The sequence below is a fragment of the Seriola dumerili genome, unplaced genomic scaffold, assembly GCF_002260705.1.
Source record: "Seriola dumerili isolate Sdu_G_001 unplaced genomic scaffold, Sdu_1.0 BDQW01001087.1, whole genome shotgun sequence".
NCBI classification, from domain to species: Eukaryota; Metazoa; Chordata; class Actinopteri; order Carangiformes; family Carangidae; genus Seriola; species Seriola dumerili.
In genome coordinates, this window is record NW_019175342.1 from 63,530 (window position 1) to 135,618 (window position 72,089).

A 72,089-nucleotide genomic window follows, 5' to 3' on the forward strand; every position below is an offset into this window, starting at 1 on the left:
GTCTTGACTTCTGATTAAACAGTTTTCATTTGATTGCGTCTCGCCGCCGCTCAAGGGTTCAGGTTACTTTGTGGTTTATGTCCAGACAAACCCGAATCTTGCAGTTGTTCGTTTGTCAGCAATGTGCAGTTACAATCAAAGATGTTGAGGAGTTTCAAATCAAGCATTGGTCCTGGGGCTCACTCGCCTGAACCAAACATCCTGGCTCTAAGGATTTTACTCGTCAATCCCACAAACCCTTTGGCAGGTCTATAGTGAGTTTTATTCAAACCCACAGAACTTGTAAATTCTAGTCAAGATGCCAAAGTGTCCAAAGATATCAAACAAGCCAGGATGAATTACAGGGGAATGTGTATAAAATGACACACAAGGCAATCAAAAAATGTTCCATTTTCCGTAAGAATATTTCAATTAACATAATTGTAATGCAGCTTTTGTGACGTGCTGGAACATGCAGATATGGTATACAATATTAGCAAACTGTTTTGATAATATTTTCACGCTATTTCAGGAAAATGTTGGGAATAATGCAGTTGAAATCCCACACTTGTTTTGTCTGCACATAGTTGTGTGTCAGTACCAATCAGCACCACGGGGACTGCAGAGATCAGCGGGTCACTGTGAGTTTCAGCTCCATGTCTTATTTTGGTGTTTTGTTTGGGTGCTTTTCAGGAGGGAGGGTATTTTAGTTTTCCCAGTGACTGATAGGCCTTGTTGTTTACGGAAGCACAACTATACGAGCGACTGAGCAGCATACTGGTCCCAAATGAGTCCCAGAGGGCCCCCTAAGGGCCACCGTATAACTGTTGAAGCACGGTGAAAGAGCAGGTAGTGTCTTTGCTGGCTGCTATAAACCATTTTACTGTTGACTAACACTGTAGACACTGTGCTGGGCCTCTGTTTGCGAGGTCTTCTATGCTTAATGTTAGTATTGAGAGGGACCAGATAGAGGCGGAGGTATTTTTACATGTGGTAGAGAAGCTGGAAAAGGAGCCAGCGGTGATGGATTTCACAAGCTTCCTGATGTGCCTCTGACATTCCCACTGGGACTTGTCTTCTGGGACCTGAGAAATAAAGGAGAGCGGAGGAGAAGGAGGAGTGAAAGAGAATCAGAGACAAATAAAAAGAAAAAACACTTTGAAGAAGAGAGGAAGAGAGAGCTGGACAGAGATGAAAAGGACAGCTCCAACAAAAACTGACGATACACTGATTTAAGCATTAGCCTGTAGCAAATGACTTTTCTCCAGCCTCACACATAAAACAGCTTTAATGAAAACATGGAAAAAAGAGCCGGGAGTGGGTCTCGCAGTGAATAGCCAGGAATATGCCAGTGTCTGAAGAGAAATGGCACTCTTCTCTGGAGCTTGTTTAGACTAGAGAGCAAAAGATCCTCCATAATTCCTCACACTGTCATCCAGCATCTTTTCTTCTTCTATAACCTAAACCTTCCTCCTTTCTCTGATCATGCTTTCCTCTGGCTATTTCAACCTATATAAGGCTCAAGGGTGAAATGGCCGCTCTTGCACATCTGCGCTAATGTTTGGACAGGAAAACATAAAATCCCCTGCAACACTGGGACAACTGGTCAAAAAAAAAAGAAAAAAAGAAGAGATTTCCTGCATCAGCTGCAGTACATCTTTTAGCGTGCTGTGTTTAATTACCTCACAAAAGACACACAGTGTACAGTAAGTCCATTGGTTTGGTGTTCGACTATAAATCAGAGGGTTCAAGTCCGTATTTACATGTTTTGCGGTTGGGTGTGAGACAGAGACGAACATAAGGATAGAGGGTTTAGAAGAGGAGGATGGGAATGCACTGAGATGAAATGTGTGGTAGCATTCAGTACGAGTGTGTGAACTCAGCTGGACATGCCGGAGGGCTCTTTCCTCATGCAGGAGGGAGTGGGGGGTTGTTTGTTTACTGTACAGTCCACTATTCCGTTCTCACCCTCACTCCTACTTTCTTTCTCTATTTCCTGAAATCCCCTACTTCCTCCTGCTCCCCCACATCTCAGCTCCATTCTTGAGTCCCTCTCAAACTTTCCTCCAGCATATTTCTCCCCTCAGATCACTCTTTGCTAACGCAGTGCTTGTTGGATCATCAACCCCAGTCTTTAGTCTGTCACTTGCTCTATACCACATACTCTGCCTCTTGTGGTATAGAATCTCTTTTGGTTCTTTGGTCAGTGTCTTTTCCAGACTCAGATGACATACACATTTAGATGGCCAGCGTTGTGATTAGCAAAGATTGGAAATTAGAAAATGGAAAATTAAAAAGAAATTAGCAGTTGGAAAATAGGTCAAAATCTATTCAGCATGCTGCCTAACGATGACACATAAAAGGAAAACCAGGAGCAGTGTGATCATTCTGTTACAGTCATTTTGAATGAGAAGGGGGAAAAAAATTATAGGACCTCACTTTCCTAATGATTAGTACTTCTAGGTCCAGTTCAGTGCAGAATTTTGTCGGTTGGTAAGAGTGGATGAGACTAATGGAAACAGAGCACAGATGGTGACCAAATCTCCTTCCAGGCTATCGCCCAAACTCCACATCCTCCAGGACAGCTGACAATTTCATGCCCATTTCTGTATGACTCTTTTTGGAGTATCTATGTATACACAGCAACAAAACAAACAACATCAATTCAAATGCTGCGTTAATGCAGACATTCATTATGAGAATCAAAATATATTAAAACATAATTAATTTATAGGCTATCACTCCCTTTTACAAACTATTATTACTCTTTCTAGGCATACAATCGTACATTTCATGCCAGCTGGACATGGAAAAGTGATTAAGTGAACAAAGCTGATAAGATCTCCAGGCCATGTTTGTATATTTTTCCAATTGCGACCGCTTGTTTATTTTGGTTTTCATTCAAGCACTCCCTAATTGCAAATGCAATTTTCTGATGGCTCTTAACTGGTTTATAAAGATATACACTTCACCATGGGTGACCTTTTCAAGTTGCTACAGGAAACTGGGGAAGCTAGGTTTACTGATACCTTTGGCCCACTTTTGAGCATGTGCATTTGCATATGTTTTCAGTGTGTGTGTGTGTGTGTGTGTGTGTGTGTGTGCGCGTGTGACTGTAATGCTGCCTCAGGCTAGAGAGACAGGTAGAGTCATGGGCTCCAAAAAAACAAAATATTCTCATGAAACACAGTTCAGCAACAGTATCTGTCAGCTCTGACCTTTGGCTCTTAATGGTGATTCCTGAGAACTTGTTTTCATTCTTTAGATTTACCTCATTCCCACTTAAACACCTCACCCACTCCTGTTAAACCCGTCATCCGAGCCTCAGGGTTCAGTGTCAAATTTTTTGTTTTTAGATGTGACCACTTGCTTTCCTCTGTGACACTCTGCCTGGGCCCTTAGGAGCCACATTAACATCAATTTACACAATTAAACTAGAATGCGTGAAGAGTTAGCACGTTGCTGCTCTCCAGCCAAATATGTAATTGAACTAATAGCAGCTGTTCGAGCCGGATCTTATAACACATTCACATGTTCCATTAGGAGTTGCCGTCGCAAGCCAGCGGCGGAGTGACTGGCTCCAGATGTTCTCCGTGGCAGTGAAAAAAGGACTCACAGGATACAACAGTCGAGATGAGGAGATGTGCTTTCTGTCACAAGAGTAGGATGACAATCGTCCCTGGTGATTTTAAATACCCTATAAGGAGCTCTATTTTTACCAGCTCTCAGCCTGTTGGGCTGTGTTCAATCAGGAAGCCTTTCTTTGCCAAATCCTCATGAGCAATCATATCCTATGAGCTGTCCAAATGATAACACCTCTGATTATATTATTATATTTTGGTCCTGGGAAACAGAACGCTGTGGCTGTGATTAAGTCACGTTTTTGTTGTAAGGATGTAAACAGGTCTGGGTGGTTCAAGAGCAGATCTGAGCAAAGGTGGGACTCTTCTGTCAGCTTCCTGCCACAACTTTACTGTCAAATGGATTTTTGTCTGGTAGTCGTTGTGTGTGTTTGCCTTAAAAAAACATGTCCCGTTGTGATTTCATCAGTTTGTTTGTGCCAAATGTAAAAATTTCCATTGTTTGTGCAGAGAAATTGGCCTCTGATTAGCAGCATATAAACTACTGTTGATGTTGTACTGTTGATCCCACTGCTGGTAAACTTTGTCCAAACCAGGCAGCTGTGTTCTCAGGGGAAAGTTATTACCATCACTGCTCTCCTTAGGCAGTTCATGTAGAATCAAGTTTTCAGACGTTTCTTCTCATGACTCAGGATCTCACTTTCCAGCTGAGAAACGCTGTGAACAAATTAAAGGATAAAAAGATGATTCTTCATTTATTCATTTCAATCGTGATCATTACTTTATTGCTTTTATAAGTCATCCAGATTGTTGCTGCTGAGCTTGTGATCAGTTTTAGTAAAGGGTTTTATATTACACCCAAGTCAAGATCAAGTCACTGTCATCATTTTTTCAAAATTTGCATTGTCAGTCAACTGTGGTGGATTACTGACTGTTGCAAAGAGGACACCATAAACCAGTCACCAGTGAGCCAGTCCATGCTGTCATCATCCGAACGATGCAAACTGCAAAGCTAGCAAGTCCCACTACTCTATGTAAACAAACTGAGTTGTTCAGTCCTCCCCCTAGACAACTGCAGCCGTTACCAGCCACCGCAGAAACCCAAGGCTCTCTGTGATTCTGCACTTCACAATTTAATTCCAGCATTCAGTGTCAAAGCAGGATGGGTGAAAGCAAAGGTGTGTGGGTTGAAGTGTTGGACAAGGGTAAAACATGGCTGAAATTTCATGCCGGTCTGGTCACAGACCTGTAATTAATCATAATCTCTCCTTAACTATAACCCAGTGTTCCAGTTGGTTAATCCAAACCAAACAATAGTTGTCATATGTGAATATTGTGAAAAAAAAAAAAAAAACATTCAGAGAATTGGCAGAATTGTCGAATAATGGCATTCTTTGGTGATAGGGTTGATTTATTACTGTGTTGCCATGTCTGCTCCACAATGGTACAATAGGAATGAAGAGGAAAAAATGCATTTTTATCTCACTTGAATTTAATTAAAATAGGATATAAGATTGTGTGTACTATGGCTTGGCGTTTGTTTGTGCCTCTGTGTTTTGGTTGGTCTTGGTCTTCAGCAGTGTTCTGTTTTCTTGTGCACATGATCAGTTATAAACTGAGTTGCAATTCTCCAGGTGTGTCTTTAGTAGCTGGAAAACAATAAGAACACTGAAGCCAGCAGCCTTTCAAAAACATGTTCTTTCTGTCGTTTTTTTTTTTTTTTTTTTGCCTTTCAAATCACCTGCACTGTATGCATCTGTTTTGCCTACTCATCAGTTCTGGTAGCATTACTCATACTGGTTACCTGAGCCCCCGGGCTGATGACAGCTCATTAAAATAAAGAGACAGGTGGTAGAGTAGAAATTTCACCAGCTATGAGGGAGGAGTGTAGCACTGTCATACACTAACAAGATAAAATGGCAGCTTTTAAGGACCATACAAGTGATTTAACAAGTTTAGCCCTTGTGTTATGACCATAAATCATGTACATGTATCCTTCACATTATGGGCTTCCAGGCAGATATGATTTCTTTTCATTCCTGTTTGCCATAAAAATCAATGGGCAGATTCTTAATATTTTACAGAAATGAATGGCACAAAACAATTACCTGAAAGACTGCAGAACTTTAAAAAAAAAATTCTAAATACTATATTCTACTGTATTGGCTATTTAATCAATATGCAATCGATGTAATTTATGCCATTATACCCATCATGTGGGAGAATGGATGAGGAAATCCAATGGCAGCACTTAAGAATGTGAAAGCCCTTATGTGTTGAATACGTCTTTCAGAAACACAAAGGTAACGCAGATACTACAATTCCAAAAAGTCCAAACCGACATTATGCCAGAGTGCGAGGGTGGAGATTTCTCCTGTGTCAGGCAATCTGGTTTTTACAAGGCCATCTTGTCATCTGTGCTTCGTTAACACTGGTTGTGTTCTCCTGTGGTGTTGGTTTATGTGGCTCTGATCTCTGGAGCTAACTGCTCCTTAAGCAGTCAGCTCAACTATAAGTCTTAAATTTTAAGCAGATCTCGAATTGAGAGAAGACTTTTGCCACATCATAGCTTAAGTAGGAGGTAATTGGAAGAAATGGCGTCTAGGGAGTGTTTTAATGATGCAGTCATTGGGTTCGCTTATGTGCTTAATGATGCTAATGTGGTTTACATCTGCTTGCTCACAGTAAAACACATCCAATTTGATGAACGCACTGCATCTGTGTGTTACATGTAAACAAAAACTGAAACAAAGGAACAACAGTGCTCTCTATGATCATCTTCTTCCCATCTCACTGTCTCTCAAAGCGATATCTTTTATCTGCTTAGACAAACATGTTGTTGATCAGACTGTGCGTAAACCCAGTAAAGCACCATCAGCTAACATTTCTGGAGCATTAAGCGACAAGTTGGCAAGAAAAAAGGAACGAAACAAAAGACTCTGGCTGCCCAGAGGGACTTAATATAAGTTTCCATCAGTAGTGCTGTGCTGACACTGTGCAGATAGCAAATTAATTTAGACTGACTGAAAACAAGCCTCATTCCCAACTTCAACTTACTCAAAGTGTTTCTTTTCACTCCCTGTAGGAGTAAGTACCTTTGGAAGACAAAGAGTGTGTTGGGAGTGACATTGGTCTTTGATGATCTTTGGCTTTAAACAAGGGAGTGACACTGTAATGGTGTCACAGGATCCTCGGTTTACATTAACAGCACTCTAAGTAATCCAAATGTGTTTGGTGCCGCTTTAATGACATGGAATTAATGTCAAGTACAAAACATGGCAGTCCACAGACAAGTGACAAGTGACTGCACAGTCTTTAGGTGATGTCACATCCTCCATTAATGAATGCCTTCAGAGACACATTAGAGAGAGGGGGAGAGAGAGGGAAGCGGGGGGGGGACATTCCCTGCATTCTTGCTGCACAGTCAGTTACTGTTCTGCAGGCTATATCGTCACAGTTAGGTTAGTTCTCACCACTAAGTCTTATCACTAGCCAACTAAAAGATCTTTGCTTGAAGCCTCAGTAATAAATTTTTTGGAATTACTGCTGTTTTTCACAACACGACCCACCCTTGACCATCAGCCCCTGTAATTCAAAGTTTTGGTCAAATAGGTCATTTTAAAAAGATTTCAGTTGTGTAGTCACTGTTGACGGGGAAATAGTGGAGACAGAGTGAGGCCTTTGATTTGAAAGTTTATTATACACTCTCTCCTAGTGCTAAACTCAATTCATTGGAATGATACAGAAATATTCGGTTTTGTTCAAGTCTATCTTTAATACTCCCATGCCATATATACATCAAAAAAAGTTATGGGTTGCTATAATCATGACGTGACATTTTCCCACTTATCAGTCATAAGAAATGTGAAATGAAAGGTTCTGCCAAAGCTAATATAAGGCTTCAGCAGAGTTAGCCACATAATGTGGATAGAAATAACATTTTTTAATTCCCTTTTTTTTGTTTCCCCCGACTGTTCTACTTACTGAGCGAGGTGGGAGGATCCTTACTGGTAGTTGTATGTGGGTTTGTTGCCAGGACAAAACAACGACAAAAACGGTCAGGATAAAAAATATGCATTTGATTTGGCTAACCCAAAACGCTGAATCTCATATTATGCTGAACTTAACCACTAATACCAGCATTAAAAATAACAAAATCTGGTGGAAACATAACTCAATTTCAATTGAATTGCTCACAAATCTTTTGCATTGTTCAACTTGACGCACAAATTTGTGCTGACCTATAGCAAGCCAGTTTGATGGTGCTGGCCTTTGAGGAAATATAGTATTATTACTCTATTATTTAAACTATCTCAGAAGGAGAATAAACTGCTCCACAAAATAGAAATGGTTTATAGACAGTTATGATGACTCTGGAGCAGATTGTACAAATACCTCACTTCAGTCAACCGTGTCAACTCAGGTTCATGTTAGAGACTCACCTAGCTAGCTTGCAATCTGACAATTAGCAAGTGAGAGCTATTGAGCTATTGAGCTAGAGCTATTATGACTGACTAGAGTGCTAGCATTTTCCTGGAATACTACCATGTTAGCAGTTAGCTTGTCAGCAAGAATAGTTCATCAAACCAGAGAACACTTGGTCACTAGGTCACAACTTCACCGGCCTTTAAAATGCATTTTTTCACAGAGCTCACAGGCCGTGGATTTTGTCACTCTGCCACAAGTTCAGATCGCTGTGAATCTGTGTGGTAGACTAGTGACTGTTGCAGAGGACCAGTATGCCAGACTAGTGTGCCAGACCAGTGTGCCAGCCCATGTTGTCATCATCCTAGTGATGCAAACTGTAAAGCTAGCAAGACCCACTACTCTATGTAAACAAACTGTGTTGTTCAATCCTCCTCCTAGACAACTGGAGCCATTACCAGCCACCGCAGAAACCCAAGGCTCTCTCCTTATTAAAGATTGCCTTCAACCACGGCCGTTTTCATAAGCCCCTCTACTCCCTCCTCTCCATCCCTTCCTCCCTTACTCCCCCGATCTCATTCTTTGTGGGTTTGGGGTTGGCGAGTGCTAGGCGTCAGAGAAATTGAGGCCCTCTCTCACCCTCTTACTCTCTCTCCCTCTCTCTCTCAATTTTTCTCTTTTTTACTATTCCCCCTCTTCTTGCTCTCTCCGTCCTTCCTTCCTTCACTCCCTTTCTCGGGACTGGGCGTTCACGTTGTGAAGTGGGAGACCTTGCCAAAGCACATGTCAGAGAGAAACAATGAGAGAAGGTTAGTTTAAGAGAAAACACAGGAAGCCAAGATGTATAGACTCCAACGAGCCTGTACCTCGGTTAGAGTGTACACCAGCCAGAGGAGAGTGCGGTTTGTGGGTGCCGCCCACCGGGCTTTCTACCCAGGAACAGAGTGATTTACCTCACACAGTCAGAACCCGCTGAACTGAACACACACACACACAGAAACATCCACTCAGACACTTGCCAGAACAATAATACACACACACACACACACACACACACACACACACACACACACACACACATACACACACACTGATATTCTGAATTCTCCATTTCTTTTTATTCTCCAGCAAAATTTCATGAAAGCAAACCACCACAAATGGTCCAGAAAATTCTTCCCTGTTTCCAAATGTCAGTGTTTGACTTAAACTTGTGATAGATCAGCAGATAGTTAATGCAAACCTGCAGGGACAGATAAGCACGCTGTCAAGGATGGAGGGGACACACGCAACATTTCACGACCAGTGTGGGAGTGTGGGAGGGCAGATGGACCCCTGTAGATGTCGGTGAAGGAGGCCTTTGTTGATAAAAGTGATGGATGGCGTTCTCGGGCTTATGAAGTTGTAGATGGTATCTGTTTTATACAGACCTAAGGATGGGCCTGGGGGAGATGGGTGAAGTACCACACTCTATTCATCATGTGAGGAAAAGAAGAAAGAAGGACGGATGGAAAAGGAGAGAGGATAGAAAGAGATACCAGTGTTTGAAAATAAGTTGTTAACGGTGAATCCTGCTCCTTACATGGTGCTTTCCACCAAAGGCCTTTCCACATCGCAACATGAAACACATGATGGAAACAGGAGTTGGGACGAGAACAAGAGCAATTACTGGCACGGTGGGAGTTGTAGAGTCATGAGGGAGTGCAATCTGTGTAACTGACAAATCCTCCCATTCTGCGGTTTCATATGAATCATTAAAAGAGTTAACAGAAGAATTTCAACTTTTGTTCTCACACATGTACTTCTTATTGTAGCTGTTGTACAAACTCACAGAATGAACCTGCTCAAAGGACACGTCGTGTTTTTCATCCCCCTGCTGCTCCTGCTTGCACGCTTGGTATTGTGGCTCCTCATCAAGCATGTCTTCATATTGTACACAGATGGCAGAGCTGACCTCTCTGGTGGAGCCAACCCAAACCAAAAGGCACAAACTATTCATTTTCTGTGCATGGAAAAACTTACATCAGCGAAAAGCTTTATGAAAAATGCAGCTTTCAAACGAAAAAAAAAAAAAAACATCTGCCCAGAGTCTCTTCATACGGCGCTGGATGGGGTTTGACTGACAGGCCACCGCCTCTGTGCCACTGACATTTGGCATTTGCAACACAGGAAAGGTCATGGGGGAGAGTTTAAGGTGGCAGAGTGCCAGCAACCAGGAAACATGATCCAAGACGCCATGCTGCTGGACCGAGTGTCTGTCTTTCAACCACTCTGCAGCCTGTCTGAGTGAAACAAATCAAATTTACAACCAAAAGTGAAGTCGACATGTGGATCCACCGAAACTGACAAAATGTAGAACGAGCTTGTCAAATAAGTCATAATTATAACTGGATTAATAAATAATATTATTCCAGCAGTATGTAGTATGTATAGCTGTTGCGTACACTGTAGAGCTGCAATGATTATTGATAATGATTATTTTCTAACTAATCGAATTTATCGATTCATCAGCAGATTATTTTCACAACTAATTGTTGAATCATTTTAACCACAAAATATCAGAAAATAATGAAAAAAATGCCCTTTATAATTTCCCACAGCCATGGTACGGTGGGTGAGGAAATGCCTCGAGGAAAGTGAGAGAGTAACATCCAATGGATTCTTTCCATGCAGGGAATTTCCACATGCTGGTGGTTTACTATTAAACTTGTCTAAATTGTATATCTTCAGTGTCAGTGGAATGTGTAGCCTACCCCCCACACCCTCAGTCCCCTTTCATCTATACAGTCCTCACTGTGAGAAATAAAACCCCCATCTATGCAGCAACATTAATTAAAAGCCAGATTACTAAATAGATATTTATCAAATGACTGTGCAACCATAGATTTGGCAGACAATCTCTGTGGCTAAATTTCCAGTAAAGATACAGTCATCACACTGTCTTCTCCATTATTTTTTTTTTTATTTGCTGAATGTCATCTTCTTCTCTGTCTGTGTTTACAACATTGTGTATTAAAGTTATCTGTTTACTTATTCATCTGGTCATTTTCATTTTACTGTAATTATCACAGATAACACTTTCAACTTCTCTGTAAAGTAATTTTGCCAGCTTTGTTGTTTTGTAAATGTGATCTACAAATAAATCACAATCACTTGACTAAGAGTCTGAGACTGTTGTGTGTATGTGCAGATTTATTTTAGTCTTTATGAAGTAATGTGACCAGGTGCTGCCGTATAGACTTGAGAGAGAGGATGAGGTAAGTGTATCGGGATAATTAAAGGACCCCATGTATGTATTTATGTGTGTGTGTGGAAGTGGTTTGTATGCTCATTTCTCTGTCTGTCTGAGTCTGACTGCTTGTTTGGATGCGTGCAGTGTGGGTGCGAGTGTTCATGTCTTGGAATGCGTATGACTAAAGCTGCATTGAGCACTGGCTTGATGTTACCGTAGCAACTGACACACCTGTTCACATCATGTCATCTCCTGAAGTGTCTGGTTTTGCTTTTGCTCTTTTATGAGGGGACCCTAAAGACAGATATACTGTATTTCTGTCTGAGTCCACTTCACTATAAGGTGATAAAGAGGTGATTAATTACCACATGTGACTCAAAGCCCCTCCTGGTGGCGTCTGTTTACAGTGTATGTACATCATACATTTGACAGCAAGTGTATTTGTGTGCCTTCATGTGTGTGTGTCTGTGACTGTATCAACAGCAGGAAACCCCAGGGTAATCACTCACACAGTACAGTGACAGGAGCCGCTGTGATGCCCAGTGCAGATACACCATCCCGACTGATGTGATGCTGTTCACAGCTGCCCCTTTTCCAGGAACAACCGCACCAGACCGTTCAACTGCCACCTGCCAAGCCTTTATCATGACCTCGCTGTCCTGGAGTGTATGTGTGTGTGTGTGTGTGTGTGTGTGTGTGTGTGTGTAGACATGCAGGGGAAGGGGTACAACGTGGCCACTGGCAGGAGATAAGGTTAGGGTATCAGTTAAAAGAATTGCATCATATGAGGGGTGCAGAGGGTAAAAGTGACAGAAAAACTGGTGGAAGGCAGATGTGTGTGTGCGTGTGTGTGCATGTGTGTGCGTGTGTGTGTGTGCGTGTGTGTGCGCGTGTGTGTGTGTGTGCGTGTGTGTGTGTGTGCGTGTGTGTGTGTGTGTGTGTGTGTGTGTGTGTGTGTGTGTGTGTGTGTGTGTGTGCCATAATGATTTCCATAATGAAAATCATAGAGACCATTCATCTTTTCCACACAATGAGCACATTCTTACCAATACAATAGTCTCTGTGATGTTCATTTACTTAACAAATTATTGTGTCAAATGAAAGGAAAGTTTTGACTGTTCTTTGGATCATAACGGCTTGTAATGTAATATCTTTTTCACTGGACATGTCTGGTCTGAACGCACTGTGTAATGACAGTTAGGTGCCAGTTTGAACTAGATGACTTTTCCTGAGTTTGATTTGACCCAGTTGAGCTCTTTATGTTCTTCTCCTGCACGCTCTCCGATCCATCTCTCTATAAATCTGTCCTGTCATACTCCTCCTCCCGCCTGCTGCACAAACCCCTGAGATGTAAAAAAGAATGAAGCCTTTGTTTAAGTTTGCTTAAGCGTTGCTTAAATCTTAGATCATCACAGCTCTTTTATGGCTCGGAGAGACTAATCTTCTCACAAGTCCTCAACCGCAGCAGAGCTTTCAGTGCGAACACCAACATCAGAGCGAGTCCTAGATTAAATCTGAAGCCTAAAACAGAAAATCCTCCTGCAGCTCATTCAAGCTCTGTCAAGACTGCACAACAAATATACTGAGGAGTTGTTTGTATGCAGAACTATACACATGTTGGGATCCTCGAAGCAAAGGAGACGCTTTTCTTGTCTTTCAGTAGTCTGTTGACTTTTCTGTATTTTTTAGCACAGCAAATAAAAAGAAGAGAATGAAGTTATCAAATTTAGACTGATTTAGATTTTAAATACATCCTACATGTGAAATAGGTGCCAAGCAACATACACAAAATGAACACGCATAGGGATTTCCTCTCATAAGGCATCTGCTCCTGCAACACTTCTTAAATGGCCAGTTCACCCAAAATAAAAAAAAAAACAAAAAAACATTACTTATCACTTACCACAACCTTTGCCCAGGTGTTAGATAATCTGCATCCGTGTTTTCTGCCTTCATCCCTAAACAATGGAGGTGCATGGAATTTAATTTATGATTCTCACAGTACCGAGGCAACGTTTTAAAAAATTCAGCAGCAACAAATCTTTCCACACTCAGTGCCCCTTTACTCTTGAAAGATTTAAGATTTATATCCAGAGGACAAAGACTGCAATGAATCTGTCAAAATGTGTTTATGTGTGTATGTGTGTATTGCTTTTTACAGTGTCACATTTAGGGGCCAGATTAGTCTTTAAATTACTTATTAGAGGACTTTACATGTGTGTGTGTGTGTGTACCAGTGTGAACAGGCATGTGTGTATTATGGACAGAGACACATTACCAGACTGGCCTACGCCACGTCCTGAGTTGTCTCTTATCATCGCTGCTGTGCAATGATAAAGCCCCCAGCTCCAGATAATAACAGTTCTGAGGCAGGAGACAACAGCCCCGACATGTGCAAAATACACACAAACCACACACATGCATGCAAAGAAAAACATACCACATATTGGATCCACATACCACAACATACCCTACAGACAACAAACTAAACCATCTACTATACTTTACTATAGATAATATGAAACTAATGGTTTGGAACAATAGCACCTCTATTATTCACTTTCAAAGTTTGACTATTCAAATATGACTGGACACAGATTTAATCAATGATACATGGCTGCACCCCCCCCCCCCTTAAAATTTCACAATGGATTTTAAATGTGTTCCTGAGGTCTCGACATTCAAGTAAACAAATATTAAATGCTCGGAAATTTGAGTACACACAGTTTGCTGTCAAGTTATGCAATGATAAAACAATATCTGAGCCACACACAAAATAGGTTTCCTGTCTCATGCAGCTTTGGGTTGTCTCAGTCTGCAAGCAGCACTGATAACACTGTTTAGACTGGTTATTCTGTAGATACGTCTGTCTGATTCATCAAAAAAAAAAAAAAAAAAAAAAAGTGCTTGTGTTTTATTTTGGTTATGAGATGGATGAGGGATGGGGGTGCAGGAATGGAAAGGGAGAACGTGCAGGATAGAGAAGAGAGAAAGGAGTGAAGTGCTACAAAACAAGCAGGAATTATGCACTGAGTCTCGATGTGTCCGATATCAGAGTGACGCTGCTCGTTGCCTGGAGGCAACAAGGGGAAGATAAGACTTCGAACCTAACAAATTAAAATAAATCTTCAGAGAGTCAGGAGCACATACACGATGATGCCATACATGGAAAGTATTTGGATCTTCATGCAAGTTTCATGATTGTTTTGATGCAGAATAGTACATTCTTGAAAAGGGGGAAGCCAGAGTGATTAATCCAATTTCTCCACTGAATCTTTTGTTTCCCTGTCTGCCCTTTTTGGAGCCTAAGGCAGAAAAAATGTGGCTGTAAAAGCAAGTGGAAGAAATGATTAAAGAATATGATCTGAGTGTAAAAAAAAGAAAGAAAAACATCAAAATGGAATCACAAAACCAGACAGATGCAAAACCTTTTTTAAGGCGTCAGTGTTCTCTTAAGCCAAACAGGCAAACTACAACCAGTTTCTGTTCATGCTGGTTTAGTTGTGAGTCCCTCTGTCTTAAATACAGTGTGACCTGACAATTTGGAAATTGTTAGAGCTCAACTAGATCCGCTGTTAGGCGAGACAGAGTGGGGTGGTGTGCTCATACACAATGGCACCTATACTTTACTTTTTCTTTTTAATTATATGTAAATTACCTCTAAAAGTAAAAGCAAACAACTGTGACCGAAGACATGGTGTTCTCTAAGTGCTATTCAGTCATTTTGGAATATATTATTGAAATGGAGAAAATTTACTGCTGCAGTGAAAAGTTGTACTCGGATTCATGTGGAGTGAAACAGTCCAGTTAGTCACAGAGTTAACACCTCTCAGTCCCCAGAGAGACATCAAACTCCGATTTGGACCAAATGTTTCACAGAGGCAAAGTCTGGACCATGGAGGGTCAATTACAGTCACTGTTACAACCATAATTCAACACACAGAGCTCCACAGACACACACACACACACACACACACACACACACACACACACATGCAGGCAAGTATGGGCAATCATTTTCATTCAGACTAAAGTGCTTGTAGACACATATACAGTACTTTTAGGCACTCCAGATGTTTATATTCTTATCCAGTACCATCAGGGAGGCGTCTGATTGGTCCTAAATTCATTCTGCAGCATGACAACAACTCCAAACATAAAAACCAGAGTCATAAAGGACCATCATCAGCGACAAGAAGAACAAAAAAAGAAGTCCTGCAACAGATCGTCTGTCTTTGATTACATAAAGAGACAAAAGACACTGAGACAGCCTGAATCCACTGTGGCAGGTTCTCCAAGATGCTTGAAACAACATACCTGCCAAGTACTGGGCTGGGAGCTGTTCTTGAGCACTAATGTGTATTAATCCACCTCGGAAATCCCTAACAAATGCATTATTTACTCTGCTCTACAGTGTCCAGCAGGTTTAGGAAAACATTTAACCGCTTTTCAAAAGTGAAAGTATTGGTGACTTATTTTTCAAGGTTTTATGTCATTAGTAGGAACAAATGGGCGTGAGGGTGAAAGCCACAGACAGACTAGGGAAGTCGGAAACACTAATTAAAGCATTGTTGGTTTTGTTGGTTGACAATAACAAAAACATAGAATATAGTCAGCCTTATTCTTTAAATGTTAGAAAATCTTATCAGCGTGCTGTATATTCCTCTTCAAATGGGGATTTTATGTTAAGCTGTTATCCACATTCCACAAACTTTTCACCAAAATAAGCAACAAAAAGCATAATTGGAGTGGACCGATGACTTCCTTGGTGTGTTTGGATTTGTTGACATGATTTGTTGCACCTCTGTGACCTCCCAAGTCTTTGACCCTTCTCTGCAGCCTTTCTTTTTCTGGTGTCAAAGGTCAACAGTCAGCGGTCAACTCTGTCTATCACAGTCCAGACGGCAGTTTCTGAGACCACAGACTGGAACCACTAAACTCCATCCAGACCTCAAGCTAAAGCAAACACCTCATTGCTGGCCGCTGTGCACTTTTCAGTGTTGTGTGTGAAAAAGGTCATTAATTACAAACAACTCTGCACAACCTTGAGCCCTGTGGAGACTCCTGAAAATGCTCCTACCTTTAAATGTGTGACACACAATAGAGAAATTGTCCCAGACGTATAAACATCACAAGAGTTTGAGTAAGAAGTTGTTTTCCCTGTGATAATGCCAGCTCCCAGGCTGTCACGGTGTTTACTCACACTGATGGTAAGTTTCCCTTTTGTCTGGCTGAGGAATAAGCATTCCCACACAGATGACGCATGAAAGGGAATAGGGGTACTTTTACCTGTTTCTTATTAGCTACTCTAAGACATTTCTGTGAGTCATCTGAAAGTCATGATATGGCTTGCATAACGAGGCTCATGTACACAACTGCAGGTACACACATGTATACCAAACACACACAGACATTTTCGCACACATGTGCACACACACACGCGCGAGCTCGCGCACACACACACACACGCACGCACACACACACACACACACACACACACTTTCAAACATGAAGATGATATGATAAGATTACAATGAAATGGAACTCAGTGGTTCAGACATGTCGCTTTGTCAATAGATTATCTTAAAAGTTGAGCTCAGCAGGATGTCAGCAGTAAAGTTGCTAGCACCAACTAACCAACATGAATTCAAAATGTGGCATTGAGAAGGTCTATTTTTTCACTGGCATGAGCACCAAGGCAAAAGGAAATCTGCACATTTAGTTTTGAGCTGTGAATGTTTGCGTGCACTCGGCTGCATCATTCAAAGATATACTTTCAGGGAAATGTTGATCCATGAAATATCCAAACAACCCTGCACTCCCTAAAAAACACTCATCTGTCATTCATCTGATTCTGAGCACGCTGTTGCCAGAGGACGACAGTAAAACCAGGGAAAGCAAATGAAACAGCTGCTGTCATTCAACTCGGTGGCCTAACATAGATCATCATAACTGACGATGTATTTACAGTAAAGACTGAACCAACATTAAATATGGGGAGTAACATGCGCACGCAGACAATGAGTAAGTATGCAAGAGACATATTTTGCAAACCACATTCACACACTGACACACTTGGAAAAACTTTGCACTCCAGTTTTGGATATTTTTATGTTTTGACTTTTAATATGCATCATTTTCTACAACTTCCACAAACCTCTGAGCCTTTGAGCCATTTTAAACACCAGGGAAGGGGTCAAATTAAAGAATAAGGCTAGTGTTATTCAATGTTTTTCTTACTGTCAATAAATCCAATGAAAAGACCAACACCAACCATCAGTGCATGCTGATGTCCATTCTCAGTCTGTAGCCACAAGCCACTTATGCAAAACTTTAAAAACAGGTCTCAGATATAAAGTTCAGGTTTTTGAGAGTTTCCTAAAACAGCTGGGTTCTGCAATTTTTCGCAAATATTAATCAAACAGGAATAAGTACTGAATTTTCTGTTTACTGTTTTCAGCTGTGGATTAATATACACCAGGTGAAACAGTGTGGCTCACTGATGTGTTTTTAAGAGTTTCTGGAGAAGTATGGAGGTCTACAGAAGAATTATCTTAGTCAGGCTATGGCTAAACAGATAATACTATTTAGTGGGGATTTGTTGACAATTAGAAAAATATATAATTGTTCCAAACTTACATTTTAAAAAAAGCTAAAAGAAGTCTGTTTTCCAGGTTTAAAGTGGTGACTTAAAAAAAAAACGACATACTGTATATCCTCAGTGAGTGGCAAGGTGGGAAAACATCACAACATACAAAACCATAATGGGAGCACTGATGGGACTGACTGGATGGCACCCAAAGGACTGCTGGTAAACGTAGTGTTTTTCCATCTGTCCTTGGAAACATAAGCTGTTCACATACACATGGTATACTCTGGGGAGATTCATCAGATCCCCACATCGCTGCTAAAATGTCCACACATGTTGTTGCTGCTGGGCTCTGGATGAGGGACATGTGTTAATAGAGTGTTTGCGATCTGTGTGTTTGTGTGTGTGTTTGTGTGTGTGTGTGTGTGTGTGTGTGACTGTGTTTCATATGCATGTCCGTCTTAAGCAGTGTCTTGTTTAAGTATTTCTGTGTGAATGGCTTAAGGAGGTATGAGTGTGTGTGTGCGTGTGTGTGTGCGTGCGTGTGTGTGTGTGTGTGGGGGGGGGTGAGTTATTGTACTGTATAGTCATCAGGGAGTGAGGGGAATGTAATGTGAAGGAACTGCTTGGGGCCCACTTTATAACCAAGTCAAGCGTGTAAAAACCTCCACCCACCACACCTCTTTATGCACACACACGCACACACACACACACACACACACACACACACACACACACACACACACACACACACACACACACACACACACACACCTGCACCTGAGGAGGTGAGGGTCCAGTGATATACTAAGTGCTCTAACCACAAATTTTACAGACACAGGTAAACTGTCCCTAGACACTAATCCTGTGCAGGTGTGTGTGTCTGAGAGAGTACATGAAAGTGTAAAAGTGTTTCATTATGTGGATTTAGAGTATATAAAGTTTAATAATGTATATGCCAGTTACTTGACTCCCAGCACTCACTGTAGAATAAAAAAGTAGACATGAGAGTGCCCCATTTAGTTTTTATGTCCATCCACATGGGAGGGACCTCTGCAGTCAGATCCAGATGGGGGGTTAGCATACATTTCAAGACCAACTTCAAGAGTGTGGGTTTCCCTGAAAGAGCACAGATCATTATGAGACACTGAAGGAAAGATAAGAAAAGAAACCAAAATTGTAGGGCTGTCCCAATGGATGAGCTCATCAGTCGTTATAGAGTCACTCAAGCCTACAAATCCCATCTCAAACATCAACACAATGGTCCTCTGTGGGAGTTTTACTACGCTGTAAAGGGATCATATGTTTAATAGCTCGGTACTCTTTAGGATAACTTCCTTTCTCTCAAAGTGGATGTCAAAGACAGTGATATATATATATATATGTTGTGGCATTTTCTCTTAATCTTAAAGTAAGAAAAACCTCTCTCTCAGAGAGGTAAGAAAGAAACCGACCTCTAGTCACAACATCACTTCTGTGACTTCGCACACCACTGGTCGCAGTCCTAAAACACAGTTTTTCACTGGCAGATGGCAGATTTCTTATCTAGGTTTGTCGTCCTTTACAGCACACAAAAACAGGGCAGAGCATGTATTCACTGCTCTGTGATACTTTTGAGTATGGAGGTTGATACTGAATGTGACTTTGTGGAAATTTGAAATATTTCATTTTGATTCTTTTGAACTATGGGAAAACCCACTTCCTTAACTGGAAGATGACTTTAACATGTTTAGACTGGTCAGACCTGCAACTGGAACAAAATACAATAGCACCAAATGTAGTACGCTTATGTGAAATAAAAGCATTCAGATAGGATTGAATTTATATAATTACAGATAGATTATTATACATTGTTATACATTATTATATTGTATTATAGTAAGTGACGCAAGTTGAGGTGGAGCTAATATGATTCTGCAAAGTGAAATAATTGTAGTGGAGGCTCTTATAATTTAATATCCCTGTGGGGCAGGTTAGAGACAGTATAAACGGAATCACAAATCAGCAATGAATAAAACAACAAGAAATACAGAAAAATATGCAAATAAACAAGCTGATGCCACATCACTGTTGAAATCATCGCTTATCACTGAAACCACCTTGAGAAAGATGACAAAATGAGAAGAAAGGAGAAATGTTTACAGCCCTGTCTCATCCACAGCTGGTAACAAACCCTTTTTGCAGTGGTGGAAGTATTCAAATCTTTTACCTTATTGAAAGTACAGATCCAAAATTTTGCTCTAGTGATAGTCCATCACTATTACTGTCAAAATTAGGATTATTGATGTTGTTGATGCATTAACATGTAACAGCATTTTAAACTTGTAGTTGGTCATAGTATTGCCAATTTCATTGGGTAAATTCATCTACAATAATACCTCATATTTTATTAGCTGATCATATGTTTTGCATGTTAAAAGTAACCACTAACTACAACTGTCAAATAAATGTGGTGTAAGAATTATAACATTGCCTCTGAAATGCATAAGTATGGTGAATCAGAAAATGGAATTGCTCAAGTAAATGTGAAATTCAGCTTCAGTACACTAGTTGAATAAATTTACTTTCCGGCTCTGGCGTATGTTTAAACGTGAGATAAAAGATCTCTAATACCAGTTACTGTTGCTACTTCTGGTAGGAAAAACCTGGGCCAGGATGGGGCTGTATTATGGTGCAGGAAGTTCAATACATTTTTCTTTGAGCCTTAATAGACTAATTTATATACCGACTCTACTGTGGTGGAAAGTACATTTACTCAAATAATGTACTGAGGAACCGTTTTGAAGTATTTATTTCCATTTTATACTGCTTCACCTGCCCACAGCACTACATTTCAGGAGGAAACTTACTTTTTATGGACAATATTTTTACAGAACTAATGCAGGTCATTCATTTCTATATTTATAATGTCTGGATAACGCTGACTTGATATTTGTGCCCTTGCTTCCTCTGCAGTGTGACGCAGCAGTGCCCTCTGCTGTTAGAGTAGGATATTATGTCAGAAACGTCACGCTGCCAGCGCTCTTTTCCCATTGGCCGCTTTCGGCCATGTGACCATAACAGAATCATGGCGGCCGCAGCTGCTGTCCGGTCGAGCATGGGGCTGACTTTGAGACTTTCTCGAGTTATACCGGACTGTAGCACATGTCCCCTGTACAGGATACAGAACTGTGTGAACAGCGTGGCTAATCTACAGAGGATGGGTTCCTATGATAGCTTCCGCACGATAAACAGACATTTGCAGACGAGTATAGGTGAGTGGTGCAGCTTGCTAACACTTTTAGCCCTAATCAGAGGCTGGTTATAATCTCGGCATTATTTCTTTATGGTTAGTCTGAATAAGAGATAATAAGTCATCTATTTCTGCCAGAATGTAAATTACAGGTGCTACCAAAGTTTGGTTCGCAGGTGGTTAGAAGAAGATCAATAGTTATTGAAGTCGAAAATCCGCTCAATAACACTTGTGTAACTTCACCATTCCCAGATGAGGTGGTGAAACTTTGTGCAACAAGTCAGACATCCTCTTTATTCTTAGCGGTAAGGGGGGGGGGGCTGATCTTACCATATCAATGCCCTGATGACGGTGCTTCTATTCCCCAAAGGTCTTTACCAGAATGAGGAGGGCAGCGCCAATGCAGAGGACCCCGAGGATGTGTAAGTTTACTTTTTATTGGCTTTTTATTGTGAATCGGTGCGATGTTGTCGTTTACTATAAATTAATGCGCGCATCATACTTTTAGTCAAAACTGTACCACTACAACAACTACTCTTTAACACTGAAACTGCAAAGTTCAAGTCAGTGAAGGCAACATTTGATCTTCAGGGAAAGATAGTTAAAAATTTTGCTTAGTCATGTTAGGCTTGCATTTTTTTTTATCCACACTGACACACATCCTGAGCTCGGATTGAACCAGTGGTGAAATTTAATCTAACAAAGTTGGTATTGATGGATGGTAGACATTTGTTGTGCAAAATTTGATAAAACATTTTGTGGCTGCTGTGGTTCAGAAGGTGGAGCCGGTCATACATTAATTGCATGGTTGGTGGTTTGATCTGCACCTCCTCCTGTCCTCAAATGTGAAATTGAACTACCTGAACTACCATTGTTCTCCACTGGGTCCTGCTAAAGATGAAAAATCTTATGAAGGGCAGTCCATTTACAACATACTAATAATAATTCAGTGCACATAATTTCAAAAAAATCCACCCTGATAAATGTTGGGTTCTGTAAAGACCGTTCATGGTCAGATGATTTTGGAGGCATGAGTAAAAATCTAAACTTTTACCCAGCAGCTTTCTGGATGCACTAGAACACAATTCACACTGCTGGACATTTTTGCCGCCTCCTCTCCCACGGGTGCAGCAGGAAACCGCTTGTTTGGCCTGACACTTAACCACAACAGCACCATGTATACATTAGTTAGGTATTTGCAGCACTGATTAGTACCAGCTGGACAGAAATTAAATGTAGGCAATGGAAAAAGGTTTGCAGTCTTGAATTTAGACTTCTCAAGAAGTTGTATCAGATCAGAGTAAACAGTCCCATCACATACAATAAAATGCTCACACACCAACAAAAAACTTGAGACGCAACAAAGGAAAAACTGATATATTTCTTTATCATTGACTTATTACATATACAAAGCATGAAAATGTGTGGAAATATTTTTGTCATAGAACCTTTGTGTGTGACTTTTTTCTCACATTTTTAACATGATTGAGACAAACAAACTCAAATGTATAATTGTTGATAAAGCCAAATTATTTTTAAACCTCATGTTGATCTTGATCTGTTTGGATTAAAGTCCCAAGTTATTTAGAACACTTTCAAGAGGGATCTCTTCTTTGCTGTGTAGGGTGAATGTGGTGTATGTAGATCGATCTGGCCAGAGGATCCCAGTCAAGGCCAAAGTGGGAGATAATGCTATGTATTTGGCTCACAAGCATGGAATTGACCTGGAAGGTCAGTGTTTACACAGTTAAAGCTCTCTCTTAAATATTGGTGCATGGTTTGAAGACAGTTATTGCTAATTGTCTCTGTCTTAAATATATGTCTATGTTTTATTTAGGAGCCTGTGAGGCATCGTTGGCCTGCTCAACATGTCATGTCTATGTGAACGCTGACTATTTTGACAAACTGCCTGAACCTCTTGAGCGGTAGGTCTGCTACTGATGACATCTTCTTTAACCACAACATTTAAATTTCAACAAATGCTTGTGATGGGGTGAAAGCAAGATCACCGTGAATATTGACAGATTTGTTGGTTGTTAGGGAGGATGACATGCTGGACATGGCTGCCATGCTTCAGGAGAACTCCCGGCTGGGATGCCAGATCATTCTCACTCCAGAGCTGGATGGCATTGAGCTTACCTTGCCCAAAGTCACCAGGAACTTCTATGTTGATGGTCATGTTCCCAAACCTCACTGAGAAGTGGTATAAATGGTAAAGAGGGGGGCTGGAGAAAAATGAGAGGGTGTTGCTGTGAGCTAGACACCACGTGTGCTGGTTGAGTGAGGGGGCGACCATGAAGAGATGCACGGCTAGCATAGTAAAGTCCGTAGCAACTCCCAAGATGTTTTGCTGACTGAAAAATTCCACAGATAACCAATGACATGACAGGCCTGCAGATGAGATCACGCATAGACAGACACTGTGGTTCTCACTGAAGGTGAAATTAATGGTTACATCCCATAAAAAACTGTGATGGTTTAATTGATAATGTATTTATTTATGTGGAGTGTTCTCAGGCCAGAATTAAGACACCATTCAATCTCACAACTGTTCTTTGTTAAAACAGAAGGGGTTTTAAGAGACATTTCAAGAGTGTCATACATTGCAGAGCAATTTTTAACAAAGTCCATCTTTGTGCCGTTGAATGGAACATTCCTTGTTACAGCTCATATACGCACAAGTATCACAAGATGATGTTCTTACTCTTTTCGGCCAGTCCATCATTTTCACCCTGATTCACTAGTCAGATATTATATGCAGAGCATTTACTTTCATTTTTATGTACCAAGTTCATTTGTAGGTGTTGCGATGACTTATCATTAAGAACCAGCTGACTATAGTTAGCCCATGTCATAAACCTCAAAATAGTTTTCTTCTGCGTGGTACTGAAGCCAGATATAGAAGAAGCCATACAGTATATTATAATGGTTATCTGAAAGGCAGAAGTCACCTGAAGTTTAAGGGTGGTCTCTTAACAAATCATATTTCAGACTGTTGAAACTTGCATTATATTCACACGTTGAACATTTCAAAAGATATTCAGGTGAATCGATCCTTTTCACAGCAGATGTTTTGAGTTGTCAAAGCACAGGTGGAATTAATAACTTTAATGATGGCTGCATTCCATTTAGGTGAGTCAGTCCCAGGGTTCTGATATTGTGCATTCTCACTCACTGACATGGTTTTACTGGGTCACTTTATGGAATGGAACCATCGTTTGTCATTTTTTACACCTACACTTTTTGTGCCTTGACAAGTCAGTGTCTGCTGCCAAGATGGTCTATTTTGTTTTAAATGTCTAATAGAAAATGCATGTTAAAGCACTTCCTGTCTGGTGCCAGTGATTATGGCTTAATTAGGTGATCTGGTTCAGGTGTGCTTGGATCCAGATCAGGATGGAGGTGGAGATGAGTCAGTTTTGAAGCTGCTGGGCTTCAGTTACCATGGAATTAGCTTACCACATCTACTCTTCACTTGTTAAGTCAACTGTACTTGTCCAACTTACGCACAAATGTAAGTGAATTGTGAATATTATGTCTTAGAAAATACAAATATTTAAAGTTGTGCAATAAAATCAGTTTTTAAAAGCATTTTGGTACACTGCCCTCATTACCCAGCAAACACTTACTATAAACACTCAAAGAAGACACATTTAACTCATTGATTTATCTAAACTTATATAAGCAATGCTAGTTCATTGCATGAGCAGCAGGTGGCAACTGTGGGAAAATCTCCACCTTTACCCAGCAAATATCTTATTTTAAAAAAATAAATAAAAAAAAAAGCCAAATGTGTCGTTGCAAAAAGCGTTTTGCTGCAGCGACTATCAAGCGAAACTGGAGCCTTGCGTGGGCAACTCTTTTATGCCCGAACAGGTGTAATCTAGCAAACCAGGAACACCCGTGCAACTTCTCTTGGTCCAAAACACGAATCAGTCATAGCAACCAGCTCCATCAGTTTGAGTCACCAGTTCCTGGCACACTTCATCTTTTAGCTGATGATTGAGTCGAAGATCTAAGGTGAGCATCAACAATAGTGTACGGCGATGGGTGGTTAACTGAGTCGACTTTCCTTGTTGAATTTGATTTTGACCATATTTTTAACTGTTCATCCTTAGGCCTAAAATGATAGACGCGTTAGCCGTAGAGGCCATGACAGGTCAGAACAGACAAATAAAGATCGACAAATTTGATGTGTGAATATGAAGAGAGGGCCCATATATAATGGGCGAGTGTTGAAGGATCACGAGATCACAGCTAATGAATCAAACTATGCGATCGCTGAATGTACAACTGTATATTTCAGAGTGCCCATAGAGTAGGCCCTTAATACATTAAATCAAATGTGTTGGTAAAAACGTAAACCGACTTGCATATGTACCTACTATTAGAGTGACCATCTCTCTCTTTTGAGATGCCCAAAGCATTTCCGATAAAGTCAGCCCACTGATGCAAATATGAGAGAATAAAGGTGGAGGACATTTTCAGATAGTGTGAATGTAGGAACGCGATTTTAACATAAGTCACTTTTAAACACGTTTATATTAATACTGATTACCACTGTGTCAATACCACTGCTACCTGCCTCTGCGCTCGCGACAGTCAAACTCGAGACACCCGCGAAAAACTTGGACATTCTAGAACGCCAAGAGCTACATTTGTGCTCAAGAACACATTTAAACTTCACCGAAGCTTCGAAGTTTTGTCACATTTCCGGTGAGTTAAATAAGTTACATTTGAAAAAAATCTTAAAACCGGCGGCTTCATGCCTTGCGCATTTTCATGGAAAATGACAGCTCGGCCTTGTTAAGCTTTTAAATAACAAAAACAAAACTGAACCAGACGATTCCCGTTAGCCTATGTATGCTATAAAAATACGGGCCTGGTCTTTCAAGGGTACAATACGTTTTAAGAAAAATATCCCAAACTCAGTTCATGTGGTCAACAGCTTAACATCACTACTGTAACTGTTGTCCACAGTCCACAAAACTGTTTAACACTGCAGTAGCCCCATATTATCTACTGTCAATGCGGTATTGCATACATGAGTAGCTGCTGTAGCTCACCACAGGAGCTGCCAATGTTTGAAATCCCATTTAGCCCCTAAAAGTAATGGTTTCCAACCCTTTAGTTGTGTTAAGTTGAAGCAATGTCCACTTTCCATCTATTGTCACAGTGTGTCTATGTGGTGTGATCAGTTAAACTAAAGCGTAGTTCATTTCACAAACATTCAATAGCCTAAAGATGTATAACGATACAATGTTTTACAAGAAAAAAAAAAACAGATTACAGAAAGGTCTGAAAAATAAATATCATTTTGTGTAGCAAGCTTTTGACTGACTTATTCGTTACCTTGGCAATGGTCTCACTACTCCCTCAGGGGGGGCTCTGACCCCAAAGCTTAGAAACTGCAGATTTAAAGACTGTTTGTGTTTATTCATGATACAGAAACTACCTCAACATGAGCACAGGACAAAAGACACAAGCTGCCTTCATCCAAGGAAGCCAGAGCACAGCGGATCAAGAGTCTTCCCACTCTGCACTCTTCTACCTTTTCCAAGAAGTTTCCAGGCTAGCATCTCCTGTTCACAACAGTTTTCTTGACACAAATTCACCCTCCAAATGGCTTAATGAGACGTCTAAGCGGGATAATTTCATTGTTAGAAATGAGGAAGACAATGCACATTTATTTCAATCCTTTAATAATTCCTGTCAGCACAGTTTGTCTAACAAGTTGCCTTATAATCAGGTGAACAAAGTGAAGGAGGAAAGTCATAGCAGCAACATAACAACTTTGGCTGAGTCACATTACGAATGTAACAGCCCCTGGAAAGTGCTGAGTCTGATCAACCTGCAGTGTGAGAGGCTCCTGCATCGAAGAGATGTAGAAGAGTCAGACCCAGGTTCAGGATCATCCACCGCAAAATTAGGCCATCTAACAGCCAAGTCAACGACTGCTGCAGCAGATGTTAAAGAGCAGGGAGTTAGAAGTGACAGTGTAAATGTTGAATACACTTTAAGGCCATCTCTTCTTATCTGTAAGAGACAAGAAATCACAGCCTCTGTCAGTCATGTGGAGGATATAAGAGGGGTGTGCAGCGTGGGAGCCAGTTATTATAAACCACAGTCCTGTGTGAAAGAATCCAAAGTGGGTTGTAGTGTTCAACCACAGAGCACGGAAAAAACAGAAACTGTTATACCAGCGCTACTGGAGGAAAGCACAACAGCATCTTCTCAACCTCAACACGGGGACAAAAGGGAGGTGAAATTCAGTGTGAGCAGACTACTGGAGTGGAACCAGGAGTGTAAGAAGGATTGTTTCTTAACTGAACAGGATTTTTTGAACATACCCTTGTCTGAAAATGCCTTGGCACAAGCACATATTCCCAATGCATCACTTAATAGTCAACTGACTTTTAATTCGAATGAAGATACAAGTGTAGCTCTATCAAAGTCAGCACTAACACTAGACCACAACGCAAATATTGCTTTGTCTACAGAGCCCCCATGTGATACCCAGCTGCCACCTCTGAGCGCCATCCTGCCTTCTTCACAATCAGCATCACTCTTCTTTAGTGCTACAGAGGGGTGTTTCTCACTGCCAAAAAAAGATAAAATCCCAGGATCTAAAGCAGAATGTATACATGCTTCCATAGAGGAAAAATCACCCGCAGCTGAACAACTGAAATCCTCAAGCTATAATGTGCTAGCTACAACTTTAAAACCAGAGCTCAGGCCAGTGCAAAGGGAGGAACTTTCTCTTGCATCTTCCCAGCAGTGGAGAACCAAGACTCCAAGAAAACAACCTCATCCCAGCCGGAGTGTTGACATCCAAGACCCAGATTTCCAGGGAGTGACATTCAGCATGGGCACAGAGCTGGATGACAGTAGGGAACAGTGTCGCCTCCTCATAACTTCAAAGTACAGGTACTGGCAGATGTATTACATTTTTGCGTGGGAATTTAGAAGATGGTAATGTCAACTTAAATTACATTCTCACAATTTGTTGGTGTTTGCTGCATGTTTACTCACCACAGCAAGGAGCTCTGCAAGAGTGTAAGAAAACCGAGGCTGAGGACACGAACATCCCAGAAATCCCTTAAAACTAGCAGCTCAGATGAAGAGAGTGACCCAACAACTACTGTCTCCAGTGAGTAACATTGAGTACCTGCACTGCTCAATGAAACTATGTTGACCTTACTACAGGCTCTCCAAACAGCAATGTCGAGTCCTACAATTTAAAAAAATAATCTTAAAACAACTACCTAATGAATAAAACACGTATGAATCATGTTAAGTCAAGTTAATCTTACTTATAGTGTCCAAAATCACAAAGTTTTACAGTCTGTGTAACACAAAGAGAGAAAAGTGAAAAGGAAAAAACTGTAATGAGTCTAATAATTTTAAAGAGTTTTGGGCACATGTTCAAATGTAAATGCTACAATGTAATGTGATTAAAATTGAATAAAGAGCAGCATTGCTCTTTAATTGAAATAAGAGTCATGTGGATTATGTAGTTGTAAAAAATACCCATTTTCTCCACTAGGGAGTGCCGTTGCATCAAAATATGCACGTCAGCATCATCACTGATGACAGGTGTTACACATTAGATAAATATTTTGGGAAATTGCTGTGTAAACAGCCTAAGACCATAATGGGTATCATGGGAACTAGCCTCTAGGCCAAGTAGTAAATGCAGAGAAAAGGAAGTAGAAATGGAATATAAATGCAAACATGTAATTTTACTGTCAGCCGTGCAGCCAGTTGCTGCATTTCTAGTAGCAGGAGTATTAGCATTTAATTGAAGTCGTCTCAAATTTGTTGCAGTGATTAACATCTGTTCTCCCCATCACATTTTAAGTCACAAACCTTTAAAAATTTGAAGTTTGCATAACTTATCTTATCTCTACCCCTCAGACACCAGAAACTAAGACTCTTAACTGACACTGTCAAGATATACAACCTTATTCTGCTATGTTTGTGACTAACTAAAAAATGCACCATTCTTTCTTTCTTTCCAATCAGGTCAAAATTACTGTAACACTAACTGTATGTGTTTTTCTTTCTGTTCCATCAGAGGATAAAGTCTGTGCATCATGCTGCACCAGGAAGACCCCCATGTGGAGAGATGCAGAGGACGGGACCCCACTCTGTAATGCTTGTGGGATAAGGTAGCTTATATTAACACTATTAATACTACTGGCTATTAAATCTTTTAAAAACACATACATGAAGTTTAAGTTACCATAAGATTTTAACTTTAAAACATACCCACATAATTTGTCTATATCAGACTGCACACTGACACAATAATGCTGCTTTTGGCTCATTGCTTGCCTTGGTTTGCATTTGTGCAGAGGTGAACTTCTTGTAGATATTTAGGTGTCACAGACAGGTTGCAGTAAATTCATTTGCTGCCTGTTTTTCACCACACAGAAACTTCTTATTGCGTGAGATGCATGCTACATCTTTGCATCAGTTAATCTGAGGATATGAAACACTCACAGTGTTATTATGTTTAATGGCTTATGTTTTATCTTTCACAACTTGCTGCAGCAGATATAAACATGAATTTGCCTCTGAAAAGAGGAATGATGATGTGCTGGATCGGTGTTACGGTGATCCTAGATTGCTAATCCTTAACTGGGACATTTCGAATATAGATTTCATAGATAAATAGCAGCATTCATCGTGATTCTTGAACATTAAATATTTGAAAAGAAAGGACTTAAATCACCCCTGTATTTTTTTAATAAGGTATAAGAAGTACAGAGTGCGCTGTGTCAACTGCTGGCATATCCCTAGGAAAGAGGGCAACTCCAACTCATGCTGCCTCAAGTGTGGAAACTTGGTGAGGCTGACCTCAGCTCAGCGGAAACACACTGCTTAGCGAACATACAATACATAGAGCAAAGGTTTTTATGTCCACATGTGTCAGAGCTGTGCACACACACTTGCACTCACCAATTCCAGACTATACACTCTGTGCTCCTGTCATTCTTAGTCCTCTTCATTTCACTACAGCTGTGAATGCAAAAATGAGGACCAGCACCAGCCTCTTGAATTTTACTTGACTCAGGGTATTTAAATTAATTTCACTGTTACCATGTTGGACTTCAGGCAAGAGAACTCATTCGCTTTAGCTCTATGGTTGCTCTCAAGGTGCTGTATGCATCACAAGAAAACATAAACAGGTAAAAAAGCTAAAAGACAGAAGAAGAAAAAAGTAAATAAAAATGGTGATGTCTGAAAACGTTCTGTACTTATATCTTTACTGCACTGATCCTATTTGTGCTACCTAACCTGTATCTAGCACATGAAACAGAGTTTATACAGTTGATTTGTTTGTTTTTCCTCTATCTACACAGAGGGATATACTGAGCACACAGACACAGTTTGTAGCAGAGCTGAGAATCATTTGGGACAAATGAATGGGATACTGTAGTGCTACTATAAGGACTAGACCCATTCAGTGGAAAGTTTAGTAATAACTGTTGACGGTTTTCATCTAAATAGCTTCAGTGTTGCTTGTGTATAATGGTCAGCAGTACCCAACAGCTGCAATAGAAAGTTATTTCTGTACAGGACCAAAAACTGCAACCTGAGCTTAGTGTTATGTTCACTGTTATTAACTGCAAAACAATTTACTTCTCTTGACCTGACAGCTAGACTGTCTGCAAAGTTCAGTAGACATATATTTAGTTACACAAGTTAAATTAAGTTATTTATTTTTGTTGTCTTTGTCATCATTTCTAATTGTGGTTGTTTTGGGGGGAGATTGATTTTCTCAGTGTTTATTTGGGTTGTTGCTGGTTAAATGGTGCACTGATTTCCTTAAGATTGCTGTTTTCTGTGAAGGGAAAAGCTTTTGTGTGAGCTTGCATGGGGTTTTGGTCTGTATTAAAGTCTGTATGAAACATGCAGTTTGTTCCATGGCTCTTTCATGTGTGTAGCTACAGAAGTAGGGCCTAGACTCAGTATAAATACCCTTGCAATGATTATAAAATAGTATAATAGTTTCAGAGGGGTACGTATATCACATTAAACTATAGTGAGAGTTACAGGGAAGAATTGTTCATTAAGGAGACTTCCCACAGTTTTCTCAGCCCACCCTGCAGCTCTGGCCTGTGTGCCAAGTGGGTGGCCTCACACGGACTGATACAGTGCAGCTATTATTTCAAAATGGATTACGTCTTCTTCTTAGGTAAGACAGCCAGAGAGAGAGAGAGAGAGAGAGAGAGAGAGAAAGTTGCCTCTCGCCATGAGCGACATGAGCCACACCATCCAGCAAAGAGGAACACGGAAGGAAATGAGCGTTGTGTAAGCCAAGAACATAGAGAAACAAGCTCAATAAAATTAATATGCTTGTTTCGTTTTTACATTAAACATTTCAGTCCAAAACAATTTCAGCTGCTGGGGTCATTTCAACATCTACTTTAAACCATAACAAACCGTGATAGAACGTAAGTGCATTTACTCAAGTACTGAACTTCAGTTCAGTTTTGCCACTATACTTCTACTCCACTACATTTCAGGCACTAATGTTTCACTTTTTACTCAACTACATTTATTTGACAGCTTTAGTTACGTAGTGGATAAAACATTTTATCACCTTTATTAATTGCTACAGATTAAACTGCCCAGTTGTATATAAAGAAATTAAAGATGGCTCCACATTAAATACATCATAAAAAGCTGCTCACAGGTTTATGCTTCAGTGATAATAATCCAATAATATAGTATATTATTAGAAACAGACTGTTGAGAGACCATTTTGCTTAATATACTTTTATTTTGCTTTTGTGATTTTACTTGCATAAGCTTTTGAATGCAGGACCTATATTCTTACAGTGTGGTTATTCTTGAATAAGGAATCTGAAAACTACTTCCACCACTTATAATCAATACACACTGCGAATAAATACAAAAAGTACTTGTAAGTACAACAGGCTTATAAATCTAGATGAAAAAATAAGATATAAAACTTAATTTCGTCATAGTGATAACGTGTCTGTTGAAATGAGTAATAATCGCGATCATATCCTCAGAAGCATCAGTTAATGTTCTCTGTCATACAGGACATTTCATAATCAGGACCTTCAGTCGCAGCTGCTCTAGGCTTGTATATGTGGTTGTTTTGACGGAGCCAGATTTTGCAGGAGGAGGAGGAGAAAGTTTAGAGTGGGAGGCTAAAAAGTCGCAGATGCAGTCAGATGCGCAACTTTTTGTGAATGAAAACGGAGAAGCGGGTTTGCGCCTGCTCTGTCCCAGACAGGCGCTTACGTCGCCGCCGGACACTGAGTGACCATGACCTTGGACTGCTTACTCATGGAAGAGACGGACATAGACGTGGAGGGACAGACAGACGGCTGTAGTGAAGATGTGAGGAGCACATATTTGTCACTGTTAGATAAGACGAATTCAGACTTGGAGCAAACTTCATCCTTCGCTCCTGAAGTGCGGGAGGTGGGAGACCTCGCTGTCCGGCTGCAGGATGGTCCAGGCAAGAGAACCGCCTCGGTGAAGCCTCCGTACTCGTACATCGCTCTTATCACCATGGCCATCCTCCAGAGCCCGAAAAAGAGACTGACCCTCAGTGAGATATGTGACTTTATCAGCCAGCGCTTTGTGTATTATCGGGAGAAGTTCCCTGCGTGGCAAAACTCAATCCGTCACAACTTGTCTCTAAATGACTGCTTTGTCAAAATGCCCCGGGAGCCTGGGAATCCCGGGAAGGGAAATTATTGGACCTTGGATCCCATGTCGGCTGATATGTTTGAAAACGGGAGTTTTCTTCGGCGGAGGAAACGCTTCAAGAGGCAACATTTTTATTTGGAAACGCTGAAGGACTCCAGGGCGCAGGAGCGCAGCCTGATGCCTGTTTGTCCTCTCCTCGGAGCGCACAGGATGGCCCCGTGTCTTCAGGGTCCTGATGTGTGCTGCGATCTGGGCTCAGGAAGCCGTTTAAGTTCCCACACTAGTTCCGACATCCCACCTGTACGCAGCATCATACCTGCGCTCTCCTCGCTCCTCTCCAAGAATTTTCCCTCTTGTTTAACCTTTGAACATTTCGACCCGGGTCGCTGCGTCGTTGTCCCCCCTTTGGCTCCAAACTCCTCGTTCATGCCCCCGGTGTCGCTGCACGGAATGATAGGCCTACCCAGGTATCCTGTTCTTCAGCTGTCCAATTTTCCTACCGGGGTCATTAAAATTTCGTCTAATTTAATTTAATTTAATGCAATGATGCTCCTGCATGTCTTTAACCCATGGAGAAATGAGTGGAATCGTATTCCCTTCATCCACAGAATAAACTCATGGTACTTTATATTAAATAGTAGCCTACAGATTTTAGTGATAGCCCATGCTTGCAAACGGGCCAGTATTTTTTTTAGCAATGTGTTTGCTTGAAGCATATGTTTTTGAATAACTGACATTTTACAGCTCTTAAAATGTTTTGAATAAAAAGTGATTGAATTTGCACCGTGTCTGTGCAATTTGAATTAAATGTCACAGGGTTTACCATTATAGAAACTAATAATGTAGGCTTTAACCTGTATAATTAGCTACTTTTTGACATTATGATTGCTTGATTTTTTTTTTGTTTTTTTGTTTTTTTGTGCAAACTCAAGCGGAGCAGAATGAGAATCATACAATACAAATTAGGGTCCACTATTATATATTCCTAATATAATTCGATATAGCTAATAATAATAATGATAATAATAATAATACAAGAAATAAAAAGTAGGCTACCCAGTGTGCTGATATGTTAGAGTTAGATCCACCAACAATGCAAATGTCCAGCTAAGGCTACTGTTGAATTTATCCAATAGACCTATACAGATTTGCACAAACGAATATGCACTCGGCTGATTTTAAGAGAGGAATAGAAATTGTTCAAATGTGACGACATCGCTTGGATTTTATTTTGCCGTGGATGATTGATCTGTTTTGTTATAAGTTCTTAGTAAGCGCAAGAGATCACAAAAAGATCTGATCATGCATGGGGGCAACTATTCTTTCCCTCCCTTGTGTATTGATTATTATTGGGTGTGTGTGTGTGATTTCTTCCACATCATGTTTGAAGGAGGTCCCGCTTTATTCAGAACAGGCCTCCATGTTACAACACGCGCTGGTCTGCAGTCTCTGTTGCTTAAATAAGTAGCACATGGCATCAAAACATATCAAACACATCTGGTCATCTGGCCTGGAGGTGTTATTACAAGTTAAAACTATGGCACTGGATTTCCTCGGATGTAGGCCTACTTTGTGCTGTGTTTTGTCAGGTGGAAACAGAGAGCGTGTGTGGAGGAGGATTTGAGATCCTTAGGTAAACACACCGCAACTAGAAACTACACATCAATTTGATATAACTACTACAACTATATAACTATATAGATATAGAGTAATGACTTGAATGATCAAAAGATCATTTTCATTATGCAGAATGGCATCTTTCAGAGTGATGCATTTATGTATATTATCACTATTTTAATGTTGTACCTTCAAGTGGAGTTTACCTGTCAGATGCATCAAGTGTTTTTTAATGCAAAATGCTAATAGTAATTTGTGAAGTACAGACACCATACCAGTGAAAGTCAAAAAAGTGCAACTTTTATAATTTATTAAAAGTTTGTTTCTGTGTGCAGGTGTAAGAAATACATTTTTTAATTTTAGATTGTTAAACATGCAGAGTGTGAAAGCGAATGGAAAATAAACTTAAACAATGACAATATTATTGACTAAAAAAGCAGTATAAGATATAAAAATAATTCCGCAGTAATGATTGTTTACCTGCTTTGCTGCAGAGTGTTCTCTTGTCAAGCCCACATTCCTCAAAAGTGGTGAAGAAACCCTCTTCTATTTTAGGTTTAAAATTTGAACTTTTATTCAAAAGTCCTTGAATTTTTAGAACATGCGAAGGTGCAAGGGCATTTATTTCAGTCCAAGTTCAAGTTAAACACATTTTTGCAGCATGTTTTTACAGTTAGCAAAATACAGTCAGTTTTACAACAAGTTTGCTATGGAGGTGGGAACATTTTTTTTATTTGCCAGTGTCCTATGGATAAAAGTAACTACAGTGCAAATAAAAAAAATCTTTTGGCATATGTGGAAGAAATCTCTCCCAGGATTTAACTGCTGAAGGTGTGATGTGGTTCAGAGCAGATCTTCTGCCATCTGCAAACAGTTGCCTTCCACCTAAATAACCCCACAGGGAACAGTTTGCTTTTCCTGGCACGCTTAGTCATATTTTACTTTTATTCAATTACAACACACACATATGCTCACAGTCCTGTTCCCTTCTTTGAGGAAAAATCTCCATGTGTCTCCATGGAGTGTGGCCCATTAAAGTTAGTTAGTGAAGTGAGAGCCACAGCCCCTGAGACGAGCTGTAGCTTGAGTCCTGTGACAGGAAGCATGACGGAATACTGATAACTTGGATTTTTATAGCGACTTTCAAGGTACCCAAGTCTGCTTTATAGGGAAAGAATCACGACATAAATTTAAAAAAACAAATAAATGAAAACAAGACGAGACAGAATAGGGATGGCAGAGATTGTAGGAGATGAGGCAGCTAGGTGAACAGGTGGGTTTTCAGCAGTTTTTTGAAAATGTCCAGAGATGAGGCTGTGCGGATCTCTTCAGTTCCAGAGGGTGGGGGCTGCCACACTGAATGCTCTGTCACCGAAAGATCGCAGGCTGGTGAAAGGGGTGGAGAGTAGACCAGAGTCCGAGGACCGTAGGTTTCGGGGGGGGGGGCTATAGGGATGGAGGAGGTCAGACAGGTACTGGGGTGCGAGACCATGGAGGGATTTGTAGGTGAGGGAGAGGATTGTGTACTGGATGCGGGCTTTGACCGGAAGCCAGTGAAGTTGGATGAGGGTGAGGGTGATGGGCTGCCAGGGCTTGGTGCGGGTGAGAATCCTGGCAGCTGAGTTCTGGACATACTGGAACCTGTCCAGGATTTTGCTGGGAACCCCGAGCAGGACTCAATTGCAGTAGTCCAGACGGGTGGTGACGAAGGCGTGGATGAGGGTCTCTGCGACAGAGTCAGAGAGTGATGGCCGGAGTCGAGAGATGTTTTTGAGGTGGAAGAAAGCAGATTCGGTGATGGGCTTGAAGTGTATATATGAAAAATGGGGGACCCCTCTCAAATCCTGGATGACAGAGGCATACAGCAAAGCCACTCATGAGCTCATTAGTTATCCAAATGTCCGTACAGAAAGAGAAAGACTTGGAAAGAATGGCTTAGTATGGAAGCCTATTTTGACCAGTAAAAGAAAAAAAAAAGATTAATCTTTAGTCATAATGAAAATAAAATTTCATCTTATATATCATAATTTCAATTTAGAAAATTAATTTTAATAAATTTTTTTTTTTATTAACCCAGAGAATTTAAAAAAAAAATTGCTGCTAACTTTTTATTAGTTTTTTTCTTCTCCTTGTGGAAATGGGCTTCCAGACTAAAGACAAAGAAAGTGAGTGTAACAATATGAAACAAAAAATCCACAATGCCGATAGGTAATGGCAGAGGACTATAGGTGAAGCGGACAACCCAGTTTATTCCCATAGGAAACTTTTCATCCAAACAGGCATGATCAGAAATGCTCAAAGGATCATGGGCCCTCTTACAGCGCTAGTGGATGTGTGACCGGGACAAACGTGTCTGCTTATAGTCAGGGCATGACAGCAATAGCAGAAATTGAGAGGAATGCAACTATAATCTTATTTTCTCCAAATTTGTTCAACCTCCAAACAAGCGGACACTGAGAAGCAAAGAGCCCGAGACATGACGTAGTTTAACTCACTTAAAACATTGGACAGTTTGTCTTGGTGTGTTTCTGTGTTTTGTTCAGTTTTGCATGTGTGTTCACTTTAGCTACCCATCTCCCAGAAAACTAGTTTATTGGTCAACATACGACACAGGCAGATTCACAGTTGGACTTTGAGAAGAAGAAAGTCACGCCTGGAGAAGCGTACCAGGAGCATATATCTGGACCTCTACAGGCTCATTTGTATTGTACTTGTACTTGTACCACCTGCTTAACATGACCTACAGGTCCATTTCACCCAAATTAGAAAAAACCTACTGTATCCTATGGCATCTGGTCATAGATATGATAAATGGATAATCCACTCAGGATCAGTACTATTTTCTAACATGCACAAAATGACAATACCAACACACTGATATTCAGCAGGTACAATGGTACTATGTTCACAAACTTTATTATTAGCATGTTAGCATGCTAAAGTATAGCTGAAGCTGATGGAGATGTCATTGGTCATAAACCAGAGTGCTGGACAAACTGAATTTTGCAGTGTGCAGTTTGGGGCGTGCTCGCTGTGGGTGGTGTCAAATGCACTGCCCTTCTCGTCTCCTTCAAGTTCATTTGGTTCATGTCAAGGCCAGAAAAAGGTGCTATGCATTCATGAACACCACATCCAAGAAGTGGAAGATTGGCCCTTTTGTTCTGTCTTGCGTGCGTATGTTGCAATCCACCCACCTATATGGCTGTTGTAGAAAGAAAACGCAAAAGGTCGAGAAATTTGAATAACTGAGGATTCTTTCTTGCTCTATACTCTGGTTCCTGCAAACTCACAAGTGAATATTTGATACCAGCAGCTGAAGAACTTAAGAGGAAAGAGAAAATCCACAACAACAGCTCTTATAATTCCATTCATTCGCCACATTTATTTTAGTCTTTACATTTCATAAACACAAACTCTTTGTATATATGGCAGCTCTTTAGAATGTCAGTAGAGTATCATGCATACTTTTCATGGTTATTAGAGGTGAGATCAAAATAAAAATGTAAATGTAAGCAACTTCAAGTTAACTGTATTTTCACATGGCTGTTAATGATTTTAAAGGATAGAGCATGCAAATATAACTTAGCAACTTAACACAACACTTAATATATTCATCAGCTGTAAATAGGATGTAAGTGCAGTATTATTATTTGTATTGAACGGCAGGTTACTTTGACGTCTCATGTGTGGAAGTTAGAATGTAACGACAGAGAAAGGCATCATGTCAGTTACTCTCCAATGCCATGCTTGATGTCCTTGTAGCTAACAACCACAGAGGCTATCTGCTCAAGTTCTGTCTTCTTCCCACACTCGACAAGAAATGCAAACCAACCATCATCAATGTAAGCCAGGTCTGAGTAACCACTGGGTCCATGGTTAATGACCCAGGGTTTGCTCCATGCATTTGGATCCTGTGGGGATTTGTTCAGATACACTCCTAAATCAATCCTTCTGGACTTATGGCTTGGGTGAGTGAAGAGCAGCCACTTGTTCTTATTCTGGCTTTGGTCACTCTCTGTAATTGGACCTTCACTTTGAGCTGGAAAGGAGACCACACTTCCCTGACAGCCTCTACCTGTTTCAACAAGCGTGGCAGGGCCGCTCAGCTTGGCAAATTCATGCCCATCAAGTTCACTGACAGCTTCCACTCGATAACCTCCATGACTACGGGCATTGCAGTAGATGAAGCTTTTGTCTACTTCATCAAAAAACTCTGCCATTCCACATTCAATTGATTTTGTTTGGAGCATTTTGCCAAACTGCCAATTTTTACCAGAATCATCACTGTACAGGGCGAGTGCATAAGGAGCATCGTTCTTAGCATAACCATAAACTGGAACAATCAATCTACCCCCCTTCATTTGAAGACCATGGCCTGGACCAACAGCCAGCGTGGCCCAGTTCTTAATTTCGTCCAGTGTGTCTGTCAAATCTGTCGCCTTGCTCCAACTTTGTCCAAGATCCTTACTTGTGATGTAACACAGACGAGCCTTGTTGGTGTTATTTCTTATCTGCCACCACTCTTCGACATTGCCTTCAACACAGATGAAAAACAGGAAGATTGTTTTGCTCTTCTCCTCATACACTGGGCAGGGGTTCATAGTACGGTGTCCATCACGTTGTGCCTCTTCCACTGTCTTGAGCTCTGACCACTAGGAAAGATGTTTTATTGAGAGGTGTGTGAACAAAACAGCAGTTTTGATAAGAGTTGAAAGTAATACTATATATTCACATGTAACCTAATTCAGCCATGAAACAATTGCTGTGGATGTTTACCTCAATTGTCTTCACATCAGGGGATTCCTCCTTCAGCTTTCCTGTTTTCATGACCAGCGCTTTTGCACTGGAATCAGCTGCAGCCTTCCGCAGCTCTGCAAAGGCCAGAAGAGTTTCACTTTCTCTTTCATAGAAAAGAGCAGGGATCCTATACACGCATTTATGACAAGATTTAAAGACAGTTTGTTGTAATTTCAGTGGTTGGGCGTCCGTTAGAGTGACTTTGCTCATGGCTGGTGTCCGTGTACACAGAGCGCTCCCCAGACAGCAGGTGACTCCGAGTCTGTGTTCCGTCTTAAAACGATCTCCTTTCCCAAATAGTGACTCATGTCCGCGGGAGCGCGCATTGCCAGTTAAAGCTGTACCGCCCAGTTTTTTTTACCGTAATGCTGCATGTCTACCGCTGCTTTCATCTGGATCAAACAGTCATAACCTGCCAATACACACAAATATATGTCCGTGGCAATAGAAAAGTATGTCTCAGTGAAACTTTAACTTTTCTTTTAACTGAATAATCACTATTGTGGCCAAAGAAGTGTTTGCAGTTTATAATCAGGCATACTCGGTTATAGGCAAAAGCTATATTATTTCCGATTTTTATATGTGTTTAGTATGTCTAATATTCTTGATATTTGGAAACTATTCTGTAATTAACATGATTTACAGGTGGGACATATGCATTATATATATATATATATATAAGTATCCTTATGACTGCATTATTGACCTGCTCTGAGCGTAATGCATAATCAATCCAGTTCTTTTTACCAGTTAAATAAACTTAAGGCATAATACAACCTTTCAAAGGCATTTATTCATTTTCAAAAAAGTGATTGCAGCTCCGATCTTGTGACTGTTTATGCCTCAAAATGGCTTGCTTTCATTCATGGGGGTTACATTTCTAAAGATTATAGCTCACCCAGTCCTTTTTATCTGTTGAAATACATTGGCCAATAGTTACATGCATTTCCACTTGCCACTGAGTGATTGTAGCTCCTATGTGACACAAAGGATGTTTTTAGCTCAAAAAATAACATGACTACATTCATGGTGGTTATATTTGACTATAGCTCACCCAGTCCTTTTACTTGTTGAAATACCCTTTTAAAGGGCCATTACAACCAATATTTTTGCCCCTTTTCACTTGCCAAAAAGTTATTGCAGCATCTGCATTGTCAGGCATTGTCACTGAAAGAATGTTTCTGCCTCAAAACAACTTGATTTCACCCACAAGGGTTATATTTGACAGACTATAGCTATACAGGCCCTTTACCAGTTCAAATACCCTTAAAGGTTCAATACAACCCTTAACAGTTTTGCATTTGCCAAAAATTGATTACTGCATCTACCCTGTGACTGAAAGGTTGTTTCTGCCTCAAAAAGAACTTGAGCTAAAAAAAAAATGAGACAATGAATATTGAATAATTAATATTTTCAGCCATCCATCAAACCAACTTACTTTCCTCATAACCATAAAGATAATAAAACTTTATGTGTCCTCTTACTTGTCACAGAGGACGTATGCACACTGTACCACCCTACAGGTACATGTTTGAAAGCACTGTTGTGTTGCATCCTACAGACATATTTTTCATATGTGCAAAACAATTTATTTTAATAACACAGGGTCAGTACAATATGATGATAAAAACAACATAGGTAGGCTCTGCATTATATTGGCATTCTTTGCAAACAAATGTTTTCTTTTTGCTGTTGTACGGCCTCTTGGTGCAGCTCCTGCAGTATCACTGTGGGCAAATGTCCACAGTCAAACTGAATCAGATAAAAAAGGAAACCAAAAAATAACAGTGAAATGGTTATACAATGGTAATAGTAATCGTTGCAAATGACTCACAAAGCAGGAGCATCCTTTTTACCCTGAGAAGGACATGTAAAACATAAGCAGTTACTCAGTGAGTGTCAACATCCTGCTCCCCGCGACACTAACAGAGGTCAAAGAGAAGAATGATCAATTTTGGAAAAATTATAGGCTTATGACCAAGCTTAACTATATTTGATCCACTTACCTCGACATAACCTGTCATCATCCCCTTCAGCCGAATTCCTATATCCAGGGACACACTGAAATGTGTCATGACATGTGTCTGATTATTCAAATGAGGAAGGTGATGTGGGCATAGTGTTTGGAAATGGCAACACAGTTTTCTGGAAGCAGAGCCACAGAGTGTTTATTATTGTGCTGCTGTGAAAAACGTCCTCTGTCAGGTCTAGCTCTGCTTCTTAGGGCATGTTTTCAGTTTTTTTTATTTTTATCAAATCTTGTCTTTTTATGCACTTCCTGTTTTATTTTGACTTCACTAACTCTCCCTCTCATTTCAGCTTCACTTCCTGCCCTCGTGTGTTTCCTGCTGCTGTATTCCCTGCCCTAATGTGCTGCACTTTTGTCTCAATTTCTCCCCTCTCCTAGTGTATTTAGTCTGCATTCTCCCTTCCCCTTTGGCCAGTTTGTCTTTGTTCCTTTGCGATAAGAGTTCCAGCCTTATTTCCTAGTGTTTAGCCTTATACAGCTTTTGCTCGGTTATGACCTCGCCTCAGCCTTCTCCTTTTGGACCTGTCTGCCTTGTGTTTTTTGTTCATCCGTGTACCGACCTTTTGCTAAGTAAATTGATTTTGATTTTTGGAAACCCCCATCTGTGTTCCAAGTCAAGCGTTTGAGTTTTCATTTCAGAAAATGGTTGTATTTTTGAAACAGCAGTATCATTGTGTGTAGTTCTAAAGGGAATGGACCAATGTGTTTTGTTGTGGAGGACTTGTTGGTCTAGTCGTATGAGGTTTTGTTGGATTTTGCTGAGAGTTGGGACACATGTGGAGTTTCACCACAGAAGTAAAAATACATTATTTTCTCACTATACATACTTGTCATGGTTAATATCCTCAACAGTTTCAAAGAGGAAGTCAGAGCAGTAGTTCAACTTGACCTGATGGTCCTTTGACGTCTGCAGTGAAATGATGCATCAGTCAGTGGTGGCTCACTTCACTGCAGAACAGCAACAGATCCTTTGTTCACACTGCCATCTGTCTATACAACACCTCAGCCAAAGGATCTATCTATCTATCTATCTATCTATCTATCTATCTATCTATCTATCTATCTATCTATCTATCACAGTTTACTTTGAAGATGTAGCCTGCTTTGTCTTAGTCACTAAGAAATGGTGTCATGCCAAATACATCAGATTACTTATTTGATCTAGAATTGATTATGGATCATTTTCAATATGGACTAATTTTCATATAATGACACTTAAAACTGTTATTGACTTATTTTATTATAATTTTAGGTCATTACTGCCATTTTCTACAATTATAATTAGATTTAGAGACAAAACACAACTACTTTGTTTGACAAATTAGTGATGAATGAATCAATGAATGACATTTTGCCTGCCACATATGCTTCAAGGAGTCACTGTTGTTTTTCCTTTGAAAACAGGAAATAGTTTTCTGCTGTTTGCTTTTTTTCCCCAGACAGAACTTTTCATGAACTGATTATTCAAAACACTGGTGAAGACAGCTCTTATAATTACATTTATTTGTCAAAATGTATTTTGTTCTTTATTTCATAAGCAACACATAATCAGTGTAAATACAGTATCATATGAATTACATTTGAGAAGTGCAGTATAAAATGTCATCACAGTATTGTACATAATTTTCATGGTTGTAAGAGCTGAAATTGTAAATCATTATCCAACACTTAATGTATTCATCAGTTGTGATTTGGATTTCAATGTGTTAGTATAACCTTTATTGAACAGCAGGTTACAGGAAGTCTAATATGTGAAAGCTGAATGTCATTTATGGTAAAACGACAGAGAAAGGCATTATGTCAGTTACTCTCCAATGCCTTGCTTGATGTCCTTGTAGTTAAAAACCACAGAGGCTATCTGCTCAAGTTCTGTCTTCTTCCCAAACTCGACAAGACATACAAACCAACCATCATCAATGTAAGCCAGGTCTGAGTAACCACTGGGTCCATGGTTAATGATCCAGGGTTTGCTCCATGCATTTGGATCCTGTGGGGATTTGTTCAGATACACTCCTAAATCAATCCTTCTGGACTTATGGCTTGGGTGAGTGAAGAGCAGCCACTTTGGGTTCTGGCTTTGGTCACCCTCTGCATTTGCATCTTCACTTTGAGCTGGAAAGGAGACCACACTTCCCTGACAGCCTCTACCTGTTTCAATGAGTGTCCCAATCCGCTTGGCAAAATCATCTCCATTATTTTCACTGACAGCTTCCACTCGATTGCCGCCCTGATTACGGGCATTGCAGTAGATGAAGCTTTTGCCTTCTTCATCAAAAAACTCTGCCATTTCACATTCAATTGATTTTGTGTGAAGTATTTTGCCAAACTGCCAATGGTCACCAGAATCATCACTGTACAGGGCGAGTGCATGTTGTGCATTGTTCTTAACATAAGCATGAACAGGAACAATCAATCTACCCCCCTTCATTTGAAGACCATGGCCTGGACCAACAGCCAGCGTGGCCCAGTTCTTAATTTCTTCCAGTGTGTCTGTCAAATCTGTTACCTTGCTCCAACTTTGTCCAAGATCCTCACTTCTGATGTAACACAGACGAGCCTTGTTGGTGTTATTTTCTATCTGCCACCACTCTGAGACATTGCCTTCAACACAGATGAAAAACAGGAAGATTGTTTTGCTCTTCTCCTCATACACTGGGCAGGGGTTCATCGTGCGGTGTCCATCAATCCGAGCCTCTTCCACCAGTTTGAACTCTGTCCACTAGAAAATATATATCATTCAGAGTTGTGTTAACAGAACAGAGCTGTTTTAATGGAGGTGAAATTAATACTACATATTCCCGTGTAATTCAGAGATGAAAATTTGCTGGGGTTGTTTACCTCAATTGTCTTCACATCAGGGGATTCTTCCTTCAGCTTTCCTGATTTCATGACCAGCGCCTTTGCATTGGAGTCACTTTCCGTCCTCCGCTGCTCTGCAAAGGCCAGAAGAGTTCCACTTTCTCTTTCGTATAAAAGAGCAGGAATCCTGTACACATGAGATCTCAAGACAGTTTGCTTCTGTGGTTGGAAGTCCATGTTTGGTTTCTGTGTCTAAAATGATCACTCAATAGAGAAGAAAGAAAAACTTGAAGTGTGTGTCTCTACAGTAACCAAAGTTTGCCTGCTGAGGCTTTTATAAGGCTGGATCCTGCAGTTTCTAAATCGTCATTCTTGCTGACAAATGATGAAAAAGTATCCATCTGGAGCTGGAGGAGAGCAAGAACTATATATGTTGCAAAATTCTCTCTTGCGTAATATGTGGCAAATTTGTGAGCCTTGCCTTTTTTTCAACACTTCTTTAGAAACTTGCCAAACTGTTGCTGTGCAATTTCTTCTGAAGAAAATGTCAAATGAAATAGTGACTGAAACATGGCCCATTAAGACTACATGTTAACTTCAACACCATTTCTAGTGATTGCTCTACACCGCTAAAATCTAAAAATGATGTTTGTCTGACAAAAATCACCAAACACATAATTTAAAAACAATGGCTGTTCTATGATTTCAGCTGTATTTACTTGTAAAATGGTCACTCAGAGAGACAGTTAGAAACTCATTCACGCCAGCCTCCATACACTCAGTTGAATGAGACGCATACAGCGGTGTGCGGTTTATTCAATAAGTCACTAGATTTGTTGCTGGTGCTTTTTTGAAAGAAAGAAAGTTGCTAAAGGGCTCTAAAAAGTCAGTAAAAGGCACTAAGTCGGCAACACTGCTTGTTTGCACCAAATCATTTCATCAGGTTTCTTTGAATCTGATGTTGAGAGTCCAGTCTGAGACTAGTTCTCCCAGTGCTGGTCCTAGAAGAGGCTACTACAGGACAGGAGGATCATTGTATCAGACTGTATGAAATATCTTTTAAGTAGTGGTGAAACATTAGATTAGTGATAAAGTTTTTAACAGGAATAGGAATGCGCTAATGTGATTGATTTTTTTTTTTTTTTTTGAGGATGCTAAGAATCAAATTTAACTAGAATTACCGCCTCACGGTTGTATGTCTTCACCACTCAGACTAGTTTCAGGGTACATTACTATTTATCCAGAATCATATGAAATATTAACAATTTGTGGGGAAATTTGTTGCAATTGCTGTGTGAACTCTTGAGTAATGGCTAAAAAGTCTTTTCTGAGGTCACCGTGAGCTTGACCTTTTACCTTTGACCACCACAGTCTAATCAGTTCGTCTTTGGGTTCCAGTGAACCTTTGTATGCAATTTGGAGACATTCCCTCAAGGTGTTACGGAGACATTGATACACAGTGTTCGCGTTGTTTTTGAAATGTAAAGATGGAGGGGCAAATAGGTCCACAGTTATTTCTGATTTATTTTCATTTAGCAGCATCCTGTGAGGATTTGTTAAGATACACTTTTAAGTTAATCCTTTTGAACTTATTAATTGGGTGAGAGAAAAGCAGCCACTTGTTTTTATTCTGGCTTTGGTCACTCTTTGTATTTGCATCCTCATTTTGAGCTGGAAAGAAGACTGTCACATCAAATGTGACGCAGTTTTGGATTTCACAACAAAGTCCACAGGTCAAATCAGTCTCTTTGCTCCAGTTTTGTTAAGCATTTGTGGTCGCGATATAGCAGAGACATGCCTTGTTGTAGACCCACCATCACCCACCTCAGTAAAAACAGACCACCATACTGAAGCAGTGAAATGCATTAGATACTCTGACCCATTGGACACAAATGCTGGGACTAAAATGGTAGCCTATGTACATTTGTCTTATACTGAACTAAAAGGCTGAATGAAATGGCCCAATAGAGAAGAGATTTTCAGTGGTGGGTTACACTGAATGTCCTCAGACCAAATCAGTTCTAAAATAGGACTGTGTAATAAAATTCTGTCTCTCTGTGTCGAAAAAGTCTATCAATAACAATTGTCATTAACTGAATTTTAGATGGATGATAACTTGAGAAAAACATCCTTGAGGGCAGCTGTGGCGTTTCTGCACAGTATGAAATAGAAACTAAGATCTGTTGAGAGAGCTGGTCCCTGAAAGCTTCAGCAGTGCCATACAACGCTGTGCTGTATGCTGCACTGTGTACCACCCTGCAGCCCATAAATATCACAAATATCCCCCTTTCCTCTCCTCCTCCCACTTCCCTATACTTCTCCTCCCTCCAAACCGCTCTGCCCTGCTGCTCTGTATCCACTCCTGCCTCCAGTGCTCATAAAAAAAGTAGAGCTGACAGGTGCTGTAGACCAAAGCCAGGGGTACCAGAGACGGGGGGGGGGGGGGTTCATTACTGAGTTCTGGCTTGATAATTCTTGAATATTTTTGGATCGGACTTTTTCCAAATATATTCACAACAGCAGCTGCCATTGGGTTCAAACTGACTAGTTTGAACTGGTTTTTAGCAAATAAAAGTGGAAGAATCAGCGAAAATAAACAGCTCTCAGGTCTGGGTAGTGAGAAGGAGAAGTAAAAAGGAATAACAGGGGAATGAAAAGTAACCCTGCAGGCACGCAGATGGCCACCAATGCTGTTAGACGTTGATATTTGGTTGAATGTAGGTTTTGATGTCGGGTGACCAAAATCCAATGTCAGGACAACATCTAATGCCGATGTCAATTGGACATACAATACTGACAGCTGATGATATATTGTTCATCTTAAGTTGTGTTCTTAACAAACCAAAATCTAATGTCTTCCAAGTGTCTCATGCCAACGCCATCTTCACACATAAAATACTGACCTTCTACTGGTGACCAAAACCCAACGTGTGCTAAATGTCACGATGTCAATTGTTTTGACGTCAACCTGATTTTCATTTCAAACCAAAGTTTAATATCTGGTACAGTCCAATGTCTTTCTGACGTCCGGTGTCTGCTGGGAAGACAGAGGCAGGGGCACGGTCAGAATCAAAAGCAGCTTTGCTGTTGTAGCAGAAGACCTAAACATCCCTCCTCCTCCCCCTCTTCTACTGCACTGGTCAGATCAGGAAGGAGTTCCGGCAATAGGGAGAGCTTCGGAGGAACGTGATGATTTATTTTTTCTGCTGTTGTGTTGTGTTGACAGGCCTACCATCTGAGCATGGAGTGAAGGACCACCCTGGTTGACTCTCAGCTCTCATAAAAGCATACAGCCCTTCAACCTTGCTTGCTCTTTCCTGTGCTCATATGTGAGCTTTACAACTTTTTTTTGTAGTTGGCTGCCTTGTCCTGTTTGCCAATTTTGTGTGTATGCATCACGCTGGTTTTGCAAGTTGGTAATGCTGAATCCATGGCTATGGAAGTTCCAGCAAATCATATCTTCATTACCTCTTCACCAGAACAATAAATCTGCCATCTCCGCAAGTACAACACAGCAGCATGTGAGTGGTGATGACGTCAACCCCCAAGACTCAACACAATGCTGAATTGCAATGAGTTGGTGACAGTCTGTGGGTTTTCTTGGTTACTGTGAATCACATTTGATCAAGCCACACCCACACAGTCCTATGGAGCATGTTATCAGAGTGTATAGTGTTTAACTCTTAACAAATACTGAGTTAAATGTTTTGTTTTTTGTTTTGTTTTTTTTGTTTTTGTTTTTTGCATATCATAGTCATGAATGTTTTATGTCATAATATTTCTCTATAAATATTATTATTTATAGAAAAGAAAATACTGTAAAAATAATAAATACTAAACAAAATACAAGAGTCATGATTTCAGGGGATTTGAGATCCCCAATTCTAGTTTATATTTTGTTTTTGTGTTTTTTTTGTTTTGTTTCATTGACAAATACATTTGTAAATAAATACAAAAGAAATTAATTGTCACACCTCTAACATGGAGCCTTCAGGGCTACTGAGGATCTGGTGCCACAGGGCAGCACCCAGTGATAATCTATTGGATGCCACAGTATACTCTAAATGTTTTGACTAATATACAGTTTACAGAGCTACATTGGCCTTATAGTACATATATATATATATATGGAATCAATCTGTGATACATTCCCTGGTTATTGACAACTTGTTGCAAACATAAGTGAATGTGTTGTCCCTTTGAATCATCATAATCTCCAAAATGTTCACTCACACAGCAGAAGGCCTCCCTAAGTTGAGCCCTGTCAGCAACCACACAACGCTAGGATTCACTTCAAAAACAATAAGATTATGAAGCAACGGAGATGCACATGTGTAGAGAAGCAGACTCTTTTCTAAAACAAAAGAAATGGCCAAGTTGAAAGACATGAAAGCTGAATATTTCCCAGCATATGGTTGCCAGATTTGTAGCAGATTTCTGACCATACAAATACACAAATACAACCTTTCCTGGGTGTTTCACTTCAGGCTGCTAGTGGCATGTGACTCGTGTACATACAATTCTGTGTGTCGGTGTATGTGTGTGTGTCTGTGTGTGTGTGTGTGTGCACCCGTCAAATCTGATGGACAAATCCATTCACAGCATGCTTTGAATCTCATGCTCATCTGTTACTGCAGCAGAGAGGAAAGATCCTGTCTGTCAGGCTACGTGTTTCTATGAACTGTTCAGTATTTGTTCATGTTAGCCTGATTCATGTGGCGGAATGAAAGGAAAATTACATCTGAAAAAAACAAAAAAAAACAAAAAAACAAAAATGGCTTTAAAAAGCAATCAATGCTTCAGTCAAAACTTGAGTCTACTTTTTATTCGAATTTGTCTGACAAAGCAAACAGGTGATAAAAGTAGAAGAGTTGCCCTCAAGTTGTAGTTACATGGAAATATCTGACTTTCTTTATTTTAAAGCAAAGTTGATGGTTAGTCTACACAGGGAGAAAGTATGTGACAGGTAATATTCTTTCTTGTGTGGGAAAGACCAGACTTGCCTTGCTTTAGATGTCAGGAACTCGGTTCTTAGAAATGATTTGCGATCTACCTGTAAGTGCTGCTTACAGGCAGATTGTAAATGGTGGAAGCATCGCAGTTCACAAATGATTCAGATATTGCAGAGAAGTTTGTGACAGCTGCAGGGCTCTCACACTCTCACGTCTGGGTTTTACCTGTGGTGTTCGTTTTGACAGGTGAAATGTGTAAAAATGAGTGAGGCAAAATCACAGGTCTATCTATAAATCTAACACTGTGTCCATATTAGCCCTGTTTGTGAGGGGTTGTTTATTTGACCTACCTCAGTTGCAGATGATGTATGCATCCGACAGTCAATGTGAAAGCTGCAGTAGCGGTTGTTAGGAGCAGTTAACTTATAGCGGCTGTAATTGATATTTTTATTGTAATATTGCATTAAATTTTTTTGTATTTTCATTTTGCTAACATGTTTGACATATCAACTTAAAAGGTGATAATATGTCAATGTTGTGTTCACAACTTGTTTCTGCCCCCGAGAGACCAAAAAAATATGTTTAATGTTTGTCATGTGGAGCATATCTTACTTTAAAAAATATTATATCAATAAGACTTAAAATTATGTGTGGCTGCATCACTGCCATTTACATTTGCAGCTATTTTTCTGCCTCTTTTCAGGATGATGCCATCTTCATTCTTAAATCCACAAAACCCTGATTGACTCAGTTATCTTGGGAAAACAGCTGTCAAAGAGCACAAATGTCTGAACTGCTGCAAAATTGGAGATGTAAACAGGGATTTAGAGGACAGACTTCTGCTTTTGTGTCAGATGTTGCCTAAAAAGTTTTCTATTAGTTACATCTTTCACTCACAAAGCCAAAAGGCATTTTGTCCAGGTTTTAGGCTCCCACCACCTCTGAGTGCTCACCTCCCACATGCTTAAAACACATCATGCACTTTCATAGATTTGTACGCGCACTCACGCGCCTAAACACCCACACAGGCCCACACACACTTCTCATATCGGTAAGCTTCTCTATATTCACAATCCAAGTAATTACATGAGATAACACCGAGTTTTTAAAGGAATCCAGGCACTTTATTTCCCAGCCTTTATTGCTCTATAACTTGTGCGGCAAGTTTCACTGCTCAGCTTCGAAAGAACAACTATTACAGTGCCAGGTGGAATAAAACCTAATAGCACCCAATAACCAGAGAATCAACGAAAATAACTTTAAACAGTGCCAGGTAACACACCTCGCCATTGTAGCTTAGTTGGAGTGAACATGGATTGAGGCCTCAGTTACTGTTATCCATGTGTGTTTGCTTTTCCATGCTCGCTGGTTTAACTTAATTAATTATTATGAGAGAGATCGATGAGGTCAACTGAGCCAGTGGGGAGAAATATGAGGGATAAGGTAAAGGCCCTGTAGGGAAATGGCAAATAATCTAAAAGGGTTATACCTAAGCATTTGTTATTGCTACATAGCCAACATAGCATTGACAACTGTTTACTTACCAGTGTAGAAGGAACATCATGAGCTCAGCATCAAACTTTGTTCCTTTACTCGCCAATTGCTGTCTCCAGTGTTGGAAAGCACACCAATGTTAACTTGTTTTGCTAGTTCTATTTCTATCACTTCTTTTCTTTAACGCGGAATAAGGTTTCTCATTGGGAGTGGGTGGTAGTGATGGTTGCTTTCCAAGAGGTTCAGCTATTGTTGTGTTTACAAGACAAAAGAATACGCCCTCTGAGTCTCTGCACTTCTTCATCCTCTCTTGCTGACGCTACAGTGACTCACCATCACCTTTTAAGGTACACAGTGGTATTACGTGACGGGGCGGACTGGTGCTAGCTGCTTAATTAGATATCTCTGCACAACAATAAATAGACATCCTTGACATAACATTAAAACTGATATTTCTTCATATTCTGTTGATGATTTGAGTACATTTATGAATGTTATAAATTAAAACACTTACATATAGCACCTTTAATGCAAGTAGGACCTATATAAAAGCAAACTCTTCTTTATATGATGTTCTATGGCCAGGAACTCATAAATACAGATGGTTTTCTGTCATTTAGGAGGGCATTTTCAATGTCGTGCTGTGTAACAAGCCACATCTTTATCCTGTTAAACTTTATTAATTTGGCTTCAGCTTTCATCCAGAGTTTATAGCCCTCCAGAATGCCTGAATCCCAGAGGTAGGGTTTGTTGAACAGGGCTCACCCACTGTTAGCTATGTAAACAGCTGTAAACCACAGGCGCGCGCACGCACGCACGCACGCGCACACACACATGCATGCACGCGCACGCGCGCACACACACACACACACACACACACACACACTGCAGAGGAAAGAAATACATAGGTACTAAGAAAAAAGATGCTCAACCAAAGCTGAACCTCAGAGGGGCACTGCATATAAGTCATATATACATTGTGTACTGGCCAAATGCAGAAATTGAACACCACAAATAGTCAGAGTGAAGGTAGAAAATATGTGTTTTAGCTGGCAACTGACTTATTTAATTTTGTGAGTGAAAAAATTGGGAAAAGATTGGTTTTCTTTCTTGTATAATTTTTATTATTCAAGTTTAGTATATTTGATTATATATGCACATATAATGATATCATGGTGTAATGTTATTTGTGTTTTTTAATATTGCACAAAGACACTAAACCATCAGATGAGTTTGTTCGGGAAGCACTTAAAGCACTAAAAGTAGGAATTAGAAAAATAAATACAGAAGATAATAATTCAAAGATAAAAAATAAATAAATACATGTAATATTTTTACATGTGTTTTTCTAGTAAGTATAAAAATGCTGTTGAGGTGTTCTGCAGGTTTTTGGTATTTAAAAGCAGGAAAGTGTGAAGAAGACAGAAGGCTATCAAATTTTTTATCATGTTTAAAACTAAAAAGCATGATAATTATGTTACGTAGGGTTAAAATCTGGATTACAATCAGTCTTTTGTTCCTCTGGAAGTTCAACCTGTCTCATTCCCTCCCATCAACACCTTCCTAAACACACACACACAGTAACTGGACATGTTTTGACAGGTGGTCATCAATGGTTTATACTGTATAATAGCCGCCTACAGAAGTTCCTCCGGGAACGGAAGAAGAGACGGATAGAGAGCAAGTGTTCGCATGTGTGGATGTGTTTGTGTTATGAATAAAACCAAATGACAGACGACCAGAGCAAACAGACACACACACACACAAAGTAGAGAGACCCTCCCTCTCCTCCTTCTTCAGTCAAGGTTGAACGTTATTTCAGTCACAATGCGTCCAGTTGTCACTGAGCCCCATGACCAAAAACTTTTTCATTCCCTTCTCTGTATTTCATAAACCACCAAACCTAACATCTGGCAGACAGATGTCTATCTCTCCTCCATCTCTTGTTTTCTGTATCTCTCTCTCTCCTTCTTTTTCCTTTAGGCAGGCCTGGTGTTAATCCCTCTCTCCTCCACCTGGTCCAGACCACCCACACACTAAGCGGTGCAGCAGTGGCCCACCAGCAGAGAGCGTGTGTGTGTGTGTGTGTGTGTGTGTGTGTGTGTGTGTGTGTGTGTGTGTGTGCATTACACGATGTCATGTAGACAAAAAAAGAACTGTACTTGCATTTACACAAACAATAATAAAATGCAGAAAAATGGAAATTGAATGCAAAGTGTAAATTTTTAGTGTACAAGGTAGAATTATTTCTGTTTATATGTTTCTGACAGCTCATAAACATGATAATCAAATTGCCTGTTTATAACTGTAACAGATATCATGGCACTCAACAATCCCTCAGTTAACAGCACACGTTCATATGTGGAAATATGGATAGAAAATAACTGTGTCCTATTTTTTTTATCAAGGGAGTGGAAGCACTTGTTCAGGATTGTGAGTTGAGGCTTTTTCCATTTGAGACAAAACTGGGGAAAATTCAGTTTCTAAATGTTGATTTAAAAGTATTGAAGCAGTTTCTACTTGACAGTTAAGAGTTTAACTTACATGCTAAACTTTCTAAATTAAAGAATTAAAGGGGCACTAAAATTTTCATAATTTTCTTTGTATACATGGCATGGATTGACATTTTTATACTCTCTTACAATATTATGGTTATTGGCTATTGCTATTGCCAGCTCAAATCATACACCTGATGATCTGTAGTCATCTGTCATCAGTTGCAAGAAAAATTGCATGATCCGTGGTTTAACGTGAGCTTTTTCTGTTTTTAAACTCATTTCATCACAGCAAAAATGTAATTGTGACTATAAACATTCAATACTATGACAAACAGACAGGGAAAATGATAAAAATATCCCTTCAAAAACTCTATAATTAGCCTTTGTCTCCATCTAGTGGTGAAGTGATGAATGCACTGAAACAATCACAACGGCACAGTAGACAGTAAGAAAGACAACAGCTGAATCTTTACATCTCACTAACTAAAATAATGAAAACTAGTATATATCAGCAGTAGGGATGTTCACAAGCATGTATGCAGACGGGTGGTTGGCCTTGTCGGTTGGAAGACTTTGAAAAAGATATCTTGATGGTCAGTTTGTAAGTTTGCATTGAATGACAATTAATCATTGTAAATCTTGAAGACTGACTCTGCTGTGTAACCCTGTGGAGGGCAGTTTCCTTACAAGGAACTGTAGGGAAGACAAGTGGAGCAGCATTATGACAAAAGATCGGTGCAGAACAGGTGCATGGCTAGAGACTGTAGACCGGCTAATTATCAATACTGAGGTGCATTTGAGCATGAACCTTGACTCACAACTGCTCCAATGGCTGCTCAGAGGCCAACAGAGCGGACTGTGGTAGTACTGGGCAGCTGCTGAGGTCATGGCTGTGATATTTTGGTGAATATGTCGGTAAACTTTAAATTCTGGTGAAAATCAGGTCTAGTGGGTTTTATTTTCTGTCTCATTTCCTTTAATGTTTTGAACATGTTTTTTATGTTCGTTGCATGTCTTTTTTTTATTGTGAATCACTTGGTGTATGAAATAAAAAATAAAGTTTATTATCATTTACATTTTGAAATTTCGGACTCAGTTCAAGTAAGGGAGGTTTGAGAACCCTGACAGTACCAGATAATCTGGGCCGAACATTGGTACAGATCAAGATAATTTATCAAAGATAAATTTGCCCCAAACTCCTGTAGTCTGAGGTCAGTTTAAGTCAGATCCTGTGATGGACAACAGATGGAAACATAACATTGTGTATGGTGATGATGAAACATTATAACTTTAAGTTTTAAGGTTAGTCATTATTTAATCAAAACCAGACAAAAAAATACTTCTTATCCATAAAAGCTTGGTTCTGAGTCTGAATGTACGTGTTTGAGTGTGAGTGAATAGGGTGTCTCTTCAGAAGTAGAGTAGTGGAACAGGAGGCAGCCCCTGTATTTCAGAATTAGTCACTCAGACTGAATTAGACTGACTGGTATGTTTCTTATGACCATGGAGAGTTGTGTACATTGGCATATACAGTGTGTATAAAAGCAGAAGAGCAAACTGCATGTAGCGTTTATCCAAAACAAACAATCAAGTCCAGAGCGAGGGAGTTCCAAACAGGAACTCATATATTTTGAATTAGCAGTGAAAAGTGAGAGAGAAAGTGGAAAACCGATGCTGTGTTTCCTATTATTGTAGGATGGGGCTTGACAACAGGGGCCGAGTCCCTCCGCCACGCTGTGAACACACCAGTGGAATTTGGATGGCGGCAGTGCTGATGATGAGAAATATGAGAGAGGAAGACACAATACGCTGTTGTTCCACACAGTGTCATTGTGACCTAAGGGCAGACCCATCTCACACACACACACACACACACACACACACACACACACACACACACACACACACACACACGCGCGCGCGCGCACACACTTTTTTAGTTTATGTGGGTATGCTTGGTGGCAATCACGAACTCAGCCATCCGCCATTAAAACACACATCTATGGCACTCTGACACAGTGAACTGAGCACACACACATACATATACACATAGACACTCACACAGGCTATTGTCAGTCCACATCTCATATGGAAATATTTGTAGTTGTGCTGCCAAAAGTGGAAGTGAATGCGTGTTGGCCGTTCGAGAAGCCACAGCGCACTCGTAAAGTTCTGCACGTAATCCCGCGCAGCTGATGGAGCTTCAGAGTCAATGATCAGACTGAGGCCTCAAGGTCAGATGAGTCAGACTAGTCCTCCCTGTGAGAGGTACTGGGCTGGATCTCAACTGTATCATCTCATCTCCTGCTCATCTTCACTGACTTTCTACCCAAATGAAGAATCAACTTGGGATAAAATTATCCTGAAAAGCCTCAACCTGGTGCTTATTTTAGTAAAACATGGACTCATTCCTATAAGACAACCACAGTTTACAGTTAAAGTGCTCAACAGTTAAATTGCACTAACTCCACACACACTACACTTGATTATTAGTTTTGTTACATTCACCTTGGTCTTTTTGTATTTTTTTACACCCAGGTTTGGTTTTACAGTGTGTACAATATGTTTCCCATATGTTAATTCTCCCTTCCTGTGTGGTGGTTAGATTTCTCTGGTAATATTATTATTAAAAGCAAATGTGCAATGGGAAAAATAGGGAATGGATGGAAGTTATTAAACTTCGACAAAGACCAAAAAGGAGAAACATAAGTGGGAATTGAAAAATAAGATAGAGAACAAAAGAGTAGCCTAAATAAAATTTTGATTAATTGTACTAACTTATTGGATGTAAATAACAAACAGAGGTTAACACAGCGGTCTATTTATGCAAAAATATAAAAAGTCTCATCGTCTTCTGCAGACAGTCTGTACACATAATCAGTAGCTAAATGACTGTAGCCATGGGTCAAAGAGGCCAGTATTTACCTAGTTATCCTCATTATCAGTCAATATTTTCTTCAGACACATTACACGGCATGTGCACACATCCCATATGCCTACCTGAACAAAATTTATACAAAATCTTGGGAACTGTAAAAAACATAGTAACATACTCTTTGTACTTAAGAAATGCCTTGCAGTGAAACATCATGGCTTTGTAAATTTTGTACTGCTGTGCTGCTTTTCTGGCTCATGTTCAACTGTTGACGTGGAATGTGAAGTATGTGTGCAATCAAGGAAACTATTGATTGAGCCCATTATGCTCTGATTAGCCCACCGGCCGCGCTCTCCCTCCCAGCTGGGTGAGTCTATTCTGAGGCAGGAGACAATAAAGGAGAACCCCCCCATGTCTATTCCACTTTACTTTCTTTTTTTCTCCATATACTTTTTATTTCATCCTTCTCTACTTTTTCTTCCACTTCTCTCCATGTTCCCTCCCTTCCGATCAGTCGGGTGACTATTTGATTGTTTGTGTTATTGTATGTTTTTAGAGATGTATGTAAATATGAGGTTGCAGAGCGTCTGTACCCTCACACCTGTGGCTGTGGCAGACATATCCTGTTTGGAAAAGGCCTCACCATCACCCTAATCCACCAATTGCACAGACCCTCCACCCCCCCACCCCCCCCCCCCCCCGACCCCCCCAACCCTCCCCCCTCCGCTCTGCCAAACCAGGAAGTATGCACAGGAAACAGCTGTCCCTTGCGTCCGCCCGCTCGCCCCTCGCCAGGTGCATCCTGGGAACGGAGCGATGTGTGACCGTCGACATGTGGCTGACACTGTATGAGGTGTCGTTACAGTAATCATGATCACCATGAACTTTATACAGCAAGAAGATAAAAATAAAGCTCCTTGCTACTCTACTGGGCTGTTTCAAGTTCTATTTGTGAAGCAAGAGTTTCTATCTAAATCTACAGTTTTTGATGCTGCAGATCAGAACTGAGGATAAAATATATAATTTATGTTTGATTTGCTTGAGATGAAGCGGATACACTTGTCTCATGCATGAATGATCGCTCTCATCAACTTAAAGGGGAACTCCACCAAATCTACACATCAAAGTCTGTTTACAGGTGTTGAGGAGAGCTACTACAAATGTGAAATAAGAATATATATTCTCTGGTTGTTCTGAATAAAGTTTGATTAGATTTTTTCCTAAAAAAGTCCATCATGAGTCTCACAGTGTTACATTAGTTCAATGCTTTTAACTTTGTGCTTATGTATTTGAACCTACAGTAGGCCTATGTAAAGGTGTAAGTAACAGTAACAGTATAGATGCAATCGTGCTCTACTCCATTCAACAATTCTCTTATATATTTCACACCAGAAAAAAACATCTGTCATTTTAATAGCTTACAAAACATTTTAAATAAATCTGTTTGCTCGTGTTTATGAAGTATTACTAATATTTCAAAATGCCCTTGGACTGTTTTCCAGTAATCCCTTTGACACCTGTAGTTTAATCAAACACCTGCTGATTGCTAATGCGGTGGACACATGCTTTACATCATGTTAATGTAGGTGGTTGAGATCAGATTCAAGGCTGGCAGTGTAAACCCATCCTCACTTGACCTGAGTCTTCTCCATGACATGAAACTCTTCTTGTTGTCTGTGGCTGGATGGCTGGTCTCCAGGACAATAAGGAAAAATAAACAGAGTGGACATCTGTCACAGCAAAGGAGGAGAGAGAGAGAGCGTCTGTCCAGGCCAGCGCTCGCAGCATTGTTTGTCACTTTCTCCATGCAATGCACTGCGAATAGTGCCTCAAACAATTAGGTCCCAGTGATCCCTATCACCCGACACACAATAGTGTTTACATGACATTGAGGAAACGTGGCCATGGAGCCGACTTTGGGGAGTGTGTGTGTGTTTTCTTGGGCATGTGCGTGTGTGTCTATGCCCTTAGTGCATGTTCTTATGACTTTTAAGACTCACATTGTATTCTGTCAGGGTGAAAAATGTTTCTGTCATAAGAATACTGTGTTTAAAAATGGAAAAATTTTGTTTTTTCTGTGGCCTATCATTTTTTTCTCCACTTACTCTTATTTCTTATATATTTAAAGTGAGACAATAAAACTTTTGGAAGGAGTAATTCTTTCTGTTACAAATGAAAACCTTAGGGGCTTTCCATCACAGCCTTACTTGGTGTGGTATGACTAGTAGCTTATGGTGGCTGATGTTAATAGCTAACTTTACATCAATCAATGTATAACTGACATTTCTTCATCAGTTTTATGTACTTGTAACTACTGTTACACAACATTTTAGATTAGGTCAACCAGTGATGACGTCTTTAAAGCAAATTAATTGATAATTCAGAGAAATGAAAAGATATTTAATGTGCTGTTAGCGGCCACAGTGTCCACTGCTCAGAAAAAAACATTTTAAAAGGTACAGTCACACCAGAAAGTGGCACATCAAAATTCACCCACATGTGGCTAAATATTTCTGTCTAGCTTGGTGATATATGTACTCCTTGTAGGGTTGTAGGGCCAACTATCAGTAGGATCTTCACAGTGTTATGTCAGCGCTGGAGAATGGTCTAGATGTACCCCTTATCATTCTGCTGAGGGTAAAAAAATGCTCTGGCTAATACGTCATAATGTAGGACGGCATAAAAATGTCATAGTAAAGTAAGGCATAAAAACATAATGAAAAGGTAATAATATAATAAGGCATAAAAAAGATCATAATGTCATAACATAATCAAAAGGCATAAAGAAGGTCATAGTATGGTAAGAAATAAAAAAAGTTATGATAAAGTCATAGTATAGTAGGAAATCATAAAAACACCATACTATAGTAAGGCATGAAAAAATCATAATACAGCAAGGTATGAAAAACATTACAAAAAAGGCATAAAAGCGTCATATAACAATAGGTCGTAAAAAGCCTCATAGTGTAGTAATGAATAAGAAACGTCATAATAGCAATAGTGTAGCAATAGTATAACAAGGCAAAAATTATGTCATAGTATAATAAGGCATAAAAAATGTCATAGTATAGTACTGCATAAAAAACCTCATAAAAACATCATACTAAACCTCATAGCATTGGAAGGCATAAAAAACATTATAAAAATATGACATTTTAGTAAAGCATAAGAACATCATAGTATATTAAGGCAAAAAAAAAATGTCATAATATAGTAAGGCATGAAAAACGTCACAGTATAGTAAGGCATGAAAAACGTCATAGTATGATTAGGCATAAAAAAAAAGTCATAGTATAGTAAGGCATGAAAAATGTCATAGTATAATAAGGCATCAAAACGTCATAAAAATATCATAGCGTATTAAAGCATAAAATACATATAAGTATAGTAAGACATAAAAACGTCATGAAAATGTCATAGTATAGTATGGCATAAAAAACATCATAGTATAGTAAGGTATAAAAACATCATAAAAATGTCATAGTATAGTAAGGCATAAAAAACGTCATAGTATAGTAAGGCATAAAAAATGTCATAATATAATAAGGCATAAATACGTAATTTTATAGTAAATCATAAAAAACGTCATAGCATAGTAAGGCATGAAAGCATGATAAAATGTCATGGTATACTAAGGCATAAAAATGTCATGAAAACGTCATAGTTTATTAAGGCATTAAAAAACGTCATAGTATAGTAAAGCATAAAAATGTCATAAAAACGTCATTGTATAGAAAATCATGAAAAATGTTATAGCATATTAAGGCAGAAAAGCATAATAAAACGTCATAGTATAGTGAGGCATAAAAAACATCATAGTATATTGAGGCATAAAATCATCATGAAAATGTCATAGTATAGTATGGCATAAAAAACATCATAGTATAGTAAGGCATAAAAATGTCATAAAAATATCATAGTGTATTAAAGCATAAAAAACATCTTAGTAAAGTAAGACATAAAAACGTCATAAAAAAGTCATAGTGTATTAAGGCATAAAAAATATCATAGTATAGTAAGGCATAAAAACGTCATAGTATAGTAAGGCACGAAAACGTCATTAAAAAGTCATAGTATATTAATGCATAAAAAACACTATACAAACATCATAGTATAGAAAGGCATAAAAACATCATAAAAACGTCATAATATAGTAAAGAACAAAAAACATCATAGTATAGTAAGGCATAAAAACGTCATAAAAAAGTAATTGATTATTAAATCATAAAAAGCGTCATCGTGTAGTTAGGCAACTACATAGTATTGTAATGCATAAAAATGTTATAGATGGTAAGGCATAAAAATGTATATAAGACAAAAGAAAGTCATAGGCATAAAAATGGCGTAAAAAAGTCATAGTATGGTAAGGCATAAAAATATCATGAAAACGTCATAATACAGAAAGGCATAAAAAACATCATATTATATAGTAAGGCATAATAACATCATAAAAAAGTCATAGTATAGTAAGGTATAAAAAACATGATAGTATAGTAAGGCATAAAAATGTCATAAAAATATCATAGTGTATTAAAGCATAAAAAACATCTTAGTATATTAAGGCATAAAACATCATAAAAATGTCATAGTGTAATAAGGCACAAAAAAAATAATAAAAACATCATAGGATAGTAAGACTTAAAAATATCATAAAAATGTCATAGTATGGTATGACATAAAAAACATCATAGTATAGTAAGGTATAAAAACATCGTAAAAAAGTCATAGTATAGTATGGCATAAGAAACATCATAGTATAGTAAGGCATAAAAGCGTCATAAAAAAGTCATAGTATAGTAAGGCATAAAAACGTCATAAAAAAGTCATAGTGTAATAAGGCACACAAAAAATTATGAAAAAATCATCATAGTATAGTGAGACTTAAAAATATCATAAAAAAGTCACAGTATAGTAAGGAATAAAAACGTCATAAAAAAGTCACAGGATAGTGAGTTATAACAAAATCATAAAAATGTCATAGTATAAGTAAAGCATGAAAAACATCATACTATAGTAAGGCATAAAAACATCATAGTATAATAAGGCATAAAAAACATTGTAAAAACATCATAGTATAGTAAGGCATAAAAATCTCATGAAAATGTCATAGTATAGTAAGGCATAAAAACGTCATAAAAATGTCATAGTGTATTAAAGCACAAAGAACATCATAGCACAAAAACGTCATGAAAATGTCATAGTTTATTAAGGCATTAAAAAACGTCATTGTATAGTAAATCATAAAAAATTTTATAGCATATTAGGGCATAAAAGAATAATAAAAGGTCATAGTATAGTAAGGCATAAAAACGTCATAAAAACGTCATAGTATAGTAAGGCATAAAAACGTCATAAAAACGTCATAGTATAGTAAGGCATAAAAACGTCATAAAAACGTCATAGTATAGTAAGGCATAAAAACGTCATAAAAACGTCATAGTATAGTAAGGCATAAAAACGTCATAAAAACGTCATAGTATAGTAAGGCATAAAAACATCATAGTATAATAAGGCATAAAAAACATTTTAAAAACATGATAGTATATTAAGGTAAAATCATCACAAAAACGTCATAGTATTGTAAGGCATAAAAACGTCATAAAAAAGTCACAGAATATTGAGTTATAACAAAATCATAAAAACATAGTATAGTGAGGAATAAAATTTCATAGTATAATACGGCATAAAAAACATTTTAAAAACATCATAGTATATTGAGGCATAAAATCATCATGAAAATGTCATAGTATAGTATGGCATAAAAAACATAATAGTATAGTAAGGCATAAAAACGTCATAAAAACGTCATAGTATAGTAAGGCATAAAAACATCATAAAAACGTCATAGTGTAATAAGGCACAAAAAAAATTATAAAAACATCATAGTATAGTAAGACTTAAAAACATCATAAAAATGTCATAGTATAGTAAGGCATAAAAAACATCATAGTATAGTAAGGAATAAAATTTCATTGTATAATAAGGCATAAAACAACATTTTAAAAACATCATAGTATATTGAGGTATAAAATCATCATAAAAACATCATACTATAGTAAGGCATAGAAACGTCATAAAATACATATAAGTATAGTAAGACATAAAAACGTCATGAAAATGTCATAGTATAGTATGGCATAAAAAACATCACAGTATAGTAAGGTATAAAAACATCATAAAAAAGTCATAGTATAGTAAGGCATAAAAAACATCATAGTATAGTAAGGAATAAAATTTCATAGTATGATAAGGCATAAAAAAATATTTTAAAAACATCATAGTATAATAAGGCATAAAAACGTCATAAAACAGTCACAGGATGGTGAGTTATAACAAAATCATAAAAATGTCATAGTATAGTATGGCATAAAAAACATCATAGTATAGTAAGGCATAAAAACATCATAAAAAAGTCAGTATAGTAAGCCATAAAAAATGTCATAGTATAATAAGGAATAAAATTTCATAGTTTAATAAGGCATAAAAAAACATTTTAAGAACATCATATTATATTACGGCATAAAATCATCATAAAAACGTCATACTATAGTAAAGCATAATAACATCATAAAAAAGTCATAGTATAGTATGGCATAAAAAACATCATAGTATAGTAAGGCATCAAAACGTCATAAAAAAGTCCTAGTATAGTAAGTCATAAAAACATCATAAAAACGTCATAGTGTAATAAGGCACAAGAAAAATTATAAAAACATCATGGTATAGTAAGACTTAAAAACATCATAAAAATGTCATAGTATAGTATGGCATAAAAAACATCATATTATAGTGAGGCATAAAAAAGTCATAAAAACGTCATAGTATAGTAAGGCATAAAAAACATCATAAAAACGTCATAGTGTAATAAGGCACAAAAAAAATTATAAAAACATCATAGTATAGTAAGACTTAAAAACATCATAAAAATGTCATAGTATAGTATGGCATATAAAACATCATAGTATAGTAAGGTATAAAAACATGATAAAAAAGTGATAGTATAGTAAGGCATAAAAAACATCATACTATGGTAAGGAATAAAATTTCATAGTATTATAAGGCATAAAAAAAATTAAAAAAAACGTCATAGTATATTACGGCATAAAATCATCATAAAAATGTCATAGTTTAATAGGTAGCAAAAAAAAAATCATGTATAATAAGGCAAAAAGCGTTCAAAAACGTACATAAAAAACAGTCGTAGTTAGTAAGCATAAAAACATCATAAAAATTCATAGTGTAATAAGAACACAAAAATTATAAAACATTGTAGTATAATAAGACTTAAAAACTATTCATTAAAAATGTCATAGCATAGTTATTGCATAACAAAACATCATGAATACCAAAGTTATAAAAACATCGTAAAAATGTCTTAGTATAGTAAGGCATAAAAAACATCATAGTATAGTAAGGAATAAAATTTCATAGTATAATAAGGCACAAAAAAACATTTTAAAAACATCATAGTATATTGAGGCATAAAATCATTATAAAAACGTCATAGTATAATAAGGAATAAAAACGTCATAAAACAGTCACAGGATAGTGAGTTATAACAAAATCATAAAAATGTCATAGTATAGTATGGCATAAAAAACATCATAGTATAGTAAGGCATAAAAACATCATAAAAAAGTCAGTATAGTAAGACATAAAAAACGTCATAGTATAATAAGGAATAAAATTTCATCGTATAATAAGGCATAAAAAAACATTTTAAGAACATCATAGTATATTACGGCATAAAATCATCATAAAAACGTCATACTATAGTAAGGCATAATAACATCATAAAAAAGTCATAGTATAGTAAAGCATAAAAAACATCATAGAAAAGTAAGGCATAAAACCTTCATAAAAAAGTCATAGTATAGTAAGTCATAAAAACATCAAAAAAATGTCATAGTGTAATAAGGCACACAAAAAATTATAAAAACATCGTAGTATGGTAAGACTTAAAAATATCATAAAAATGTCATAGTATAGTGTGGCATAAAAAACATCATAGTATAGTAAGGCATAAAAACGTCATAAAAACGTCGTAGTGTAGTAAGGCATAAAAACATCATAAAAATGTCATAGTATAGTATGGCAAAAAAAAATATCATAGTATAATAAGGCAAAAAAGCGTCATAAAAACGTCATAAAAACGTCGTAGTGTAGTAAGGCATAAAAACATCATAAAAATGTCATAGTATAGTATGGCATAAAAAAGTCATAGTATAGTAAGGTATAAAAACATGATAAAAAAGTCTTGGTATAGTAAGGCATAAAAAACATCATAGTATAGTGAGGAATAAAATTTCATATTATAATAAGGCACAAAAAAACATTTTAAAAACATCATAGTATATTGAGTCATAAAATCATCATAAAAACGTCATACTATAGTAAAGCATAATAACATCATAAAAAAGTCATAGTATAGTAAAGCATAAAAAACATCATAGTATAGTAAGGGACAAAAACGCCATAAATCAGTAACAGGATAGTGAGTTATAACAAAATCATAAAAATGTCATAGTATAGTATGGAATAAAAAACATCATAGTATAGTAAGGCATAAAATCATCATAAAAACGTAATAGTGTAATAAGGCACAAAAAAAATTATAAAAAACATCATAGTATAGTAAGGCATAAAAACATCATAAGAAAGTCATAGTATAGTAAGGCATAAAAAACATCATAGTATAATAAGAAATAAAATTTCATAGTAAAATAAGGCATAAAATTTTTTTTAAGAACATCATAGTATATTACGGCATAAAATCATCATAAAAACGTCATGGTATAATAAGGCACAAAAAAAATTATAAAAACATCATAGTATAGTAAGACTTAAAAACATCATAAAAATGTCATTGTATAGTATGGCATAAAAAATATCATAGTATAGTAAGGTATAAAAACATGATAAAAAAAGTGATAGTATAGTAAGGCATAAAAACATCATAGTGTGATAAGGCACACAAAAAATTATAAAAACATCATATTATAGTAAGACTTAAAATTATCATAAAAATGTCATAGTATAGTCTGGCATAAAAAACATCATAGTATAGTAAGGCATAAAAACGTCATAAAAACGTCATAGTATAGTAAGGCATAAAAACATCATAAAAACGTCATAGTGTAATAAGGCACAAAAAAAATTATAAAAACATCATAGTATAGTAAGACTTAAAAACATCAAAAAAATGTCATAGTATAGTAAGGCATAAAAAATATCATAGTATAGTAAGGTATAAAAACATGATAAAAAAGTGATAGTATAGTAAGGCATAAAAACCATCATACTATGGTAAGGAATAAAATTTCATAGTATTATAAGGCATAAAAAACATTTTAAAAACATCATAGTATATTACGGCATAAAATCATCATAAAAATGTCATAGTAGAGTGTGGTATAAAAAACATCATAGTACAGTAAGGCATAAAAACTTCATAAAAAAGTCATAGTACAGTAAGGCATAAAAACATCATAGTGTAATAAGGCACACAAAAAATTATAAAAACATCATATTATAGTAAGACTTAAAAATATCATAAAAATGTCATAGTATAGTATGGCATTAAAAACATCATAGTATAGTAAGGCATAAAAACGTCATAAAAACGTCATAGTGTAATAAGGCACAAAAAAAATTATAAAAACATCATAGTATAGTAAGACTTAAAAACATCAAAAAAATGTCATAGTATAGTAAGGCATAAAAACATCATAAAAACATCATAGTGTAATAAGACACACAAAAAATTATAAAAACATCATAGTATAGTAAGACTTAAAAATATCATAAAAATGTCATAGTATAGTATGGCATAAAAAACATCATAGTATAGTAAGGCATAAAAACGTCATAAAAATGTCATAGTATGATAAGGCATGAAAACATCATAAAAATGTCATAGAACAGTAAGGCATAAAAACGTCATAAAAATGTCATAGTGTTTTAAAGCATAAAAAACATCATAGTATACCAAGGCATAAAAAACGTCACAAAAATGTCATAGTTTATTAAGGCATTAAAAAATGTCATAGTATAGAAAGGCATAAAAATGTCATTATATAGTAAATCATAAAAAATATTACAGCATATTAAGGAATAAAAGCATAATAAAACATCATAGTATAGTAAGTCATAAAAAAGATCATAGTATAGTACGGCTTAAAAACGTCATAGTATAATAAGGCATAAAAACATCATAAAAACATCATAGTGTAGTAAGGCATAAAAACATCATAAAAATGTCATAGTGTAATAAGGCACACAAAAAAATTATAAAAACATTGTAGTATAATAAGACTTAAAAATATCATAAAAATTTCATAGTACTATAAGGCATAAAAAAACATTTTAAAAACATCATAGTATATTACGGCATAAAATCATCATAAAAATGTCATAGTATAGTAAGGCATAAAAAACGTCATAGTATAATAAGGCATAAAAACATCATAAATAAGTCATAGTATAGTAAGGCATAAAAAACGTCATAGTATAATAAGGCATAAAAACATCATAAATAAGTCATAGTATAGTAAGGCATAAAAAACGTCATAGTATAATAAGGCATAAAAACATCATAAATAAGTCATAGTATAGTAAGGCATAAAAAACGTCATAGTATAATAAGGCATAAAAACATCATAAATAAGTCATAGTATAGTAAGGCATAAAAAACGTCATAGTATAATAATGAATAAAATTTCATAGTAAAATAAGGCATAAAAAATTTTTTAAGAACATCATAGTATATTACGGCATAAAATCATCATAAAAATGTCGTAGTATAGTATCGCATAAAAAACATCATAATATAATAAGGCATAAAAACGTCACAAAAACGTTGTAGTGTAGTTAGGCATAAAAACATCATAAAAATGTCATAGTGTAATAAGGCACACAAAAAATTATAAAAACATTGTAGTATAATAAGACTTAAAAATATAAAAATGTCATAGTATAGTATGGCATAAAAAACATCATAGAATACCAAGGTATAAAAACATCGTAAAAATGTCTTAGTATAGTAAGGCATAAAAAACATCATAGTATAGTAAGGAATAAAATTTCATAGTATAATAAGGCACAAAAAAACATTTTAAAAACATCATAGTATATTGAGGCATCAAATCATTATAAAAACGTCATAGTATAATAAGGCATAAAAACATCATAAAACAGTCACAGGATAGTGAGTTATAACAAAATCATAAAAATGTCATAGTATAGTATGGCATAAATAACATCATAGTATAGTAAGGCATAAAAACATCATAAAAAAGTCAGTATAGTAAGGCATAAAAATGTCATAGTATAATAAGGAATGAAATTTCATAGTATAATAAGGCATAAACATACATTTTAAGAACATCATAGTATATTACGGCATAAAATCATCATAAAAACGTCATACTATAGTAAGGCATAATAACGTCATAAAAAAGTCATAGTATAGTAAAGCATAAAAAACATCATAGTATAGTAAGGCATAAAAACGTCATAAAAAAGTCCTAGTATAGTAAGTCATAAAAACATCATAAAAACGTCATAGTGTAATAAGGCACAAAAAAAATTATAAAAACATCATAGTATAGTAAGACTTAAAAACATCATAAAAATGTCATAGTATAGTATGGCATAAAAAACATCATAGTATAGTAAGGTATAAAAACATGATAAAAAAGTGATAGTATAGTAAGGCATAAAAAACATCATACTATGGTAAGGAATAACATTTCATAGTATTATAAGGCAAAAAAAACCATTTTGAAAACATCATAATATATTACGGCATAAAATCATCATAAAAATGTCATAGTATAGTGTGGCATAAAAACCATCATAGTATAATAAGGCATAAAAACATCATAAAAACGTCGTAGTGTAGTAAGGCATAAAAACATCATAAAAATGTCATAGTGTAATAAGGCACACAAAAAATTATAAAAACATTGTAGTATAATAAGACTTAAAAATATAAAAATGTCATAGTATAGTATGGCATAAAAAACATCATAGAATACCATGGTATAAAAACATCGTAAAAATGTCTTAGTATAGTAAGGCATAAAAAACATCATAGTATAGTAAGGAATAAAATTTCATAGTATAATAAGGCACAAAAAAACATTTTAAAAACATCATAGTATATTGAGGCATCAAATCATTATAAAAACGTCATAGTATAATAAGGCATAAAAACATCATAAAACAGTCACAGGATAGTGAGTTATAACAAAATCATAAAAATGTCATAGTATAGTATGGCATAAATAACATCATAGTATAGTAAGGCATAAAAACATCATAAAAAAGTCAGTATAGTAAGGCATAAAAATGTCATAGTATAATAAGGAATAAAATTTCATAGTATAATAAGGCATAAACATACATTTTAAGAACATCATAGTATATTACGGCATAAAATCATCATAAAAACGTCATACTATAGTAAGGCATAATAACATCATAAAAAAGTCATAGTATAGTAAAGCATAAAAAACATCATAGTATAGTAAGGCATAAAAACGTCATAAAAAAGTCCTAGTATAGTAAGTCATAAAAACATCATAAAAACGTCATAGTGTAATAAGGCACAAAAAAAATTATAAAAACATCATAGTATAGTAAGACTTAAAAACATCATAAAAATGTCATAGTATAGTATGGCATAAAAAATATCATAGTATAGTAAGGTATAAAAACATGATAAAAAAGTGATAGTATAGTAAGGCATAAAAAACATCATACTATGGTAAGGAATAAAATTTCATAGTATTATAAGGCATAAAAAAATATTTTAAAAACGTCATAGTATATTACGGCATAAAATCATCATAAAAATGTCATAGTATAGTGTGGCATAAAAAATATTATAGTACAGTAAGGCATAAAAACTTCATAAAAAAGTCATAGTATAGTAAGTCATAAAAACATCATAAAAACATCATATTATAGTAAGAATTAAAAATATCATAAAAATGTCATAGTATAGTATGGCATAAAAAACATCATAGTATAGTAAGGCATAAAAACGTCATAAAACTGTCATAGTATAGTAAGGCATAAAAACATCATAAAAACGTCATAGTGTAATAAAGCACAAAAAAATTATAAAAACATCATAGTATAGTAAGACTTAAAAACATCATAAAAATGTCATAGTATAGTAAGGCATCAAAAACATCATACTTTAGTAAGGAATAAAATTTCATAGTATTATAAGGCATAAAAAAACATTTTAAAAACATCATAGTATATTAAGGCATAAAATCATCATAAAAATGTCATAGTATAGTATGGCATAAAAAACATCATAGTACAGTAAGGCATGAAAACATCATAAAAATGTCATAGTTTAATAAGGCATAAAAAAATCATGAAAAACTCACAGGATAGTGAGTTATAACAAAATCATAAAAACATCATAGTATAGTAAGGCATAAAAAATGTAATAGTGTAATAATGCACAGAAAACATTATAAAATCATCATAGTATTATAAGGCATAAAAACATCATAAAAATGTCATAATATAGTAAGGCATGAAAAACATCATACTATAGTAAGGCATAAAAACATCATAGTATATTAAGGCATAAAAAACATCATAGTATAATAAGGCATGAAAACATAAAAATGTCATAGTACAGTAAGGCATAAAAACGTCATGAAAATGTCATTGTGTTTTAAAGCATAAAAAACATCATAGCATACCAAGGCATAAAAACGTCATAAAAATGTCATAGTTTATTAAGGCATTAAAAAACGTCATAGTATAGAAAGGCATAAAAATGTCATAGTATAGTAAGGCATAAAAAAGATCATAATATAGTACGGCATAAAAACGTCAGAAAAATGTCATAGTATGGTAAGCGTAAGGCATAAAAACATCATAAAAACGTCATAGTGTAATAAGGACTAAAAATGTCATAAAAAAGTCACAGGATAGTGAATTATAACAAAATCATAAAATCATCATAGTATTGTAAGGCATAAAAACATCATGAAAATGTCATAGTATAGTAAGGCATGAAAAACATATTACTATAGTAAGACATAAAAAACATCATAGTATAGTAAGGAATAAAATTTCATAGTATAATTAAGCATAAAAAACATTATAAAAACATCATAGTATAGTAAGGCATAAAAAAGTCATAAAAATGCCATCGTATAGTAAGGCATAAAAACGTCATAAAAATGTCATAGTGTATAAAAGCATTAAAAAACGTCAAAGTACAGAAATGCATAAAAATGTCACAAATATGTCATTGTATAGTAAATCATAAAAAGTGTTACAGCATATTAAGGCATAAAAGCATAATAAAACGTCATAGTATAGTACGGCAAAAAAACGTCATAAAAAAGTCACAGGATAGTGAGTTATAACAAAATCATAAAAACGTCATAGTATAGTAAGGCATAAAAACATCATATGTAAGGCATAAAAACATCATATGTAAGGCATAAAAACATCATATGTAAGGCATAAAAACATCATATGTAAGGCATAAAAACATCATATGTAAGGCATAAAAACATCATATGTAAGGCATAAAAACATCATATGTAAGGCATAAAAACATCATATGTAAGGCATAAAAACATCATATGTAAGGCATAAAAACATCATATGTAAGGCATAAAAACATCATATGTAAGGCATAAAAACATCATATGTAAGGCATAAAAACATCATATGTAAGGCATAAAAACATCATATGTAAGGCATAAAAACATCATATGTAAGGCATAAAAACATCATATGTAAGGCATAAAAACATCATATGTAAGGCATAAAAACATCATATGTAAGGCATAAAAACATCATATGTAAGGCATAAAAACATCATATGTAAGGCATAAAAACATCATATGTAAGGCATAAAAACATCATATGTAAGGCATAAAAACATCATATGTAAGGCATAAAAACATCATATGTAAGGCATAAAAACATCATATGTAAGGCATAAAAACATCATATGTAAGGCATAAAAACGTCATAAAAATGTCATAGTGTAATAAGGCACAAAAAAAACGATAAAAACATCATAGTAAAGTATGGCATAAAAAATATCATAGTATAGTAAGGCATAAAAAATGTAATAGTGTAATAATGCACAAAAAACATTATAAAATCATCATAGCATTGTAAGGCATAAAAACATCATAGTATATTAAGGCATAAAAAACATCATAGTATAATAAGGGATAAAAAACATTATAACAACATCATAGTATAGTAAGGCATAAAAACGTCATAAAAATGTCATAGTGTATTAAAGCATAGAAAACGTCATAGTATAGTAAGGTATAAAAACATCATAAAAAAGTCATAGTATAGTAATGCATAAAAAACGACATAGTATAGTAAGGAATAAAATTTCATGGTATAATAAGGCATAAAAAAACCTTTTAAAAACATCAGTATATTTAGGCATAAAATCATCATAAAAATGTCATAGTATAGTATGGCATAAAAAACATAATAGTATAGTAAGGCATAAAAACGTCATAAAAAAGTCATAGTTTAGTAAGGCATAAAAACATCATAAAAAGTCATAGTGTAATAAGGCACACAAAAAATTATAAAAACATCGTAGTATAGAAAGACTTACAAATATCATAAAAATGTCATAGTATAGTATGGCATAAAAAACATCATAGTATAGTAAGGCATAAAAACGTCATTAAAATGTCATAGTATAGTAAGGCATAAAAACGTCATAAAAACGTCATAGTGTAATAAGGCATAAAAACGTCATAAAAAAGTCACAGGATAGTGAGTTATAACAAAATCATAAAAACGTCATAGTATAGTAAGGCATAAAAAATATAATAGTGTAATAATGCACAAAAAACATTATAAAATCATCATAGTATTGTAAGGCATAAAAAATGTAATAGTGTAATAATGCACAAAAAACATTATAAAATCATCATTGTATTGTAAGGCATAAAAACATCATAAAAATGTCATAGTATAGTAAGGCATGAATAACATCATAGTGTATTAAAGCATAAAAAACATCATAGTATAATAAGGCATAAAAACATTACAAAAACATCATAGTATAGTAAGGTATAAAAACATCATAAAAATGTCATAGTATAGTAAGGCATAAAAACGTCATAAAAATGTCATAGTGTATTAAGGCATTAAAAAACGTCATAGTATAGAAAGGCATAAAAATGTCATAAAAACGTCATTGTATAGTAAATCATAAAAAATGTTATAGCATATTAAGGCATAAAAGCATAATAAAACGTCATAGTA

The 72,089-nt window shown here is 37.3% G+C and overlaps 5 protein-coding genes across 5 annotated transcripts; 3 read left to right on the forward strand and 2 right to left on the reverse strand.

Moving 5' to 3' along the window:
• Window positions 1-20,869: 20,869 nt before the first annotated feature.
• fdx1l (ferredoxin 1 like) lies at window positions 20,870-24,620 on the forward strand. Its single transcript, XM_022766873.1, has 5 exons — window positions 20,870-21,057; window positions 21,406-21,457; window positions 22,660-22,766; window positions 22,873-22,960; window positions 23,076-24,620. The coding sequence occupies exons 1-5, from the start codon at window positions 20,871-20,873 to the stop codon at window positions 23,230-23,232; spliced, it is 591 nt and encodes a 196-aa protein (XP_022622594.1). The 5' UTR covers window position 20,870; the 3' UTR covers window positions 23,233-24,620.
• Window positions 24,621-25,160: 540 nt separating this feature from the next.
• zglp1 (zinc finger, GATA-like protein 1) lies at window positions 25,161-30,106 on the forward strand. Its single transcript, XM_022766858.1, has 5 exons — window positions 25,161-25,194; window positions 27,692-27,962; window positions 28,073-28,185; window positions 29,113-29,206; window positions 29,793-30,106. The coding sequence occupies exons 1-5, from the start codon at window positions 25,161-25,163 to the stop codon at window positions 29,923-29,925; spliced, it is 645 nt and encodes a 214-aa protein (XP_022622579.1). The 3' UTR covers window positions 29,926-30,106.
• Window positions 30,107-32,327: 2,221 nt separating this feature from the next.
• On the forward strand, window positions 32,328-33,266 carry LOC111237686 (forkhead box protein D1-like). Its single transcript, XM_022766882.1, has one exon. It carries the CDS (start codon window positions 32,343-32,345, stop codon window positions 33,264-33,266), a length of 924 nt encoding a protein of 307 aa, XP_022622603.1. The 5' UTR covers window positions 32,328-32,342.
• A 4,451-nt stretch (window positions 33,267-37,717) lies between these two features.
• LOC111237692 (sialidase-4-like) lies at window positions 37,718-39,429 on the reverse strand. Its single transcript, XM_022766889.1, has 2 exons — window positions 39,126-39,429; window positions 37,718-39,001 (listed from the first exon to the last, which is right to left on the reverse strand). Exons 1-2 carry the CDS (start codon window positions 39,354-39,356, stop codon window positions 38,078-38,080), a joined length of 1,155 nt encoding a protein of 384 aa, XP_022622610.1. The 5' UTR covers window positions 39,357-39,429; the 3' UTR covers window positions 37,718-38,077.
• Window positions 39,430-42,485: 3,056 nt separating this feature from the next.
• On the reverse strand, window positions 42,486-44,337 carry LOC111237693 (sialidase-3-like). Its single transcript, XM_022766890.1, has 2 exons — window positions 44,014-44,337; window positions 42,486-43,894 (listed from the first exon to the last, which is right to left on the reverse strand). Exons 1-2 carry the CDS (start codon window positions 44,209-44,211, stop codon window positions 42,980-42,982), a joined length of 1,113 nt encoding a protein of 370 aa, XP_022622611.1. The 5' UTR covers window positions 44,212-44,337; the 3' UTR covers window positions 42,486-42,979.
• Window positions 44,338-72,089: the final 27,752 nt, after the last annotated feature.

What these genes read in the sequence shown, in the direction of transcription:
- fdx1l (XM_022766873.1), top strand. Translation starts at nt 20,871, where the DNA reads ATGGCGGCCGCAGCTGCTGTCCGGTCGAGCATGGGGCTGACTTTGAGA. An exon ending in ACATTTGCAGACGAGTATAG is followed by an intron (nt 21,058 to 21,405) that starts GTGAGTGGTGCA and finishes TATTCCCCAAAG; the next exon opens with GTCTTTACCAGAATGAGGAG. An exon ending in GCATGGAATTGACCTGGAAG is followed by an intron (nt 22,767 to 22,872) that starts GTCAGTGTTTAC and finishes TGTTTTATTTAG; the next exon opens with GAGCCTGTGAGGCATCGTTG.
- zglp1 (XM_022766858.1), top strand. Translation starts at nt 25,161, where the DNA reads ATGATAGACGCGTTAGCCGTAGAGGCCATGACAG. An exon ending in AGCCGTAGAGGCCATGACAG is followed by an intron (nt 25,195 to 27,691) that starts GTCAGAACAGAC and finishes ATGCTTCCATAG; the next exon opens with AGGAAAAATCACCCGCAGCT. An exon ending in TGTAATGCTTGTGGGATAAG is followed by an intron (nt 29,207 to 29,792) that starts GTAGCTTATATT and finishes TTTTTTAATAAG; the next exon opens with GTATAAGAAGTACAGAGTGC.
- LOC111237686 (XM_022766882.1), top strand. Translation starts at nt 32,343, where the DNA reads ATGACCTTGGACTGCTTACTCATGGAAGAGACGGACATAGACGTGGAG.
- LOC111237692 (XM_022766889.1), bottom strand. Translation starts at nt 39,356, where the DNA reads ATGAGCAAAGTCACTCTAACGGACGCCCAACCACTGAAATTACAACAA. An exon ending in CTGATGTGAAGACAATTGAG is followed by an intron (nt 39,002 to 39,125) that starts GTAAACATCCAC and finishes CATCTTTCCTAG; the next exon opens with TGGTCAGAGCTCAAGACAGT.
- LOC111237693 (XM_022766890.1), bottom strand. Translation starts at nt 44,211, where the DNA reads ATGGACTTCCAACCACAGAAGCAAACTGTCTTGAGATCTCATGTGTAC. An exon ending in CTGATGTGAAGACAATTGAG is followed by an intron (nt 43,895 to 44,013) that starts GTAAACAACCCC and finishes TATATTTTCTAG; the next exon opens with TGGACAGAGTTCAAACTGGT.